This window comes from Hibiscus syriacus, unplaced genomic scaffold, assembly GCF_006381635.1.
Source record: "Hibiscus syriacus cultivar Baekdansim isolate YM2019G1 unplaced genomic scaffold, ASM638163v2 tig00111402_pilon, whole genome shotgun sequence".
In the NCBI taxonomy this organism is placed as follows: domain Eukaryota; kingdom Viridiplantae; phylum Streptophyta; class Magnoliopsida; order Malvales; family Malvaceae; genus Hibiscus; species Hibiscus syriacus.
This window is the reverse complement of record NW_024063082.1, coordinates 1,266,459-1,338,547: the sequence shown is the minus strand read 5'-3', so window position 1 is coordinate 1,338,547 and position 72,089 is coordinate 1,266,459. Positions and strand designations below refer to the sequence as shown.

Below are 72,089 nucleotides of genomic sequence, written 5' to 3'. Positions count from 1 at the left end.
AGTACTAGTCAGTATTCGAAATTTGATCTTGGTCAATACCCGGACTTTGATCTTGGTCAATACTCGGATTTTGATGATTTTTCAGAAGAAGAAACAGACCCTGCGTGTAATGATTTTGATATTGGCCAATACCCGAATTTTGATTATGAAACAGCCGTTGCCGAGGAAGATGTTATTGATGATAATGAGGAGGGAGTTACGACTGTAAATGAACATGTTGAACATCCATTCTGTAATTCATATAACACTGAAGAATAAAAAGAAGAAGAAGAAATCCCCAAAGCCCGAAGAAAATACCACGGGAGTATAACTGGAATATGCCAGAATTACTTCAGATACCGGAAGAAGAGTTGGTAAAGATAGCAGTTGATTGTTACACAAAAATTATTCGTATCAAGAAAGATGATTGTTTTGATACAAAGGAAGACTTGAAGATAGCTTTGTATACGAAATGTGTGGAAGATGGCTATCAACTAAAAGTTAACAAATCAAGCAAAGATCGTTTCGAAACAAGGTGTATGATTGACAAAAACTGTATGTGGCGTATGATTGCAAAGAGGATAAAAGATTGCGAAATATTTCAAGTTAGGACTTTTATTGATAAACATACATGTTCAAGAACCCAAGTTTTTCCTCACCATAGACAGGCAAACAAAAAGGTGTTGGGTGGTTTTATGGCTGAGTTAATGTTTTTGAATGGCAAGGTATATCAGGGATATGAAATTATGACTGACATGAATGCTCGGTTCAAGATTAGTATCTCATATTCTCAAGCTTGGAGAGCCAAATTTTATGCCTTGGAATTGTTGAGGGGGTCGCCAGAAGCATCGTTTGCCCAACTACCGGCTTATTGTCACAATTTAAAGCTGAAAAATCCTGGGTCGGTAACTCATATCAAAACATATAGAGATGGACGCTTTGAGTTGTTGTTTATCGCCATTGGTGCTGCGGTTAGTAAATCATTATAATTTTGTTGACTCATTTTTGTTAGTAACATGCATTTCACATTTAAATGATTATATTTCTTGTGTATATGATTTGTAGATTCGTTGTTTATTAATTGCATGCGCCCAGTTATTATAGTTGACGGAGCACATTTAAAAGGTCGATACCTTGGAGTAAACTTATTAGCAGTAGCCATGGATGCTAACAATGGGATACTGCCAATAGCTTACGGGGTTGGCAAATCTGAAACCTCTGATTCATAGACATGGTTTATGGAGCATCTTAGGGATTGCATAGGTCCTATTAGCAATCTGACAATCATATCCGATAGGGCAAACTCAATTGACAACACTGTTATAAGGTGTTTCCCAGATGCTTTTCATGGACTTTGTGGTGTTTATTTGTATAGAAATCTAAAATCAAGGTCTGCTGGTATAAAAAATCACAAATGGACATACTGGAATGCTGTAAAAGCTTATCGGGAAGTGGATTTTAATAAGCATATAGTAAAAGCTGGTATAAAAAATTACTATGCTAATGGAGTTTTTTCGAGCCTCTATTCAACAGTGGTACTACAAGAAAAGAAACCATGCAGGTATTATTTCTTTAAATTCGTAACTATATATTTTTACTAAGTATTATTTATTTAAATTTACAGGAACATTGGAACATCGTGTTACACCATGGACTGAAAAAAAGATAACGAAACGTGTTGTGAAGTCAACGTCATGGAGAGTTGAATCATGTTCAAAACTTTTTGAAGTACTGGATAATAACTTAAATGGGCTTGTCGATCTAAATGCAAAGACGTGTAGTTGTATGAAATGGCAAACATCTGGTTATCCGTGTGGCCATGTTATAAAAGTTTCTCTTCATCTAAACCAAGATGATTCAAGCGCAAACGATATAGATTGCTACACTACAAAAGTATATCGACAGACTTATGGTGAGATTGTCTACCCTATTCCACATCCTTCTGAGTGGGATATACCAGATGACTTACAATAATTTTGCCACCATGGACAGAAGGCTACCTGCCGACCAAAAAGTCACGATCGTATACCGTCTAAGGGTGAAGAGAAGAAGAGATCGACATGTAGTCGGTGCAAGGAAAGTGGTCATACAAGGTAGACATGTGGATCACTACTGCCATCACAATCATCTTTTCCTCTACCAAAATATGGATCCTCATCAAAATCCCAATCACAACCGGCTTCACCTTTTGGGACTGTTAACTTAGGTGATTTTTAAATGCAAATGTGTATATGTGTATATTATGTGTTAACTTTTAACATTTTCAGTTAGGCATGTATTAGTAACTTGAGTTTGAACATTGCTATGATATGTTCAGTTGTTATCACTTATTAGACATTCATTTGACTATCGCAACACGGAAATGACTATCGCAACGCGGAATTGACTCGTTGCGATTTTCATTTCGCATTGCGATTCTCTCGTTGCGATAGTCATTTCCGCGTTGCGATAGTCTGTTTTGCATTCAACATAATGCAGATTGAAATCAACAAATCAACTATTACATTTCAATTAATTAAACAAGCACAAATAAAAATTATGTACAAATCAATTAAACAAATCAACATTTACAAATCATCTTTTACAAATCAATTAAACAATCAAATAATAATAATGAATTATTTCCTTATCAATTATTGAATCAACTTTTGCACCCATACATCCATTCCACGCAGCTCACTTCAGGTTTAACCTGCAGAAACCAAACATTGAATCAACAACACTTTCTACACATCTAAAACCTACAAACAGCAAATTATTGAATTCTAGCTACTTAATCAAACATTTTCAAACCAAAAAGAGTATATATGTTTAACAACACTTGCATTTGACTTACAAATTGTTTATGAACACTTTCATAACGCGGATGCAGGTAGGCAGCGTCTCGCATATATCACTCTAGCCATAAAATGCAGAAACCACAAGCCTACTGCACCTCTATCTCTATCGGTGGGAGGTAGAAAATGCGTACTTCCTATCGTCAAACGCTCCAAGCACATGCATACGAGAGGACCACAATCCCCTCTGGCTTCCTTCGTTTGTTGTGGCACGGTCTCGTCTCTGATAACTGTAACATTGAACTTCTTTGGCTTCTTGTTTCCAGACTTAGTCCAATAATTAATTGCATCCAAGAATTTAGCCAAATGAGAGCTCCATCCCTTAATAATATCTCTCAAATCAGACAATGATATGTAATTTATCATGCTGTCATATACTATTATCTTTAGGGATGAGAGCTGAAGCTCGACGAGAAGCCAATGAGTACGGTCCAAAACAGGGAAAAACACCTACATCGAAATGTAATAATTCAAATTGCGCACTTATTTATGAACACCTTTAAAATATTTAAACAAATATACTAACCTTATCGACCTCCCACCATGCAGGATAAAGTTTAGCTTGTCTATTAGCCAACACATATGATTCCTGTCGTTGATTCTTCAAGTGAACTACATGAAAAGACGTCGGTATAATTGTATATCGTGTTTTTTTTATATTTTTCTTCAATTTCCTTACAATTAAAAGACGTTTCACCCATGCATCAATATGCTGTTTTACAAAAAAAGACATATATTAGTGAATTTCATAAATTTTAAAAAAAATTAATCAAACTGAAATATAAGAAGAAATATAAGACTTACTCCCCATCGAAATAGCCGTTGTCTTCAACCCCTAATAATACACCCCACAAAGACTGTTCAATCAACAAATGCATATCATCGTTGAGTTTGTATATGTCAGCGTAACACCCTTGGCTCCGCTCATGTAGATAAAAATCAACTGCGGTCTTAGCCCAAAGGGTATTATCCAGAATTGTTTCCGTAGTTGTTCCTCTCCACTTCATCTGCCGGAATGGTACTGGCCGGTAACTTATACGAAAGCCAACAGTCATCCATCATGTCCGGCACGTGAGGGGGCTTCTCAATAATTCGATATATTACGCTGTGTGAATCGGGATCTAGAATGTTGGGAGGGACCTCTTCAACGATGACAGTGGCCTCTTAAACGGTGGGAAGGGACTCTTGAGGGATGATAGGGGCCTCTTGAACGATAGGGGAGGCCTCTTGAACGATGACAGGTGAGTCGGGCTTTTTCTTACGGATTCTTCGTACTATTGGGGTGAACGGAGACGTAATGGCACATGCACGCCGTCTGATGCGTGAACTCCGTCTTGCAAGAAAAACCCGACGTAGAGCATCCACCTTACCGGGCCGCTAAAAATAAATTAATACATAAATCAGTAAATAAACAGACATGATATTAAACAGTGAAAACAAGACAATGTATTTCAAACTTGCACGGTATTCACCCAAGTCATTATTATATCATTGTTCACAAATGCATCAGATAACATTCCAGAAGTAAGCACTTATATAAACATTTAAAAAGACAACATATAGGTTTAGTGCAGGTTCAATGACAACATAAAGAGTAGTAGTTTATTCTTGAAACTTAAATTTTCAACACTATGAAGTTAGTATTTGTCTTTTGGTTGAAGTAATGCAATTCATTCAAGTTTCAATTTGCAGAAGAAGAATAGAATCTGAAACTTAAAATCGCAACACGAAAATGACTATCGCAACGCAAAAATAACTATCGCAACGAGAGAATCGCAATGCGAAATGAAAATCGCAACGCGAAAATGATTATCGCAATGCAAAAATGACTATCGCAATGCGAATTTGACTATCGCAACGAGAGAATCGCAATGTGATTTTCATTTCGCATTGCGATTCTTTCGTTGCGATAGTCAAATTCGCATTGCGATAGTCATTTTCGCGTTGCGATAGTCATTTTCGCATTGCGATAGTCATTTTCGCATTGCGATAGTCATTTTCGCATTGCGATTTTGTTGTTGCGATTTTCATTTCGCATTGCGATTCTCTCGTTGCGATAGTCATTTTCGCGTTGCGATAGTTATTTTCGCATTGCGATAGTAAACTATTCTTATTCTGCAAATTGAAACTTGAATTGATTGCATTACTTCAACCAAAAGACAACCAAAAATAAATAATAACTTCACAGGGTTAAAGAATAAACAGTTAAACAGTATTGGCAGCAACCGAATGAATTTACTAAGCAATCTAAGTGAAATTACGAGTAAATTTATCATCAAGTTAAATATGAAAAATATTAAACTTACCTCGTTGCGTAGAGTATGAACCTCGTTATGCAACGATGCTACAATCTCACGTAGAGTTGCTACCTCACCACGTAAAGTAGGACACCTCAACACGCCATGCACCATTATCATCGCGTAAAGTACCGACCTCCTCACGCAAGACATTGACCTCATTACGTAACTCCCCTAACTCATCCCGTGGAGGTGGAGGTGGAGAACAAGGAGATAAACGTCATGGCATCTTTGCCGGTCGCCTATCATGAGGTGATGGTAGAGAAGAGGCTCGATGATGTGACAGAATAGGTGATGACTCTCGTTGTGGAGGTGTATATTCGGGTCGATCAGGTGATGGCTCTGGGTGAGGTGATGGCTCTCGAAGTGGTGGCTGCTCATCATCCGTGACATCAAAAAAAGCTTACTAGCTTGCCACCAATCAGTGGCAAGCTCAGCTTCCGTGGGTGTCAGCCTCTGTAATGGAGTGTTGGCCTCCTAACAATATAAAAGCTCAAACAAAGTTAAACGTGTACTAGTAATAACTTGTTTATAAACATATGGTAGTATTTGTGTTAACTTACATTATTTATTGTAGTATACGGTAGTAAATCTTCCCATTGCTGCAAGGACCGTTTCATCTTCCAGGAAATAGCCCTAGGAATATCATTAGAAGTTTTAATGCATATGTCTGCATGGCGGGAAATGCCTCAAATATCCAATCTACAAACAATATAAAACAAACATTAGTAATTGTTAATGAATTAATTATAATTTTGGAAACATTATATAAAAATTATTACCTTAAAGGCCCAAATAAAGCCTGACAAAGTGTATTTGGAACCATCGCCACGCAAACTTTTCCGATCATTAAAGGCAGACGACAACTTATTCCATTTAGCTCTCCATAGATACGAACCCCACGGAAACAGGTTCCATGCATTTAGGTCCTACCAATTTAATTAGATCATTAGGAATAGGTTGTCGGGCCTCTCTGCCTAAAAAGCCGGCTTGCAAAAGTATTAGAAGGCATACTTGGACAACATCGACGTCATCCATCTGAGTAAAACCATCTTTCTTATTCAATAATCTCGTCAAGTCTTCCACGTGTAAATTCGAATTCTCCGTTGACAGCTCAGGAAAAACCCGGGAAAACCATGATAGGCGGGTAATATGTCTAGTGTACCGATCTACATCATCGTGCTCGAAGCGTAGACCGGTGATTAAGCAAAACTCCTCCCGCCTAAAACACGTATACGCCGGTGGAAAATCAAACCATATCTCTTCATCACGACGTTGTATAGTCTCTGGTAGATCGCTAGTCATGGTTTGAAGAAACAGATAGGTCAGCATAGCATCTCCACCCGGATGTTGTACTTTTAGCTATGGCCCGAAGCAAGTATCCTCAAAATATTTTTCTTTGTGCATGTGAAAGCTTCGACGCAATTGTTTTGGCCAGGCTTACTTTATTTCTTAAGGTCAATTGAGCCGAATAAAAGTTCTGCAAAAACAATAAACATACCAATTTAGATATACAAAAAACTACACTATGAAGATATGAACAATAAACATAAAGAGTAGTAGTTTATTCTTCAAACTTAAATTTGCAACACTGTGAATTTAGTATTTGTTTTTTGGTTGAAGTAATGCAATTCATTCAAGTTTCAATTTGCAGAAGAATAATAGTTTCTGAAACTTTAAATCGCAACACGAAAATGAAAACCGCAACACGAAAATGACTATCGAAACGCGAATTTGACTATCGCAACGCGAAATGAAAATCGCAACGATAGAATTGCATTGCGATAGTCATTCTCGATTTCAAATACTAAAATTGAAAGAAACTTGAATGGATTGCATTACTTCAACCAAAAGACAAAACAAAGACAAATACTAACTTCACAGGGTTAAAGACTAAACAATTTAGTAGTATTGGCAGCAATCGAATGAATATAATAAGCAATTTAAGTGAAATGATTAATCTATTATTGAAAACACCACTAAACTTATCGTCAATTTCAATGAAAAACCTAATAATAATACAAAAATTTTAAAATAAAAATAATTAAAAAAAACTAACCATCGGTGGTTGATTTGGTTGATTTTCCATTTCTTACCGTGAATGATTTCGTCGGAGATGGAGACTGATATCGTCGGCGATGGGGATTGATTTCGTCGGAGATGGGGACGGATGTCGCCTTAGAGACTGAGAGATGGAGATGAGACTGAGTTGTGATTTTGGGTTTTAGGTTATGAGTTGCGATTACGGGATATACTGTGGACGGTTCAGTGTTCCGATATATTAATATAATATATTCGTGTTTGGAATTTGAAAAAAAAATATGCGTTGGATACGAATGGCGCTATGTAAATCACATTGCGATAGTCAGATTCGCATTGCGATTTACGTATTCGCATTGCGAATTAGGAAAATCGCAACGCGAATTTGGGAAATCACAATGCGATAGTCAGAATCGCGTTGCGAATCTGAAAACTGATTTGCGATATCAGAGATCACGTTGCGAATTATCGATCGCATTGCGATTTAGTTGGTCATTTTGACAAATCCAAAAAAAATTAGTTAAAATCGTATATTATAAGACATTTTTGATCACTGAAGTTATTTTCTCTTCTTAAATTCACATATAAAAAATTAAATAAAGAAATTGAGACACGTGATAATATTTTAATTTATTTATAAAATAAAGAAAATGTTCACGTTAGTGTAAAATAATTATCTGCAATCGTTTGGTCGTGTTCCTGGGAATCGGTTTGGTCAGTGGTTCATCTAGGTTGGTTCTGGAAGATCTGATCCCTTCCTCAACTCCCCTTGCCACCCAATAGCTAGTTTTCAAAGAGAAATCAAAAGAGAATTTTCAAAGAAATCAATAAAATAACAAGAATTTTCAGAGAAACCAAAAGAGAGGGATTGAAAGAGAAACAAGAACATTTCAATGGAAAAATCATTTTCATATCTTATCTTTGACTTTTACATGATGGGTACTTCCAATTCCAAGAACGAGAAGATCAAAACTGAGTTCTCAATAACTACAAAGCCCACTCATTTCATTTCTACTTAACACAAACCAAATAAAAGGTAATATTAACAATAGTCAGAAAGAAAAAAAACCATGTCAGAAGAGTCTTAAGAAGCAGCAGTCAAAGGAGGATGCATTGAAGGAACTACATGGATAAAGCTTTGCTCTGATTCTTTACTCAAAATTTCCCCAACTTCTTCTTCTTCATCTTCTTCCTCAGCATCCCAAAGAAACCGAGCATACGACGCTAACACATAACTGCAAATTTCATTAAAAAGATTAAAAAATTCATCAATCATTGTGAAATTGAACATAAAAGATGAAACCCAATTTTTAGAATTTAGTTTTTTTGGGGGGTTTTACCAGTCATCAGGGGCAGCTTTAACAGCTTGATCGAAGTAAGTTTCAGCTCTGGAACTATCTTTGCGAGTCTCCCAGATTAAATCAGCATACATAGATAGAACATTCCCGTCATTTGGATTTGCCAATATCGCCCTCCCACAGTATTCTTCGGCTTTCACGTAATCCCGACGGACCTGGCCGGTTTTCCGACATTAGATTAAGCTCAAAAGATCGGTTTACCTTTCATTTATTTAAAAGAAAATGAATAAAAAAGATGATCTAAAGTTACCTCTTTTAAGAATTTAGCGTAATTGCTTAGGAGAAGTGAATTTCCAGGATTAGCCTCGATCATTTTCTGATAATACAACTCGGTACCATCGTTTCTGTTGTTCGAATCCCACGAGCTCCATTCGTTATCATCAGTATCGGATCCACCACCATCGCCACCGCTGCCTATTCCACACTCTTCCTCCACCACGAGCGACGCTGTTCTCCGCCACTGAAATCCAGCTTCTTCTTTCTCCACCTCCTCTTCTTCCTCAACAAAGATCCCATTCAAGATCCCGCTATTGTGCTTAACTTTGCCCATCTTAGGGACCACCGGAGAGCTGATCATCCTCAGATCCGTCTCCGAAACCGCCCTCGTCATACTCCGCCTCGATTCGTCGTTCAACCCGACAGAAACCGAACACAAAACTCTGAAGGAAACGGATCGGGTTCGGGAAATCAGGGGCGACGACTCGGGTTCCGGCAACGGCTCCTTCGAGTGTGGGATCCATGAATTAAGTAACGGCGTGGATGTGCTCCTTAAAAGCATTTTGTACTAAATTGAAATGTTAAAGTAAATTAAAGGGTGAATTTCATAAATGAGCCAAAGATCTTAGCTCCAAAACTTCCCAGCTGCAGTTTGCAGCGTTTGAAAGAGAAACTGAGCAAGAAGAGAACAGGCGGTGCTGGTTTTTATCGGGAGAATCAGTGGGGGGACGGAAAACATCTAGGCCGTTGATTTCAATGATTGAATATCACATGCATGGATGATGAATACGTGGGATTTTGCTGAGCTGAAGTATTAAAGATCTGTTTGGTTTGAGGGGAATTGAAAAAAAAAATTCCAAATTCCATTTATTTTTGGATAAAGTACGATTTCTCGCTAGCTTTGGATTATTAAGTTATGAAATAGTTATTCGATAATAAGATATTATTTTATCAAATTTTTAACTATTAAGATTTATAAAATAGTTATCTAGTTATTTATATGTTATAAATTCTTTTTTTTCATTAAAATTTGATAATTTTTTGAGCTAAACGTTAATATATTAACTGAGATATGATAAATGTCATCTCATAATCATTTGAATTGTATTTTGTAGATAGATTATCTATTTATCTCAATTAATAAGTTAATGTCTAACTCAAATAACTATCAAATTTTTAATAAAAAATGACGAATTGAGTGATCATATTATAATTTTTAATAATTAAAAGACTTAATAAAATAACATCTTATAATTAAAAAATTATTTTATAAATTTTAATAATTAAAAAAATAACAAAATAATATCTTATAATCTAAGATTATTCGTATAATTTACTCTTATTTTTGTATAGGAGATCCGACCCCAGATGTTGGTGGGACCGTGGTGGAGCCCCGGTTGGTGGGGATTTCTGGCCTGATAGAGGTGCGCTGTCGTTCATTGGTTAGAAGTGGGATCGCCCTTCTATCCTCTCAGATTCTTATGGGTCTTCATTCTTGATTGGATCCCATCAGAGGCTAATGGTGTCTTTTCACTATTCAATCATTGACTTATATCTTAAGAGATTTTTTCTATTTTTCCTCACATGACACAATATTTTTAGTGAGAAAAATAAAAATTATACGTGAATGTGTCGAGTTAACAATAAATATTAATCGTTTTAATTTTAAAAAAAATAATAGTTTTAATAAAAAAATAAAATATTTCAGAAAAATAATAAGGATAAAAATATTTTTAATTTTTAAGGTGTTTTGGGGGTTAATATTCTGCAAACATATTAATATTGGTTTTCTTAACTTTAACTGAAAAAATCAAATATGAATATTTTAAAGGAAAAAAAATTAAAAACGGACCACCATACAAAGAGAGATGAAATTCCAGTTTGTGTGTGAATGATGTATTTTCAGAGCTGGAAAAACCCAGAGCATCTTGAGTGCGTGTACCAGAATTTATTACACAAAATTTCAGCCAAACCCTTTCGTTTTCGGAAATGGAAAAAATCAACTTGATTTTTGTTTAGTTCATAATCCACCTGTTTGAACCCTACAATCAAACTCTCATCCTTGGTAGGTCACGTTCCTCCTCCTCATACCCTGTTTTATTTCCAATGAAATAATCACCTGGTAAAAATAGTGATGTTTTTGTCCATAATCTCCACTGATCCATGATATTTCATGATTCATTGTCTTGTTCCGAAACGACGACCTCGAAACTCCCTAGGAAAACACCAAGCCATGGAGAACCAGCATGACTACTTTGTCGGAAGAAATATCTGAGAACACATGTTTTGAATGATGAAAACATTAATAGCTTCTAATATGTTCTGAAAAGCACATTTCTTAACAAAGAAGCATCAACTCAGGACCTACATTCATTTCTGGTAATTCAGAGGTGGACGAGAGATGAGAAGAAGCATTGCTTGGAAGAAACCGACAAGTCATAAATATATGTTTTAAAAAAAAAACAGATTAGAATGAAAAAACACAGAAATTGTCTGAAAAGAATCACTTGTTGTGGAATGTGTTCGCACGAGAACGAGCTAGATAACGATGATAAAATGGTGTATAAATTATATCTTCAATCACTTAATAAATTATATTAAACATTTTGAAAAGATCAATATCAAAACAATATAAAAAATTGTTTCTTTGCATTTTCGTATCTTATATTATTTAGATATTATTTTTTTCTTCAAATATTTAAATATAATCTTTTAAATATGTATTCAGTGAATGATTGAAGATAAAATATATATTAATTATCGTTGGCTTATACTCATGCTAATACAAGTCACATGTCTTTCTTCTTTTCAGATAATTTATTTTGTAAACTTTTATTTTAATATTATTTTTTCTCAGTTTGATCGAATTATTTTTATTTTCCTTTCAATTTCCATCTGTTGATGACTCCAATAAAATCACTAGTTACTATGATCTATTTTACGGAAAATGTTATAATAGAATGACTTGATGTAGTCATATAGAAATCAATCAAATTTTCTGCTAATTCTGCTTCTCTACCTTTTTAAAAATCACCTAAAAAATTGTTTCTAATATACTAATAATAATGATATAGGAAAGTTAACAAGGTTGCGCCTGTAGCTCAGTGGATAGAGCGTCTGTTTCCTAAGCAGAAGGTCATAGGTTCGACCCCTATCTGGCGCGGTATTCTTTTGCGAAGGTAGATTTTATCCAAGAAACGAAACAACAATTTTCTTTTTTTGCATGTGTACTCGATGTTTTAACACAAAAATGCTTATTGCTAACAGTTGCTCAGAAATCCACTGCAGTTCTAACTTCTGCCCTCGTGAAGAGATCTCATGTTTACTCCTAAAAACACTGATCTCTTCACGTTCAGCTGCTCAGAAATCCACTACAGTTCCCCTGCAACCAATAACACTCAATTCATAGTATCAAAATGCTTAACGCTTACAGTTTTGCATGTTTTAATCGAAGAAACTGTGGAGTGAAAATGCTATTGGAATGGTGACGGGTAAAAGGTAAGGAGGAGGAGATGCTGCGCCTGCAAAGCCAACATGGTCCACCGGCTTTAAATCGTCTGTTGAAGTGATCAACTGAATTAATTCCAGTCCCTTCAAATTGAGGACACTGCTTAGAAAACGATGAAGGTGTCAGACTGGAGACAAGGCAAGAGTTGGTAAATGAAATTGTAAGTTATTACACAAAGGTGCCCCACAGTGGATGTGCTGCAGGAGTTGCTGTTTGCAAAATTTGATTAAACCTGTTGAGAACAGTGAGATAAAAGGATGCTATATTTGCACAAAATGGTGACAAAGCACCTGGAACCCATGGATACACTGCACACTTCTTCAAAGCAGCTTGGAAGATTGTGGAAATGGATTTTTATTGCTGCTGGCCGGTATTATTTTGACACGGGTTATGATTCCAGGGTTCAACTCAACAGCTGTGACTTTATTTAGTGCCCGAAAAAGTTAATCCAGAGTACATTAAAGACTACCGACCAATCTCTTGTTCTGTAGTTGTTGATAGGAAAAAGTTGGATTTATGTTTGATGGTAAAATGTAGGTTATGACGTTTGTAGGTAGTTTACTGCTGTCAGTAGTTCTATAAAGGAGATAGAGAAAGCGGATAAAGACGATGAATATGAATAGTTAAAATTTCAAAGGGAGAAAGATTCAAAGAGACCTCGGGTGTCCTTTCTAGACTTCTATAGTGATTTTTATATGAAATCTTAGTAGTGGTGTCAAGCTTAGAATGATGATGATTATTTAAAAGTTGACAAAATAAATAGATCGAACTGCCATATACTGGATTGTCGATTTACAAAAAGCTTTTGATTCTGTAAGTTGGGCATGTTTTGTTTCAGGATTTTGGATTACATGAGAAGTTCATATCATGGCTGGATGGAGGACTGCATCACAAAGTCAAGGTTTTCCACCTCTAAAAATGGAAAAACCCTGAATGTGTCCCAAAATAACATCTAAACCAAAACAAAATTGCTGCCTCATACAATCAAAGGATGCATGAATTGAAGACTGTTTTATCAGTTAATATAACTCAAATAACATCAAAATGGATGGTCCGCATAAGCCATATCAGTCCAGACAACATTCTAGACATACATCGATCTGGATATAAAAAATCTTACATTAAGCAAATTATATCAATAAAAACATCAGTATGTGGTCTAATGTCTTCCTTAGCAGCTTCAGAACCCAAGTAAACAGGATCTGCAAACATTAAAAACTATGTAAATAGCCAAGATTTTTTTCCCACCATGTCGCCGAGTACTGTCCAAAACAGAGTGCAGTTCTGTGTTTGCTATGGATGGAAAGCAGAGAGTGTAACGTGACAAGTACAACCATTTTCGTTCAGGCTGTCACCTGCATCACAAATTGCCAAGCTTGCACTTTAACTAAAACATTGTAATTGGTGTTTCAAAAGGAACATTTTGAAAAGGGAAAATTGTTTGTAATATTCGAGTCATATAGGTTACCATCCAGCAAGAGAAATCTGATTTAATTGTGTGACACATCAATTTGTATGATTGCATGCAAAGATTCCTAATACAAAAGTTCCTACTCATTTTAACACTAATAAGAGAAAGCTGTCTCTTACTGCAAATGAGTACAATGATGCCAGATACATTGGTTTCAACAATTTGTAGAAGTTGAAGCAAGGTAATAAGTCTCAGGTAGCATATATAAAACATATTGCCACAGTTTTTGGGAACTTGGAGTGGAACAAAGATCAATCAAGAGTTCCTTTAAGGAAAAATAAAGCAGCATGTAGACTAGACTAAGGACACACTGTATGAGGAATTTCATTGAAGGTAAGTATTAGTTATGAATATGTTTCGTAGTGCTTCTTAATGCATGTCCTAGTCTGTTTGAGTTGGTCACATCTGTCAGATTGAGGCGGCAGTTCATTTTATGTATATCGGTTTTCTACTTTTTTTCTGTTCTTTCCTTCTGCCAAAAAAACAAAAGAGAAAATAACCTCAGTGACCAAAAATCCTAGATAATATACGATTTTGATCAACTTTTTTTGGATTTGCGAAAATGACCAACAAAATCGCAATGCGATCTCTAATTCGCATTGCGATCTCCACTATCGCAAATTCGCGTTGCAATAGTTGAAAATCGCGTTACGATTTTCCATTTCGCGTTGCGATTTTTTATTTCGCGTTGCGATAGTCTACAGTTGTTGTTGCGATTTTCCAAATTCGTTGCGAAAGTTAAAAAAAAGATTTTGTTTCTTAAGAATTTTCTCTAAAAAGATAGTATCCGCGCGGACGTGTCGAAGACACATATTACCACGACCACGACCACGACCACGACCACGACCCGAGACGGACGGCGGCGGCGGCGCGCGAGAGTCTCCCTTGTTATCTATCACTCAACAAGGAAGTGGGAAAGCCAAGCCTTAAATACCATTCCCAATAGTGTTTCCAATACTATATGGGATTAAACATTACCAACACTTGTTTCCAATACAATGTGATTATTCAAGAAACAATTAACAATCATGCACCTTAAAACAACTGAATTAGTAACCAATTGCATTAGTATTATACGATTAAATATGTCATAAATAAAAATCAATCGCGATTATTGCAATTTTAAGCAAAACATTCAAAAATAATATCACTATTTAAGGCTTAATCCCACATAGTATTGGGAACAAGTGTTGGTAATGCTCAAATCCCACATAATATTGGAAACACTATTGGGAATAGTATTTAAGGCTTGGCTTTCTCACTTCCTTGTTGAGTGATAGAGAACAAGGGGGACTCTCGCGCGCCGCTGCCGCCGCCGTCCGTCTCGTCTCGGGTCGGGTCGTGGTAATACGTGTCTTCGACACGTCCGCACGGATACTATCTTTTTAGAGAAACAAAATACTTTTTTTTAACTATCACAACGAATTTTCGCAACGAATTTGGAAAATCGCAACGACAACTGTAAACTATCGCAACAACAACTGTAGACTATCGCAACGAATTTGGAAAATCGCAACGAATTTGGAAAATCGCAACGACAACTGTAGACTATCGCAACGCGAAGTGGAAAATCGCAACGCGATTTTTAACTACCGCAACGCGAAATGGAAAATCGCAACGCGATTTTTAACTATCGCAACGCGAGCTGGAAAATCGCGTGCGATTTTCAACTATCGCAACGCGAACTGGAAAATCGCAACGCGAAATGAAAAATCGCAACGCGAATTTGCGATAGTGGAGATCGCAATGCGAATTAGAGATCGCATTGCGATTTTGTTGGTCATTTTCACAAATTCAAAAAAAGTTGGTCAAAATCGTATATTATCTAAGATTTTTGGTCACTGAGGTTATTTTCTCAAAACAAAAAGATGAGGTATGATTTTGAATTGTCTTAACAGTTCCAAGATCTCATCCCTAGTAACAAGAAACATAATTTTAAAACCTGTACTAGCATTAGTATTGCAAAAAAATAAATAAATTTAAGAACCATTTTCAATGGGCAGCAGATTGAAGTTTGGAAGAACGAGAACATATTTATTCAACAAAAATGAAAATTTAGTGAACTCTAAATGAACCACGTTCGATTTTGGTCATCATCAAAACTAACAGCACATACTTTCGTTATACTCCAGGCATAACTATATCATTCAGGCCTAGATAAAGTTACATCAAGAACTGATATCAACATGCATAACAAGCTATCAAACTGTACCCTGAACCCAGATTTCAAATTGTGCATTTGTATAGCAAATAGACATGTCATAATAAAATATATAATCATTCCCATGCTTATGGACATAATCATTGCACTTAAAACTTAATGGAACAAAAATAATACAGGAGCATGGAAAAAACCTTAAAAGAAGCCATTAAGCTGCTGCTGCTGCTGCAGACTGAAACTTCTCCAGCATATCACAATGCGGCGTCTCACGGATAAATCCCCATTGCTGCCGCTGAAGCTCAAACCTACAGTTCTGAGCCAAAATAGAATAATAATCTCTCTCAACACGCTCCTCAATCCTTGCACGCTCAATACTATCATCTGGATAATCCAGCTTGAATTTCGTAGACCTCACGTAAAAGTTCACACCATTCTTTGTTGTGAACTTGTACTCATAAGGATACGAACTAGACAGCGAAAAAACAGGCTCAGATGATGGTAAAAAGCTAAACAAGATGATTAGAAGAATCGGCAGCAACTGAATCAGCATTCGGATGTTGAATCCAGCAGAGCCTTGATCCCCTGTTCTAGCTCCCATCCCAGGCCCAAAATTGAAACTTCGAAATTGGGTAGTCGCCGGAGGCATCCCACCGAAGAAGAAGTTCCTAAATATCTCGTCCGCGTCAAAATCGGTATCGTAAAAGCCATTAAATCCATTGCCCCCACCACGATACGGTGAAGCTCTCCTTTCGTAAACAGGTTCGTCTGATCCAACGTGATCGTACCTTTTCCTACTTTCTTCATTGCTTAAGCATTGAAACGCTTTCGAAACCGCCTTAAAGGCTTCCTCGGCACCGGCAGCTTGGTTCTTATCGGGATGAACTTTCAAGGACAGTTTCCGATAAGCTTTTCGAATATCATCAACGGAACACGTTTTCTCTAACCCCAAAATTTCATAATAATCCTTCTTCTTCTTGATTTGCTTCACGATCATGATTTGCTCTTCGGTGTACGTACCTGCAGCAGCCGTCGGCGAGGAGGAAGAAGAAGCAGCCGATCCAGACGGATGATTCCTCCTGCGAATTGAGGGTTTATCGGACGGTTTGGATTGAGAAGAATCAGGAGGAGGTTCCGGGGTCGACCGATCGTCGGATTTCGCTTCAGCAGCCGCTGATAAGAAATTGTCGACGGGAAGTGATGGGTCGAGCCGACGAGCTTTGCTGAGGAATTTGAGCGCACGGGCTCGATCTCCGGCATCCAATGCATCTTTGCCGATTTTCAAGCATTTCAAGGCATCATCTTTGTTGCCATTCATGTTCAAATTGAAAGAATAAAATTCTAAGAGATGGCTATTGAATCGGAGGTGAAAAATTGAGGATCTTGCCCTAGAAGAATTAGGGTGTAAAAAGGGAAATCGCTAATTAGGGTTTATGTGCTATTGATAGTACAAGGGGCTGATTTTTTTTTTCCTGGTGATGGGAAGAAGAAACCAAAGAGAATGAGGAAAGAGAGATACATGGCGACTTGTAAAATCGATTGAAATTGTCTCAAGTTAAAATTATTTATAACATGCGTTGTGAGATTTGAAATCGGTTTGAGTTGAAGTTAATATTGATTTGAACCCGAGTTCGACTTAAAAATTGTGACTCTAAATCCGACATGCATTCGACCTGAAAAATGACATGAACTCGAATTGAATCGAAAATATGATATTTGAACACGGCTTGCATCTGATTTATATGAACCTGAACCCGATATTAACCTGAAAAATAACTGATATTACCATATCTATTTTCAACCTGACATGTAAATGATCCGATTTGTTTTTGACCTAATCTGATATTTACATGACTTGACATTTACATAACTTATATATTACCATTGATGAAATTATAAAATTTTAATAAAATTGTGAGATTTTGAGTTTATAATAATTTATATTAATTAATATGATTATTTTTTAAATGTTATAATAAAATATTAATTATGATAATTTAATTAATAAATAGACTTATTATATTAATTATGATTCTTATATTATGAGTCTTATGTTATAAATCTTTAATATAATCATTAGTTTTATTTTATTAAGTAATTTATATTAAACATTATTAATTAAATTAATTATAATGATTACAAGTTAGAATAATTTATTAACGTTGAATATGATTAATAAAATTATTTTAAATGTAAATTATATAGTTTAATTTATGTAAAGAAAATTTATCTAACAATTATAACATATTTAAAGCATAATATAAAAGATGAATTTAATTGATATTGATAATGTAAATAACATTTGATTTATTATAGTTGAATACAATAAAATGAACAAAAACAGTGTTTTTTTAAGCTCTCATATCTTATAACAAAAGTTTTTAAGGCTAAAAGTCTAATTTTGCTATCAGAAATTTCTTCATCGAACATTTGTATCAAAATATCTACATGCCGCCAATATTTTTAAATTACGGGCAACTTTTTCAGCTTTTTAGCTTTAAAACACCAACATAATTTAACATAGGTAACAATATAAAAAATGACAAATTACAATAATTTATATAAGTCAAACTAACAAAATAAATTACAAGGTAGCAACAAGAAGCAACATCCAACATTTCTGCATTAAACAAGCAAGCATTATGTAGTAAAGACAAAGGGAATATGATGGCCAACAGTGTCAAACATTTCTGACTTTATCAAACCCTTACAAAATCAAGCATTCAACATTGTTTATAATAACATAAACAATAACAAGTAGAACCATGAAAAAAAAACAACAATGAGCATTTAGAAAGATGTTTGTTGTAACTTGCAAGGTACCTTATAAAAACATAAGCATTAGTAAACAATGGTTTCAGTTATTGTTAAACATAATAAATATAATAAGTCATTAGTAAATAGAAGTTACTTGTAAAGGGAAGAAACAAAACATAATCCCCAATTCCAATGATTTCACTTATTGTTAAACACCCTAAAAATGAAAATGAAAATTCAAATAATTAATAAACAATTTGAAATATTAATGACATTAACATAAAAAAAAAATCTGGCATACCTTTATATAGAAGACTCATTAAGCATAGTAAGGTATTCTTCATCATTATCTTCCGACTCAAAATCATACAACCAATTACGGGTTGTTACAAAAATCTCAATATTTTTAGATAAAAATTTAAGTCTTAATTTGTTCAAAATTCGACCCTCATACTAAAGGACGATTTAGATGTAACTAAAGTAATTAAAATAGTCAATATATCTCTCGCCATGCGAGAAAGTACCAAATATGAAATACTTTGATTTTTCCAATACTCTAAAATATCAAAGTCAGATTCTCCAATACGAGGGACAAGGGGCAAACTAATGTAAGAGTCAGCATGTGATCGTCCGAAGCAACTAAATTTACATCAAATTCTGAAAAATAAAAGACAAAAATTAGTAAATGAAAACAGGAAATAAATAAGATAAAATTCAACTCGAAATTGTAATAACTAACCTGAAATAGATATGTTTTTCTAAATGTTCGAGGCTGATTGGAACTTAAGTCACTTCTGTCTAAGGATGTGTTACTTTGGATAAAAGAAGAAGATGAAGAACCACAAGGTGCATTTTTAAAAAAAATACATATAACTCAAGAAACTCATTATAAATGAGACTTACCCTCCGTTGAACCTCATCCTCAATATAAAGAACATTGTACAACTCCTTCAGTAGTTGTAATTTATATTGAGGATCAAGTAAAACAACAAAAGATAGAATCATTGAGTGATCAGACCAATATTTCTCATATAGTTCAAGCATGGGTCATGTCATTGCAGAAATACCTTCACAAGGATCATTATGAGCATTACACAACAATTTTTCAATTGCAACAACGATAGCCAAATACAAGTTATAAGTGAGATACTTAAAACCAAAGAACATAGTAGTGATTTCATAAAAAAAAAAGCTCAAGAAAATCAGATATTGTTTGAACAATTTCTCACTCATTATCAGTAACGATATCCAACTTATTTTCCCTATTAACAAACAAGTTAATTGCTAATCTAGCCTTAACTGCCTATGAATCATCAAGTAAGTAAAATTTCATCGAGTAGGAACATCCAATACTAACTTACCAGAGAAATAAGAATCAATAAACTTAGCAATCTCACGCAATTTAATAGCAGAAGAATCAATTACCTTAAAACCTTTTTGAACTATCAAGTTCAAAATGTGGGCAACACACCTTATATGAAAGTACTTACCATTGCAGGAAATATGATAAATGACATTCAAATCATCTTTCAGTCTCTTAACCATTTTATTATTTGCATAAGCATTATCAAGTGTAATGGTAAATGTTTTTTTTCAAGACCCACTCACATATAATCTTTTTAACAAACTTAAAGATTGGCTCACCATCATGAGGAGGAGGAAACGACAAAAATTAAGTATTTTAGACTGAAGTTTCCAGTTATTACCAACATAATGAGTAGTAAGAGCAAAATAAGAACGTGAAGTGCAGGCAGAACAACCATCACATGTAAAACAAACACGACTTGAAATAGAATGCATTGAATTGAGTAGCAATTTTTTATGTTTTCATGCTCCAACATGCAATACTTAGTAACAATATACCTAGATATATCCTTAACAGAATAATTAAGGTAATGATACAAATCCCTAAGTTTTTCATGTTCAACAATAATATATGCATAACCATGATACAAAATAGCCTCAGTAAACAATTCATAATATTTGTTTTGATCAAAAGAACTTACCAAAACATGATTTTCAGTAAGATATTCATTTTAAGATTGACATTTATCAGTATGCCTTCTAGGGTTAGATGTACCAATATAAGAATCAACTTTATATCTTTTAATTTTGCAATACTTACATTCGACATAAACGGAACCATCGATAGATTTGATGAAGGTGTAATGCTCCCAAACAGGAGAAGTTATTCTCCTGAACTAGGCTAAGCATGTAGCCTTCTTCTTAGAGGATTTATTGACATCAACTGCTTCGAATAGTAGATCATTTACATCACCTTGTAAAAAAAAAATAGGGTTAGTATACAAAATTAAAATTTTAAGCATATATAAAAACAAGAATAGGCAGTTTACCTCTTTCAGAATGTTCTTCATTATGATATGTTGGGGTTTCTCCTACAAAACAAATGAAGAATATATTAATTCAATTATTAAAATAAAAATAAAAAATAAAAAAAGAATGAAAAACACATGGATAATTCAACTCGTAAGACAAACTTCCATGAAACCTTAGAAAAAAATTAAAGGTTTCGAATAGTTTATAATAGTCTTGTTTGATTTAGGGTTATAAAAAATGAACAAAGACAGAGGAAGATGTTGATGAACAATATCAGTTAGGGTTAGAGAAGATGTACAAAAGAAGATGATGATGATGATGAACAGTAAGGGTTAAGGTTAGAGAATATGAAGAGGCTCAGTTTGGGTTTGGGGTTAGAGAAGATAAACAGAGATAAAATAAGAAGATGAACAATATTGGTTAGGGTTAGAGAATATGTATAAAAGAAGAAAAAGATGATGATGAACAATAAGGGTTAGGGTTAGAAAAGATGAACATAGATAAAAATGAAGAGACTCGTTTTAGGTTTGGGGTTAAAGAAGATGAACATAGATAGAGGAAGAAGATGATAAACAATATCGATTAGGGTTAAAAAATATATATAAAAGAAGAAGATGATAATGAACACTAAGGGTTAGGGTTAGAGAAAAGAGATAGAAGATGAAGAGGTTTGATTTGGGTTTGGGGGTTAAATAAGATGAATTGGTGTTTGGGTTTGGGGTTTGATCAAAAAAATAAGTTGGTTTTAAGTTTTGGGTGTTTGTAAGGATCAAAGAATGGTTTGGGGAATAACATGGATGAACACAGATGAACAATGGTTGAATTTTTTGGTGTTTGATCAAAAAACATGAATTGCTTTCGGTTTTGGTGTTTGTGAAGATCAAATGAGATTTTTTGGGATAAACACATATGAAAAATTGTTTAAATTTTGGGTGTTTGATATAAAAAAAAGGAAATGGTTTGGGTTTTGGTGTTTGGGAAGATCAAATGAGGGTTTTAGGGATGAACACAAATGAACAAAGGATGAACACTGGTGAATTTCTTGAGAGAAGTCATATAATTTTGAGAGAATCAGAGAGTTAGAAAGAAAGCAAAATAAAATGAGAAAAAAAGGAAAATAGCTGAAATTGTAAAAAAATTAGCTTATATACGAGTCCAATTCAAATTCGGATTTGGGTTTTAGCCTTCGTGTTTTTTAACTTTATTTGGCATTGAGCGTTGTACCATAGTTTTAAATTTGTTCAATTTAGTCTAAATTTAATGATGCGATTTATTAATTTGAGCTTCATATTTTAAATTTGTTCAATTTAATCCTTATATATTTTCTAATTCTTTCAATTAATATAAATGTTTATATTAATAAATTAATATATATATATATATATATATATTATTAATAAATTAATATATAATTTATATATACTAATGAATTATATAGTTTATATATATTATATTAATATATACTATATATATTATATTTTTTTAATTTTTTAAATTTTTTAAATGAATGTGATTTACTCTATTTTTCAGATTTGCTTCACATTTTACAATTATTTTGATTTCATCCTTTTGTGTTTTTACTTTAGTTAAATTTTAATTCGTTCATTTTCATATTTATTCAATTTAGTCATTAAATTTATAGTTGCATCTAAATTTGGCCCATTCTTATTTCTTATTTATATTTTTGTAATTAGTCCATAACTTTTTAAATGGGTATAATTTAGTCATTTTCTATATTAATTTCAACCTCAAATTTTAAAATTATTTCAATTTGGTCCCTCATCAATGCATGTTGTTTAATTTATTTAATTTTTTATTTGTAATTTCATATTTATTCAATTTAGTCCTTAAATTTATTTTTTTCATAAAATTGATCATGATTATTTATATTTTTAGTAATTTACTCTAAATCGTATAAAATTACAAATTGCAATTCAACGTTTGCGAAAGATGAAAAATAATTAATCCAAAAATAAAAATTGACCTGATCTGAACTCAATCTGTATCTGATAAAGATCCGACCTGAATTTTATCTGCTAATGATGTGACCCAATCTGAACGAGATCCGCCTGAAGTCCATCCGAACCTGAATTAACCTGGTCTTTAACTGCTCCGGACCTAAACTGTTTTGACTTGAGCTGATATCGATTTGAACTAAAAGTAACCTGACCTGAACTCGAACTGAACCATGTGTCAAATCAACATGAAAATGACCCGACTTGATTTGACCTGGACCCGACCTGATTCGAGTCGAAGCATCAAATTGACCTGACTTGACATGTATCCGATTTTACCCGACCTGACAGGATCCGACTAAAACATGAACGATTATCTGATTTTACATCCCTACGTGAACTTCTCATATTTTCTATGCCAACCAAACTAATTTGGGTCAAGTCGGGTGGGTGACTTGGAATTGGATCCGATTTTTATTATAAACTCAAATTTTGATTTTCATCCTTTCATTAAATTTAAATTTAAGATTTTAATATCTTAATTTTTATTTGATTTAGTTTAATATATATCTTCATAATGTTGTCAGTTAGTTTAAATAAAAAAAATACTGAAATGTATTTTTTAGTTTAGGAAGGTAGAAAAATCTTTAACAAAACTAATTAAACTTTTATTTTTTTCATTTAATTGAATTATTATATTTTGAAATTTAATCAATTTTTTCAATATTGATCGTTAAATTTAATAAATTTTAAATTAATTAATATCAAATGTCACATTACGAAATTGATAAATATTAATTTCAAAATATTATTAATTTTTTAAATAAAACTTCAAAACTTTACTTTGTAACAATAATATTTCCAAAAAATAAAGATTTAATTGTTAAAATTAGTCCCAATAAAATAATTCAAATTTTTAATTAAAAATTTAACTAATTTAATTTTTTGATTTAAGAGTTGAATAAAAAATTAATAATTTTATTCAAAAGTTGGATATTGTGTTTTTCTTTTATATATAAATTTTGAATAAATACAAAGTAATATCTATTCAGATATTCTTAACTATTTCACAATGAACACTCATACCCCTTGCATTTGTAGTGCTCGAACTCAAGACTTCAAGGGATAGCACGAAACTTGAATAAGAGATTTCTATAGTTAAAGTCAACTTGTATTATTAAGCAATAAAAAGTTCCTTACATAAATTTAATTACATATCAATATAAAAAAAATCCAAATCGAGTCAAACTAAATTTTAGTCTAAGCAAGGAAATAAAAAAGTTCGTACCATAATTGGTTGAAACTTAAACTAGTTTGGTTCAAGTTCGAATAAGAGTTTTTTCTTCTAAAAGAAATTAGATTGATTGGAACTTTTCTTTATGAAGGAACAAACATTTGACTACAACATGGAAAGAAGGTTAAACATAACTGTCTTCACCAAGGCAGGCTCCACAATGATACCAACATGGTATCAACCCTGCCCTCCTCCATCTACACCATCTCTTTCTTCAGAAGCAGCCGCCATTAATTCATCGAAGTTTCTGGTCTTTCCCAACAATATCTCAATCTGAGAAACAACATAGAACCCATTTATACATGCATATATTATCCAAACTCAATAACATGGAACGATAAGTATGCGAAAATCCGATACTGGTTTCCCTAGTTTATCATTATAAGGAGAGAGCAAATGGTTCTCACCTTACAAATATGTATCATGGCAGATACAGAAGGAAGCGAGAAGAGTATACTATAAAGTTGATATTACCTTTGCTTTTTGGACCGGAAGCCCTCGAGAGTCGTCCTGCATGTCGACGGTTGTGGTAGTGATCCCTACAGAAGTGCATTGTCAGGATTCAATGATTACATTAATACGTGTATGTGTTTCAAAATGTATATAAATGAAAGATAATAAAAGTGGACGACCGCTTACTCTTCTCAACAGCCAAACCGTTGTTTTTTAGAATTTCCGCAGTCGTGACGACAGCGGCAATAGCTGCATACATGAAACGATCAATAAAAAAGAACGATTTACCACAATTCTCAAAAATGTTTCTATAACTTAACCAACAAAATCAAGCTACAACCACTTTGCACTAGAGAAAAGGCTTTAAGACATGGAACCTAGAGCATAAATCGGTTCATATAGCCATCCTTAAGAGATGGTATCGGCAACGTAAAGGGCTAGAATTCCAATAAACATTTGGAACCTTTTGTATCGTAAACTTGAAGCTTTGCCACATATTAATCCACAATCTCCTCACATAAACAAGTTTAATACAAACAACCTATCGATAAATCCCAAGTCAAAGCAAGGGTGTCAGAAATATCCGGCACCGGCACCTTCAGGGCAACATCTATAAGGAAGAATACTAAAAACTGAACCACAAAGCTTCAATGTTGTACAGTTTATATAGGTCAACAGTTTCAGTGGAAATGAGGTCAAATTGAAATTAACAAATGCAGAGGTTTGAAGACGTCAATCGTACCCATCCCAAGTGCAGACAACTCCACCTCATTGTACTGTTGCATATATCTCTGCAAACAATATGAGAGGAGGAAAATGGCCATCTTATGAATGTAATAAATTAACAAAAGTAAGCTTCTTAATCGATCCTAAAAGCTAAACCCCTAGATCCCCTAATAGTTAAAAATGCTCAAATCGAATAAAAAAAACTAAAACCCACCAAAAAAATTAAAAAAAATACTGGGGTTAGTCAAATGCAACACTTTATTCTCACAGAGAAGAAAAGAAGGGAAACCTTGGCGAGATTAACGTAGAAAAACAAGGGCTTTTGGGTATTGGATACTTGAATCCGGCTCTTCTTGTGGGGATCGTTCGCCAAGTTGAAGTTGTTGATTGTTTGAGTGATTTCTTCCATATTTTAGATTTTTGCTACTCAAACACTAAACCCCCTAAAACCCTAAACCATAACACAGCAGATATCCCATGAGCTCTGTTTTAATAGGGTTGAATTGGGCCTGGTGCTACCAACTGGCCAGGTTTCTCAATTAACCATATCATAACAATTTCCTTTTGAATGATTACTATTAATTAAATGTAACATAATAATTACTTTATCTAAGCCGTTTATCCGGCAGCTCCAGAGTCGAAGACAACATCCGCAATAGCTCCAGAGTTGAAGACAACGTTTATCCCTCTTTGAAAATCGGGTGCCACCTATCAGAACAGTAAGAACGAGCAACGAGCTTTTCATTCGTGTTTAACAATAGAATGTATAATCGTATTGTGTACCATATTACCGGATCTAACCAAACCTATATCAGAATTATAGGGAAGGTATTTTGATTCCTTCTGTTGATATTCCTATATAATAGTCTTGATTTGATACAAAGATTTTGGTATTTCCTGTGGATCACATATTCGAGTATCATTGAATCAGAAGACCAATGGAAAACAATACACGCTTAAGGTAAAGCATACAGAGACCTTGAGTGTTCATAGAAAACTCTAATCAAGAAAACAGGGCAAGCTTCATGCTGATGAAAGCCTAAGATAGTCGATAGGTATGCCTAACACTTGCCTGTTCCAGGTGGAGCTCTTTTCTCGGTGATATCGAAAGACTCCAACACTTCATCGTCTTGTACGTTGAGACCTTAAGAGTTCTCATCATGTTCACCGGTAATAAGAGTAGGGACCAACATTTTCAAAACTTCAGAGAATATGCCTTGAGGTTGAATCTAAAGAAAAATACAAAGATAACTCTTTTTTTTTTGTAAAAAAGGAAAAAGCTAAGGACCTTAACTCGAATCAACTTAAGAAGTTTGTTACTTCGCTAGCCTCTCCTTGTCCTTGAGGATTTCACTCAATGGTTTTGGACCCTGGAAGTCTGTTGATGCAGGTAGGATAAAATGCCTCGTTTTTCCACCGCTTTCTTCAGTTTTCCTCTTCTCTTCTCTAATCTGGGCAAGGGTCTTGGGACCTGTAAAAGCAGTAGACGCATCTTTGGATTTCCTCTCCCTTGAAACCAGATTTCTATAAACCTTAGATTGAATAGATTCCCGTCTAGGTAGTCTTTTTTCCCTATAAGGCCGCTTGATGGAGCGATTAGGCTCCAGGCACTTGACCCACCCACGCCGGTTTGTACCATTGCAAACACCACCTTGGCCTCCCGTTGATTCAGTAGAGTGCTTCCCCACTTTTGATTCCAATCTTCTACTTGATTTCCGACCCACACTACGCCTCTGTGGCCTTTCCAGACTTTGATTGATCAGATGAGAATATTCAGACCTTGACAGACACTTAAGAGGATTACCCTCGACTACCCTGCGGGAACTCAAATATTCTCTAAGATCCACATCAACTGACAGTTCAACAGGCAACAGTCTTCTCTTTTGGGGAAATATGGAACCCAACCTTCTATCTCTGAGGTGGGCAGAAGGATTCCTCGCATTATCAAAAATGTACTCATTGTCTGAACCCTCATAAGCATTATACACATCTCGATCGTATGAAAATTCTACATCATGCTGAATTGAATCTTCATAATCATAACTAAAGTACTCTCTCTGCTCCCCTTCAGGTTCCAGCGGATAATCTGAATCATTCTCGTAATCCAAATCATCTGATTTGTTATCCACAAGAACATCGAAACCTGGGGAGGACTCCCACCTCTCCTCTGGCTCAATATGATCATCCAATTGCTCCTCTGAACTTTCATCTGTGCAAATTGGAGATCTGGCTTGAGTAGTGCCTTCTTTTAGAAGCAAGGATTGTGACCTAACAAAACCAGCTTGTCCTAATTCAAAAACAGACGTTTTTGGAGAGACACTCTTCTTTATCATAGTTTTGGGCACTGATTGTTGGACGTCCACTTTAAGCTGCACACCAGTGTCCTTAACAGAATTTGGGGCAGTTTTAGAATCAGTTTTAACCTGCACACCAGTTTTAGAATTTGGGGCAATGTCTGTCTGAGCTGCTCCACCATCATTTTCTACGGATGTCTTACGGTCCAATGGAGGAACACCAGTCTTCAAAGAACTTCCGGTAATGGCACTGTCACTGGGACCATGCAGGAAAGGGCATCTTTCACCTTTGTTGCAGAAACTATTGAAGTAAAAGTAACAAGGTAAATTTGTCTTGTTCGGAGCTGCCGAACATTGGTACGGAAATACAGTAGAATCAGACGGAACTTGAGCATGCACATCCAACGGCTGCGAAAACGGTAAGGGTTTTAGTTCATATTACTACATCAAACAGCCAAGCAATAATTAAATAAGCCAAGAGTATCGATTAATTACTCAATCAAAAAGGACTTAAAAGGAAAGTGGTTCCATCATAGTCACTTCAAAAGCTAATGCATCAAATGATTTGTTTAAGACATACATTAGATGCCAAATACACCAGTAAAAATTGTGAGTGCATTTATGGCCTACCCTTTTAATATCTAATTGCTTCTAAAGCTCCAAGTTTAATGTTACCAGAAAGCCAAACATTATGAGAATCTAAAGCAGATAGTTTAGCTAAAATCATATGACCCTATAATTCTTGTAAAGTCATGGCATGTCAGCAATAAAAGACATTGTAAATGTATAGGCGAGTTTAGGGTAACGTAGAGAAAACTACAACAACCATATATATGCCAGAAATGAAGGCGATGTCCAGACAACATATCAAGTAACTGCTCCAAATATACTATCCATTGCTACACCTTTCGCATTGTGTGCATGCAGAATTGTGTTCTAAAGCGCAATTCATGCTAGATTCAATTGTGAAATCCCCAAAACATGTAAAAAATCTAATTCATTCACAATATATCAGTCCAATAATCGATATGAACTTATTAAAAAGAATCCAAGCTCACAGGATGCCGAAAACCACATGTCGGGTTAATACAATTTCCATCCAACCAGTACCAGCAGTCCCTCGGGTTGAGCCTGACGATTTCACTATGTCTATACTCACAATCAACTCCCTGATTGAAAGAGAGCCAAACAAGAAGATCAAACAAGTTAAGAGTAGGGTATCACATCAATGAGAAAACCAGTACATAAAACCCAAACAGATTGAACCCAGGAAAAAAGTTTATATACCACGAGCTGCTTATATACATTTGGCATCATCAATGTTTTTTCACTTCTCAAAAACCAGTTGAAACAATTTGAAACGAAACAACTACAATCAGTTAAATAAATTATAAAATCTTTAAATTCCAACAAAGAGAAATGCTTCACAATTTGCAAGTAAAAGTACGCAAACAAAAGAAAATAAATTCTATCTCTAATCAATTAAAAAAGAAAGAAAGAAAGAAAACTAGATGGTTAGGGTTCAAAATTAATCCTAAATATCCAGATTTGAGATGCAGTGTCAAAAACATTAAAAAAAAGCACAATACGAGCTGAAAATCCCAGCGTGAAAGAGAAACAGACTCAGTTCGACCAAAAGAGAAAGAGAAAATCAATACCTTCTTGCAAGTGAGAGGAGAGGCTAAGAAATAAACGCAATCGGTGTTGACTTTCACCAATTCTTCCTCCATTTCATCTTTATATTCTATGCTTTTCATGAAAATGAAAAATGTAAAGAATAAAAGGCTGACAGAAACAGCACTTCTTGGCGAACAGAAACCAAAATCAAAACAGACAGTGGTGTAGGAAGTGCCTGCGAGTGAGAGACAGAGAGAGTATATATATGTTTATTGCTTGGGCCATCACTTGAAAAGCCCGTGCTTACAAATATGCATGAGACCTATTAACCAATTAATACAAATTAAATTATTTATTAATTACTCTATTAATTCAGACTGAATAGCGAATTATGCATAAATTTATTATAAAATAATTACCTCAAATAAATGTTGTGCTACGAGGGGATTTAACCTGGTATCCAACTTTTATATCTTTCTTTTTACATTGTCCATAAATCACTCAAAATATAGAGCTTGGAACAATCTTTATGTAATGATGCAAGCTAGAAAATGCACATAAATGAATCTTTAGTTGAGCATTGAATCCAAATGTTGATTACACCAAACACAAGGCAAGCTTTATACAGCAATACCCTAAAAGTAAAAAAGGGGAATTGCTTCCATTCATATTCTTGAATTATTATTGATATATTTATAGTAGAAGATGCAGAGTTTCTAGTCTTTTGGTGAATAAGAATTCTATAGATTTGGAATGGAACTGCTGAGCTGTTTCAAATCAGCTTCAACACCATCAGTCGGTACATCTTGATAAGCCCAGGTGGAGATGAGGTGATGCGCGATTGCAAATGGCCCAGGGAAGAACATGGGAGCCAGCTCCCCGCTCTCGACGTTAAAATCTGCGGACAAACTCTGCCCCTTCTCAACTCCTTTGCACATCTGAACTACTTTTGCCGCAGTCGTTCTTTGTGCCTTCTTGTATTCTGCAACAGCCAATGATTTCCTCACATCTTCTCTATTGTGCCACTGCGCATCTAGACAAACAAGAAGTGCGGAAAAGAATAGGTAAAACTTCAAGAAACTGGAAAACCGTCGAGGAAGTGATTACCACAAGGGCTTCTAGGTTAAGTTTGTGCAATCCACTAACTATAACCCATTTCTTCCTAGAACTCGTTTACTTCTATGATTAGTCACTGATATTAGCATATAACAAAGCAAAAGCCTTCTATTGACTAGTAGCTAAACTACATGCAAAGGATCATAAACAATAGCAAACGTATCGATTAAGCATGATTTACACAGCGCAAAGGTGTTGGCAACTTAGATTTCCGAGAGAGAAGAAAAAGAACAGAAGAAATACATGGGAAAAGAACTGGAAGTTGTGTTTTATACGGATTAAGCAATGGTTTACAAAGTATAAATGTAATGACTAAGATTTCCAGGATTGAAGAAAAATAATAGAATTCCATAGCAAAGAAATTATGTTCTCAAAAAATAAAGCAACCTGGAAACGAAAATTGTAAATGAAAATACATTTGTGCACGTTCAAGTACCTTCTAGTTCTTCCTTATCCACGGTTATTTCAAGAGATTTGGCGTACGCAAAGAACCCCACCATCAATTGGCACGGTATGCTACTCGGACCAACTGAAATGCAAATCGCATATAAACCAAAGCACAAAATAGCCGAACATGTTATTCATGAAACAATGCTTGAAGAATGTTACCTGGCCATGGCTGAGAACTATGATAGACAACTTCTCCGACTTCAATGCCAGTCTCTTCATACGTCTCTCTCCTCACTGCTTCCTCTAAGCTTTCCCCTGGCTAAGGGCAAAAGAAAATATTCAACAATGAAATCGCCAAAAAAGCATCGATTTTTCAAGAGGATATAAGAAAAATAAAGGCTAGTCCGTTTCCTTTCTCATACTTCCAATATTGTCTAATCCTACAAATAACAGCTAAAACTTGATATAAGCTTAAAAGCTGCCTAAGATAGTTACCTCTATAAATCCAGCTAAACAACTCCACATTCGAGGTACGAATCGGGACTGTCTACTGAAAAGAGCACGATCATTTTCTCTATCGATGACCAACATGATGACAACCTATATTTTCAAGAAACATGAGTTAAAGGTAACCAAAAGACACCCTACAAATCCATTGCATTAACATATCGAAACTTCAAACATCAATTATAGAACATAAAGGAGAAATGCTTTTACCGGATCGACACGAGGGTAAATCCTCTTTTTGCATAACTCACTGGAGCATTGTTTCCTTCTCCCAGCTTCCTTGGGGACTGTTTTCTCTCCACAATGTCCACAAAATCGTGATAGGCTATGCCACTCGAGCAATGCTCGAGCCTGATCAAATGCAACAAACATGTAACAACAAGAATTAAAAACACATAAAATGAACAAATTATGAAGCTAAAATCGCTGGTTCTTTTTCCCACTTACATGACCAGCAATGGCCAATTCGCCCATAGCTGAAGAATCTGCCCAATCAGTAGCCACCATCAGTGTCCTAAGCTCCACAAAGCAAAGCTGTTTGGCACCTAATTCAGGAACCAAACCGTCTTCCTCAGAAACATCAACAGCCCAGAAAACAACATCCTCCTCAGCGTTTGTTCCCAAATAAACCAAAGAATCCTCAGTCAAATCGACCCCACATTTCACCAGAAAAGCTTTGCAATCAGGCAAACTGATCCAACCCAGATGCCAGCAAGGCACATCATCGTCCCCTGTAATAGACGAAGAAGCCAAAGGACTGCCCTTTCTAAAGGGAAGGACCTTGAAAAGAGGGGAACTTGGAGGAGGAGAGCTGTTTTCTGGGTTTTGGAGGAGATGGGTTTTGAGGGACTGAAAAACTGAAGAATGGGAAAGTGGGTCGTGGGGTTTGGGGGTTTTGGATCTTATAGGGTTACCAGCAAATGCATGGGCATTGAGGTTGATTGACATGACGGATAGAGAAGAAAAGATGGTCCTTTTTGCTAGAGTTTTAGAAAGGATGAACAAATGAGAGGAAGAAAAAAGGAGAGACAGAGAGGGCATGGTTGCCTTTAGACCATTTGAGTGGTTGATACTTTATCAGAGAGTTGGGGGTAGCCGGGTAGGTGATGACTAAGGCTATTGGAATGCTGAAACGTGTCCCGCTTGATGGCCTGTCGTTTTCTTGTTGGTGGGTTTCTGGTCAAATCACTGTGCAAGTATTTGTATCAGACATTAAATTATATTTTGATCCTTTACTTTTAAATAGGTTAAATGACATAATATGTCCCTAAACTATCTTTAAATGATTATTTTGTTCATTTAACTTTTAAAAGTTATAAAATAACCATTAAATTCATCTATCTATTTTAAAATAATCGCTACAACATTATAATAATTGTAAAATTTTGATAAATTTAAGTATCATATTAAAAGAGTTTAATAAAATTTTATATTTTTTATAATAATGTGATAACTAAAAGTTATTTTATAATAGTTTGACAGATTTAATAATTATTTTATAATATTTAAAAATTTAATAACCAAACTATCATTTAAATATAGTTTAGTAAATTTTAATATACTTTACCCTTTGAAATAATTATAAAAAATTATATGTGTTAATTAAATGAATGAAATTATTTTTTTTATAATAATTGAAATGCAATGAGTCGGGTTAAATAACAATCTATTAGGTGAACATGTTACCTCAAATTAGTTTTTTCAGTTAATGTTATATTATTCATTAATTTCAGTTTAGAATAACTTTTTTAACTATTATAATAATATCATATTTATATTTTTAAATAATACTCCTAAGCTAAGATATTTATTAATATTTATACGTTTCAATAATTTATATTACAATAAAAGATTATTTCAAAATAAATATAAAATATAATTTCAGTGTTTATTGAATATTTTAGATATTTTTCTGTTGCATCTTATATTAATATCAAACTTATATTCACACGTAAATATATTAAGTTATAGCTTTTAAAATATAATATTTAGAATACTCTCAAATCTCAGTAGAATCTGCATATTCACAGATATTATAGTAATAATTATATAACTAAAATCAATTAATATTTTTTAAATAATCTAGGATAATTATAAAATAGTTATTGCGTTAGTTTTTGGCAAAAATTGGCCAAATCTCACATTGGAAATTAACAAATGATGGAAAAATTCTTAGCCTATAAATAGAACATTTCCCTTTGGTTAAATGTATGCAATCACCAAAATACAAGTGGTGTACTAAAAAACTATTAAATATACTAGTAGTGAATTTAATGAGAAATTTTCTTGTGGTGTACTTTAGCTTTTGGGCAATGTGTGAGAGTTAAATATTTTGTAGTGTGGTTGTAATGATTTTCCACATAGTAAATAGTTTTTTCTCTTGGTTGTCTTTTGACAACGCCTGTGGTTTTTCTCCATTTGGGAGTTTTTCACGTTAAATTATTGTGTTTTTCTCTATTTTATTTTTCAAGTATTTTTGTTAATGTTGTGATCTAAAGGGATTGTTCGATTACAAGGGGTCTATTTTCCCAACAATTGGTATCGGAGTCAATGGTTTGGTAAAAGATAAACTTTAAGGCGGTGTAGGAATTTCTTTAAAATTCTTAGTATGCTATGTGGTTGCGGCTTTGTCCGATCTTCTACATCATAAAAGATTTTTTAGAAATTGTTGTGGTCCAACTGGAGGTCCTTTAAATACGTTATTGTGTTTATTGAGTGTGGTATTGTGTAAGTAAGTGCAGCCAAGAAAGTTTTGTCACAAAGGCTATAATCGCCTAAGGAGGTTGGGACTTAAACGGTACCATTTGTGTCCCCCCGATCTTTCCTGGAAACTTTCTTAGTGCATTTTGTAGAGACAATTGTTCACTCATTATTCACGTGTGAGATCACTGTAGCATTGTTGAGCAAAAATGAGTTTCAGATTTGATATTGAGAAATTTGATGGGAGAATTAATTTTGGGTTGTGGCAAGTACAAGTCAAGGATATACTAATCCAATCTGGATTGTATAAGGCCTTAAAGGGAAAGCCAGCTTATTTGTCCGAAGGAAAGGAACCATATAAACCTAGTGACAACAGTGGAGACAAGGGAAAATCCAATATGAGTGAAGAAGAATGGGAGGAGTTAGACATGAGAGCAGCAAGTCAGATTCGTCTCTGTCTAGCCAAAAATGTTCTTGCTAATGTTGCTAGATGGTCATCAACAAAGGAGCTTTGGGAAAAGCTTGAGGAAATGTACCAAGCTAAAAGTCTTTCAAATAGGTTATATTTGAAGGAGAAATTTCACAAATTGCAAATGGAAGAAGGTACATAAATTTCTGACCAACTTAGTGCACTTAATGGGATTGTTTCTGAACTGGAATCTATTGGAGTGGAGATTGATGATGAAGATAAAGCATTGAGACTTATTTGGTCTCTTCCATCTTCCTATGAGCACATGCAAACCGTTTTAATGTACGAGAAAGAGAATGAGAATTTTTCAGAAATGACAAGTAAGCTGATTTCGGAATAAAGAAGGCTGAAAAATGGAGAGAACAAATCTTCTGAAAGTGGAGCATTGTCGGTTTGTGGAAATATGAAGAAGTATAAAGGCTCCAAAAGGAAAATTATCTGCTGGGGATGTGGGCAACCTGGACATCTAAAGAAGGATTGCAAAAACGGTGGAGCTAATTCGGCTAATGGCTCCAAAAGTGATGCTACTAATGTAGTCGTCTATGAAAATGAAGACGATGAATTTGCTTTGTAAAGAAAGATATATATCCTCATGGCATGATAGCTACCAATTGAGTTGCCATGGAAAAGGATGTATGAAAAGATAGCATGTCCACATTTACACATGGGCATTGGTTGACAGTTGATGCAAGGTGTGTGGTGGAATTGATGTCGATGGCTAATGAACTTCCTAGAAAGTCAACATTGGAAGTTGCACCATAACTTATTAGCAGTTTTTCGACATGAATTGGTCGAGGTAAAAATTCTTGGAGTTAGTGAATTCCAAGTGTGTATACTCTTATGGTGGAGTATGATAATTCTTGTTTTTAGAATTGTGACTATCATAGCTGATGGTGTTATTGAGGTAGCTGTTGCTTTTATGGTGAATAATTGTATGGAATTTTTGCCAAGGTGGAGATTTGTTAGTTTTTGGCAAAAATTGGCCAAATCCCACATTGGAAATTAACAAAGGATGGAAAAATTCTTAGCCTATAAATAGAACATTTCCATTTGGTTAGATGTATGTCAATCACCAAAATACAAGTGGTGTACTAGAAAGCTATTAACTATACTAGTAGAGAATTTAAAGGGAAATTCTCTTGGGGTGTACTTTAGATTTTGGGCATGTGTGAGAGTTAAATATTTTGTAGTGTGGTTGTAATAATTTTCCACATAGTAAATATTTTTTTCTCTTGGTTGTCTTTTGACAACGCCTGTGATTTTTCTCCATTTGGGAGTTTTCCACGTTAAATTATTGTGTTTTTCTCTCTTTTATTTTTCAAGTATTTTTGTTAATGTTGTGATCTAAAGGGATTGTTGGATTACAAGGGGTTTATTTTCCCAACAATTGGTATCGGAGTCAATGATTTGGTAAAAGATAAACTTTAAGGCGGTGTAGGAATTTCTTTAAAATTCTTAGTATGCTCTGTGGTTGCGGCTTTGTCCGATCTTCTACATCAGAAAAGATTTTTTAGAAATTGTTGTGGTCCAACTGGAGGTCCTTTAAATACGTTATTGTGTTTATTGAGTGTGGTATTGTGTAAGTAAGTGCAACCAAGAAAGTTTTGTCACAAAGACTATAATCGCCTAAGGAGGTTGGGACTTAAGCGGTACCATTTGTGTCCCCTCAATCTTTCCTGGAAACTTTCTTAGTGCATTTTGTAGACACAATTGTTCACTCATTATTCACGTGTGAGATCACTGTAGCATTGTTGAGCAAAAATGAGTTTCAGATTTGATATTGAGAAATTTGATGGGAGAATTAATTTTGGGTTGTGGCAAATACAAGTCAAGGATATACTAATCCAGTCTGGATTGTATAAGGCCTTAAAGGGAAAGCCAGCTTCTTTGTCCGAAGGAAAGGAACCAGATAAACCTAGAGACAGCATTGGAGACAAGGGAAAATCCAAGATGAGAGAAGAAGAATGGGACGAGTTAGACATGAGAGTAGCAAGTCAGATTCGTCTCTGTCTAGCCAAAAATGTTCTTGCTACTGTTGTTAGATGGTCATCAACAAAGGAGCTTTGAGAAAAGCTTGAGGAAATGTACCAAGCTAAAAGTCTTTTAAATAGGTTATATTTAAAGGAGAAATTTCACAAATTACAAATAGAAGAAGGTACAGAAATTTCTAACCACCTTAGTGCACTCAATGGGATTGTTTCTGAACTGGAATCTATTGGAGTGGAGATTGATGATGAAGATAAAGCATTGAGACTTATTTGGTCTCTTCCATCTTCCTATGAGCACATGCAAACCGTTTTAATGTACGGGAAAGAGAATGTGAATTTTTCAGAAGTGACAAGTAAGCTGATTTCGGAAGAAAGAAGGCTGAAAAATAGAGAGAACAAATCTTCTGAAAGTGGAGCATTGTCGGTTTGTGGAAATAGGAAGAAGTATAAAGGCTCCAAAAGGAAAATTATATGCTGGGGATGTGGGCAACTTGGACATCTAAAGAAGGATTGCAAAAACGGTGGAGCTAATTCGGCTAATGGCTCCAAAAGTGATGCTACTAATGTAGTCGTCTTTGAAAATGAAGACGATGAATTTGCTTTGTAAAGAAAGATATATATCCTCATGGCATGATAGCTACCAATTGAGTTGCCATGGAAAAGGATGCATGAAAAGATAGCATGTCCACATTTACACATGGGCATTGGTTGACAGTTGATGCAAGGTGTGTGGTGGAATTGATGTCGATGGCTAATGAACTTCCTAGAAAGTCAACATTGGAAGTTGCACCATAACTTATTAGTAGTTTTTCGACATGAATTGGTCGAGGTAAAAATTCTTGGAGTTAGTGAATTCCAAGTGTGTATACTCTTATGGTGGAGTATGATAATTCTTGTTTTTAGAATTGTGACTATCATAGCTGATGGTGTTATTGAGGTAGCTATTGTTTTTATGGTGAAGAATTGTATGGAATTTTCGCCAAGGTGGAGATTTGTTAGTTTTTTGCAAAAATTGGCCAAATCCCACATTGAAAATTAACAAAGGATGGAAAAATTCTTAGCCTATAAATAGAACATTTCCATTTGGTTAGATGTATGTCAATCACCAAAATACAAGTGGTGTACTAGAAAGCTATTAACTATACTAGTAGAGAACTTAAAGGGAAATTCTCTTGGGGTGTACTTTTGCTTTTGGGCATGTGTGAGAGTTATATATTTTGTAGTGTGGTTGTAATAATTTTTCACATAGTAAATATTTTTTTCTCTTGGTTGTCTTTTGACAATGCCTGTGGTTTTTCTCCATTTGGGAGTTTTCCACGTTAAATTATTGTGTTTTTCTCTCTTTTATTTTTCAAGTATTTTTGTTAATGTTGTGATCTAAAGGGATTGTTGGATTACAAGGGGTTTATTTTCCCAACAATTGGTATCGGAGTCAATGATTTGTTAAAAGATAAACTTTAAGGCGGTGTAGGAATTTCTTTAAAATTCTTAGTATGCTTTGTGGTTGCGGCTTTATCCGATCTTCTACATCAGAAAAGATTTTTTAGAAATTGTTGTGGTCCAACTAGAGGTCCTTTAAATACGTTATTGTGTTTATTGAGTGTGGTATTGTGTAAGTAAGTGCAGCCAAGAAAGTTTTGTCACAAAGGCTATAATCGCCTAAGGAGGTTGGGACTTAAGCGGTACCATTTGTGTCCCCTCAATCTTTCCTGGAAACTTTCTTAGTGCATTTTGTAGACACAATTGTTCACTCATTATTCACGTGTGAGATCACTGTAGCATTGTTGTGCAAAAATGAGTTTCAGATTTGATATTGAGAAATTTGATGGGAGAATTAATTTTGGGTTGTGGCAAGTACAAGTCAAGGATATACTAATCCAGTATGGATTGTATAAGGCCTTAAAGGGAAAGCCAGCTTCTTTTTCCGAAGGAAAGGAACCAGATAAACCTAGTGACAGCAGTGGAGACAAGGGAAAATCGAATATGGGTGAAGAAGAATGGGAGGAGTTAGACATGAGAGCAGCAAGTCAGATTCGTCTCTGTCTAGCCAAAAATGTTCTTGTTAATGTTGCTAGATGGTCATCAACAAAGGAGCTTTGAGAAAAGCTTGAGGAAATGTACCAAGCTAAAAGTCTTTCAAATAGGTTATATTTGAAGGAGAAATTTCACAAATTGCAAATGGAAGAAGGTACAGAAATTTCTGACCACCTTAGTGCACTCAATGGGATTGTTTCTGAACTGGAATCTATTGGAGTAGAGATTGATGATGAAGATAATGCATTGAGACTTATTTGGTCTCTTTCATCTTCCTATGAGCACATGTAAACCGTTTTAATGTACGGGAAAGAGAATGTGAATTTTTCAGAAGTGACAAGTAAGCTGATTTCGGAAGAAAGAAGGCTAAAAAATGGAGAGAACAAATCTTCTGAAAGTGGAGCATTGTCGGTTTGTGGAAATTATCTACTGGGGATGTGGGCAACCTGGACACTAAAGAAGGATTGCGAAAACGGTGGAGCTAATTCGACTAATGGCTCCAAAAGTGATGCTACTAATGTAGTCATCTTTGAAAATGAAGACGATGAATTTGCTTTGTAAAGAAAGATATATATCCTCATGGCATGATAGCTACCAATTGAGTTGCCATGGAAAATGATGTATGAAAAGATAGCATGTCCACATTTACACATGGGCATTGGTTGACAGTTGATGCAAGGTGTGTGGTGGAATTGATGTCGATGGCTAATGAACTTCTTAGAAAGTCAACATTGGAAGTTGCACCATAACTTATTAGCAGTTTTTTGACATGAACAGGTCGAGGTAAAAATTCTTGGAGTTAGTTAATTCCAAGATTGTATACTCTTATGGTGGAGTATGACAATTCTTGTTTTTAGAATTGTGACTATCATAGCTGATGGTGTTATTGAGGTAGCTGTTGTTTTTATGGTGAAGAATTGTATGGAATTTTTGCCAAGGTGGAGATTTGTTAGTTTTTGGAAAAAATTGGTCAAATCCCACATTGGAAATTAACAAAGGATGGAATTTTAGCCTATAAATAGAACATTTCCCTTTGGTTAAATGTATGTCAATCACCAAAATACAAGTGGTGTACTAGAAAGCTATTAACTATACTAGTAGAGAATTTAAAGGGAAATTCTCTTGGGGTGTACTTTAGCTTTTGGGCATGTGTGAGAGTTAAATATTTTGTAGTGTGGTTGTAATAATTTTCCACATAATAAATATTTTTTCTCTTGGTTGTCTTTTGACAACGCCTGTGGTTTTTCTCCATTTGGGAGTTTTCCACGTTAAATTATTGTGTTTTTCTCTCTTTTATTTTTCAAGTATTTTTGTTAATGTTGTGATCTAAAGGGATTGTTGGATTACATGGGGTCTATTTTCCCAACAATTGGTATCGGAGTCAATGGTTTGGTAAAAGATAAACTTTAAGGCGGTGTAGGAATTTCTTTAAAATTCTTAGTATGCTCTGTGGTTGCAGCTTTGTCCGATCTTCTACATCATAAAAGAATTTTTAGAAATTGTTGTGGTCCAACTGGAGGTCCTTTAAATACGTTATTGTGTTTATTGAGTGTGGTATTGTGTAAGTAAGTGCAGCCAAGAAAGTTTTGTCACAAAGACTATAATCGCCTAAGGAGGTTGGGACTTAAGTAGTACCATTTGTGTCCCCCCAATCTTTCCTGGAAACTTTCTTAGTGCATTTTGCAGACACAATTGTTCACTCATTATTCACGTGTGAGATCACTGTAGCATTGTTGAGCAAAAATGAGTTTCAGATTTGATATTGAGAAATTTGATGGGAGAATTAATTTTGGGTTGTGGCAAGTACAAGTCCATGATATACTAATCCAGTCTGGATTGTATAAGGCCTTAAAGGGAAAGCCAGCTTCTTTGTCCGAAGGAAATAAACCAGATAAACCTAGTGACAGCAGTGGAGACAAGGGAAAATCCAAGATGAGTGAAGAAGAATGGGAGGAGTTAGACATGAAAGCAGCAAGTCAGATTCGTCTCTGTCTAGCCAAAAATGTTCTTGCTAATGTTACTAGATGGTCATCAACAAAGGAGCTTTGGGAAAAGCTTGAGGAAATGTACCAAGCTAAAAGTCTTTCAAATAGGTTATATTTGAAGGAGAAATTTCACAAATTGCAAATGGAAGAAGGTACAGAAATTTCTGACCACCTTAGTGCACTCAATGTGATTATTTCTGAACTGGAATCTATTGGAGTGGAGATTGATGATGAAGATAAAGCATTGAGACTTATTTGGTCTCTTCCATCTTCCTATGAGCACATGCAAACCGTTTTAATGTACGGGAAAGAGAATGTGAATTTTTCTGAAATGATAAGTAAGCTGATTTCGGAAGAAAGAAGGCTGAAAAATGGAGAGAACAAATCTTCTGAAAGTGGAGCATTGTCGGTTTGTGGAAATAGGAAGAAGTATAAAGGCTCCAAAAGGAAAATTATCTGCTGGGGATGTGGGCAACCTGGACATCTAAAGAAGGATTGCAAAAACGGTGGAGCTAATTCGGCTAATGGCTCCAAAAGTGATGCTACTAATGTAGTCGTCTTTGAAAATGAAGACGATGAATTTGCTTTGTAAAGAAAGATATATATCCTCATGGCATGATAGCTACCAATTGAATTGTCATGGAAAAGGATGTATGAAAAGATAGCATGTCCACATTTACACATGGGCATTGGTTGACAGTTGATGCAAGTTGTGTGGTGGAATTGATGTCGATGGCTAATGAACTTCCTAAAAAGTCAACATTGGAAGTTGCACCATAGCTTATTAGCAGTTTTTCGACATGAACTGGTCGAGGTAAAAATTCTTGGAGTTAGTGAATTCCATGTGTGTATACTCTTATAGTGGAGTATGACAATTCTTGTTTTTAGAATTGTGACTATCATAGCTGATGGTGTTATTGAGGTAGCTGTTGTTTTTATGGTGAATAATTGTATGGAATTTTTGCCAAGGTGGAGATTTGTTAGTTTTTGGCAAAAATTGGCCAAATCCCACATTGGAAATTAACAAAGGATGGAAAAATTCTTAGCCTATAAATAGAATATTTCCCTTTGGTTAAATGTATGTCAATCACCAAAAATACAAGTGGTGTACTAGAAAGCTATTAGCTATACTAGTAGAGAATTTAAAGGGAAATTCTCTTGGGGTGTACTTTAGCTTTTGGGCATGTGTAAGAGTTAAATATTTTGTAGTGTAGTTGTAATAATTTTCCACATAGTAAATATTTTTTATCTTTGTTGTCTTTTGACAACGCCTATGGTTTTTTTCCATTTGGGGGTTTTCCACGTTAAATTATTGTGTTTTTCTCTCTTTTTTTCAAGTATTTTTATTAATGTTGTGATCTAAAGGGATTGTTGGATTACAAGGGGTCTATTTTCCCAACATATTGTTCATAATCTAACTTAACTGCTTGAAAACGAAACCTCTAAGAAAAATAACATTTATTTTAACCACTCAAGTCGTTTGATGGTTAAAAGAAAAACGATACTATATTTAATCACTGATATTCTTTTTAATCATTCGTTAAGATCTTTAAAGAGAATAACATATAGATTCTCTTTTTAAATACGTACAAACTGTTAACTATATATATTAAAAACTATAGTATATCACATATTATCCGCATTGGATACCTCTATCTTATTTCAACCAACAAGCAGTATTAAACATGACATGGCAGCTCCTAAATTTAGAAGCATAACTTGCCTTTGACTAGGTTTCCAAATTTAAGCCAAAACCATGAATAAAAGTTTTAAGTGTAAAGTGAAAAAAGGTGGCAGCGGCAGCAGCATCGAGCATGGGCAATTATTTAGTGTGTAGACCACATCGGCTCGATGAGTTGCCGCACTGATTCACTTGAAATTGGGCCACTTTCGACATGTTAAAAAGATTAAGTCAAAAGAAAGCTCCTGTAATGGAGAATTGGAGGTTAATGTTTATTAAGTTGCTATTTGACTAAGAACCTTGCTGTCAGATTCATGCCATCTCCATTGAAAGGAAGAAGAAAAGAAAAGAAACATCAAGATATAAAACCAGAAACCTCTTTTGCTGATGATTACAGTCTTGGATAAACAAAAGGGTTCCAAACTAAAACAAAAGGATGGTGATTGAAGGATTAGATATGAAGAGAGATTAGTGACAGTCATTGCACACACCATTCATCTTCTTAAATTCCTATGCACCACCTGAGAAACAGAAAGAAAACTTGTCAGGAACCTCACCGAGTCACTGATATAAAGCTTATTAATGGATTATGTTCTGAGTTAAGTCTTCATTTCCTGTTCTTACCGAAATCCCTCGGCGTCCTGCATTTGAAGCATTCGATCCTGCTAGCATAATTGTGAACTCCACACCCATATCTGCAAATATTGTGAATGTCAAGACACGATGCAGCATGTGTGAGTCTTTATTGAAACAGTAGGTGTTGTGAATGCAAACTCACCTGGTGCAAATCCAGTCACCCGTTTTCCATCCAGGGGGAGCGACAGTCCCGTCAGGGCTCATCATGTTATTATAGCCAACGAAATCGTTTTTCATCGCACCGCATCGATAGCAATTTGTTCGACTTGCGTAGTTGACAACTCCACAGTTCATGGCCGTACAATACCAGTCCCCGGCCAAAACTTCGGCGCCGTAGCTTTTGTTGAATAAGAACGTCGATACATCGGGGCCGCCATACTTGGGATACCCACAGCGTTGACAAGCCTCTCGCTTTTTGAAATTCTGGTGTTGGCATGCGGCGCACAGCCAGTCTCCTCCTCCTATCCAGCTCATTTCGGTTCGGAAATCTATTTTTACAAAGAAGAAGATGACTAAAAAGAAACAAAACCTGAGCCAGAAAACTAAGATTCTTTGACAATAAACTGATGCAAGCTTACCGAGTATGGAAAGCAAGGGGGCTTGAAGAATGGTAGTAGCTGCTGCGGTGCAGTTGGTGCTTGGTGGTGTTTGGGGTGGAAGGGCTATATATACTTGTTAAGCTCCCAAAGCACGGACACTTTCTTTGGTGGGAGCGAATTTATGTCAAACGTGTGATCAACACGGTGTATATATATATTGTTGAAATTAAAGAAATAACATTATAAAAAGAGAAATATAGATTTTGGGAGTGTTTGGTAAACAAATTTTTGAAGGGATTTTAGCTTATTCGAGTATAAATAGTTGATGGGTAATCATCGATTTTTAGTGTTTGATAAATACCTTTTTTTAAATAGTTTATTGTATAAAATAAACTGAAAATGAAAGTGTTATAAAATCTAACGGTTTGGGAGAGTTTATGGTAAAATAAAATGTTAAATTTGATGTTATTATTTCCATAATTGCATCATTGCCATAAAACCTCATTATTTCCACATTTCTTAATTAGTCTTATTTGTTTGTACTTGTTTGGATATGTATATCTTTCTTAAATATTTATGAAATCTAAATTTATTTTCAATGAACTTGTGTAAAATGAATTTTATGCAACGTCTAATGATAAATTAGTGAAATTTTATTTTATTATTCTATTTTTTAAGTTGTAGATTTTCAAATTTATTTTAGTTAAGAAATATAGCAAAACATGAAAGTAAAAAATAAATGTAGTGTTGATATTTTATACAATGTTAATAGTATGTATCAATCTCACAAGGTTAATATTTATAAATATTAAATTTAAAAAACATATTCAAAAATTTTAAAAATATTTACTAATTTTCTTAATGAATTTTTAAGTTATTGTTAAAAGCATTTTATCCGAATAATATCACTCCAATAAAGACTAAAGTATTATAAACATATATATGTACTTAACAACTAAATGTATCATACTCATATTTATCATTTTACTCATATAAGTTATCAGTCAAATTTTATCAAACACCTCTTTATAAACAATTAATCAAATTAATTTCTCAAATCAACTAATCAAATCAATTGATCAAATCAACTATCAAAATCAACTACCAACTATTAGTTGTTTACCAAACACTCCCATATTTAAAAAAAATTATAAATTAAAGAGATAAATTCTATTATGTCGGTCATAATTATAAGAAAATTCCGCAGAGATAATCAAACCCTAAAATCTTAATTATATATATATATATATAAACATATAAATTATTGTTCAATCTTTAATTGTATATATAGAGGGTTTTATAAAGATATATCAGTTTGAGAATTTCATATTCATCACATATTTTCAATTTATTTTTTGTCAAATAAATTATATTATAAATTTTTAAGTCAAATAGACATCCAAACATGGGTTATGTAATAAATAAGTGTTTTTTCACCTCTAAGTAATGTTAAATACTCAAAAATTGATTTAAAATCATAATCGAAAAAGTGATTTTCAACCTAACCTTAAAAGTTTAAATTTTTAGATTTTGTCGTAGAAAAATTACTTTTTGGTGAATTATATTTTTATCCTTAAATATTATGTTTTCAATTTATAATATAATGTTTAAAATATATATATATATATATATATATATATATATATATATATATATATATTTAAATTATCTTTTAACGGTAATTTTAAACAATTAAATTCTAAAGTGTACTTTTTCAAAAACAATTAAATTCTAAAGTGTACTTTTCAAAAACACTTTTTAAAATACCTTTTTACATCACTTTTTAAATCACTTTTTAAAAATAATATCAAATTGACAAGGCAAATTTAATAGAATAATCCAAGCACCAAATTATATTAAGATATACGATTAGGTAGAATTATTTAAGGATTCATAATATTTATTAAAATAGATTAATAACTCGTCACATGATCATGACGAATTCCTAATCCATTATATTAAATATCGTAGATCATTCACTAATTTTCAACCGGTAGCATTTCCATAATTCTTTTATCCACCCATAATATTCCCCTAATTTTACTCTCTTTATGTGATTCTTTATCATTATTGCACAAAAAATGTGAAAATATTATTCGTTTCTAGTCCATATTGCCACTACCTAGGTGTTATGTGGGGAAGATGTTATTTGAACATTTAACATATATAATATTTTTATTTTCTTAAAAAGTATTAATTTTAATTTCATATTTAATAATTATATATATATATATATAATTACTCTTAATATATATTAATATCTAACACGAGTCAACCAGCATGGTCCATGGCACTAGGAAACACCTATAGCTTCAATTTTACACACAATACTCCTCTTACGTGTACATCCACGTGGGCAGACACATCAAACATCTTGGGCATTAGTTATTCCTTTCATTATCATTAGGTGGAATTTATTCTTGATATAGTAATGCTCATCTATCTCCATTGCAAAAATTCCCCCCTTTTTTCTGCAATAATTCAAAAGTCACATGAAAATTTCCCTATATGCATATTCCTAATGTGACTTGACCTCCGCTCTCTTTTTCGAAACCTCGAATCAATTTTTTTTATTAAGAGATTGAGATAGATTCTTAACTTTTTTTAAATATTGAGTTCTGAACTCGACGATTTTCGAATATTTTATCACATTTTCGACTCGACTTACCCTTACAGCTCGACTCGTGTGGAAGACAAAGGGGGATGGCTTAAAAGAATGTTGAGTTAATCATGGTAGACTGGAATATGGTTTGCGGCGGACCGATGATGGTGGGCTAAGATAGTTGTTATCCGATAAAAGCAGCATCGCATCTCATAGTCATATATGCACGCTGGACTTGGGGTGATGAGGCTACATTATTTTGACTTTGCATAAAGCTTTCACTATTGTCATTTCCCAAGGAGCAGTGGCAATTAATCAGGTCAATAGGGGTTCTAAATTCCTTCTATTCTCTGTCATATATGCATAAACCTCTATTTTCCTTTCTAGCATGAGATTAATGTCTTTTACCTCTTCAAGTTGTGGCATTCTCTTTCATGTAATCTTATGGCACTTTCATCACAATTTGTCATCACAATTGTCCACTATATCTATCACATATGCTAAAGCGTTCGACGTAAAATAAGATAGTAAAATGACCATTCTGATACCACTTATCATATAATCAATATCCTCTCTAATAGGATATGCAACGTCATTATTTTTTAACTTTATGACCTCTCTTTATTTTTTTCTATATGAGATTAATGTCCTCACCTCTCTAATGTATGACATTCTTTTCCACTCAGTATCATGAAGTTTTTGTCACGAATCATTATCACAATTGTTCATCTTGTCAATTCTATGCACTTGACATTCGACATGAAATTAAACGGTCAAAAAACTTAATATCACTTATCACGAATCCATTATTGTCACACACTCACGCTACAAACATTATCCCTGTGACTTGAACACTTAGTGTGGGTCGTGGAGTGAACACCTTGGTGAATCAACCAAATGAATTTTCTTATTCATTCAATCGGACGAATGATGGGGTTGGCGTAAATCTATAATGTGAAGATGATTAAGAATGCAATCAACAAAATCATGTGTTGGAAAGTTGCAGGGCAGTGAAAAGAATATACCAAAGGGTTGTATGAACCCTAATTTGCCTCTGGGTAGGGTGTAATGGGGTATCCATTTGCTTACATGTCAAAACAAATATCAATTCAAAGTATATAAATGCTTGGTTTGTCAGCAATTCATGGGGTTCGATACGGAAGAATCCTAATGACCATTTATTAACCATTCATGCTGAATATTCCTCATGGGGGCAACCTTCGTGAACTTCGCCCACTCATCTGCCTTTTCTTCTTTGCTTTGACACTGCTTTTTATTTATATTCGAATACGAATACGAGTATTATTCTTCAAAGAGATAAAGTTCTATATAATTCATTATGTTAAATTATATATGAAAAACCAATGATCGACATTGATATTTTAAGAAAAATGAAGAGACGGAACAAATAACTCCTTCAACTGTCACTCCCTGTGTTTCATCCGAAAAGGACGATACAGAAGAAGAGAAGCTCTTGCTGTCCTCAAAAGCTGGAAATTCGGATATATATTTTTGTAAAAGAAGCTCAAAGTGATTGCAAGGGACACTTAAGTTTCAAGTAGGGATGGGCACTCAACCCGAATCCGATGGGTTCCGACCCGATCGGGTCGATTTTTTTTTTTTTTAAAAATCAGGACGGGTCGGGTTTTTTAAGTGTGATATTCGAGTCGAGTTCGAGTTTAGGGTGAAAAATACCCGACCCAACCCTACCCGAAAAAATATATAATTTTACCTTATATATTTAAGAATAATTATATATTTAAGAATAATTATAATAATACCCCTCTATATATAATTTTTTTCAATTAAGTCGCTGTTTTTATTGAATAAAAATAATTTTTTTATTATTTCGGATCGGGTCATGTCGAGTTTCTAAGTCATCTATTCGGGTCGGGTCTCGGGTGGAGACTCCCTTGTTCTCGGGTCGGGTGGACAAAAAACCCGACCCATGCCCATCCCTAGTTTCAAGCATTGATGCGTAATCAAACGCAGAAATATCAAAATCTATTGGCAAAACATAAATTTACAGTCCGAATTGCATTAAAAAAAACAACATTTGAAACTGACGACTGAATCGGTGCATGTTCTCATGTTGTCACAGAGTTCAAGCAAAGGGACCAAAACCAATTAAGAAATGCCAAATACAAGAGAAACAACAGGGTATGCAAAATTATCATCTATACCATGTATGAAACTCATAACCAGAGATGCAAAACAGTTTTCACTTATGTGGATCGACTGTCGAGCCCCAGTTTTGAAGTTACCAAGCACAGACCTCTTCCATCTCCTCTGGGATTGTATAGTGGCCGAGCCTAGATTGTCAAACGAAGTACTTGGTTCAAGTTGATGAATTATCAAATAGATAAGAAACATGTCGGACTTGTTGGACAATCGAAAGATCCATACCCATTGTAGGATTTGAAAGTCATGTCCTTAAATCCGTTTGAACTCAATGCTCGAGAGGATTTCTCGCCAAATTTATATGGAACCACATCATCACCTGAACAAAATGCAACATATAACGCCATTCGTACTTCAAATGAACACCTGTAACCTTGATGCAATCTATGATAATTTGCATAATGAAGGTAGATTATAAATACCTTTGCCATGGCATAGCAAAATGGGCAAAGACGCAGCACGCCTTGCAGCAGCATCGTATCCTTCCATTTTGCTTTGTAAAGTCCTGGAAAATAATAGGAATCATAACAATAAACCAGGCAAAAGGATGGAAAAAGAGAAAACAATCAAGCTTGTCTAAGAAGGAGCTACTGTAGGAAACTCACTTTGAACATGGAAGCCATCCACTAAGTCCGACAACCATGCTCAAATTGACAGGATACGTGTTTCCATTTCCATATTTTCCATGTGTAAAACAGGTTGCAGAGTATAGCGAGGTAGCTGCACCCATACTGAAGCCTCCAACACCAAGTTTAACTGTAATTGAGAAACGCTTATATTAGAACAGCGTCAAAAACAATGACAGTGAACAAAACTTTTAACGATAAAACTGAAAACTAAGGTGAATGCAACATTGCATTGGTTTTAAGCCAATCTAATCAAGCAACAACAAATTACAGGGAGTTAAACCAACCCCAAAAACCATAAACCCCGCAGAATGTAAGGCTAAAGTTTTGCAGCCGAAAGATGTAAAACTTTATTTGTCATGAATTCTCACCATAGAACAAAGTATCTTAAATGCATTGAAAATATTTGGAAGAGAAATGGGAAAATGCTGCCCCCCAAAAAATTCTAGCATCATAAAACCGTCATAAAAAGGAACAAGAGGGAACATACTGTCAGCAGGCTCTGCTGACAGCAAATTTGCAACATGTGCTGCAGTAGTATCCAAACCCTCTATGTCATCAGGAGCATCTTCTGAAAGGTCACCCACATCGAACCCTGATGCATTTTACATTAGAATTCAACAATTTGATTAGTGTTCAACTAAATATCATCAAAATTGTAAGACGACTTTAATGCATTTAGTTTCCATCATATGGGATAGCATTGTTACAGAAATTTAAGAATATGCTTACAAGCAGTTGATGGAAAGCCACCAAATATACTTATTGGTTGAGTAGGGGCAGTTGGGCATATCCATTTAATCTGAAGCATGGGATCACAAGCACGAAAAATTATGACGTAATCAAGAAGTATAAATTCATTGGCTAATTGTTAGAATAAATTCCAGTGAACATCTTTGGCTGCACTCAACCATCCTTACATTTGGAAGAGGGAGAGTCTCCAGAAGCTGGGACCAACTGTCAAACAAGATGAAAAGATAAATGACGATGAGTAGGTATTTCAAAAGATATCAACATTCTTCTTATCTAATATCCGAGATCATTGATCACAAAGATAGGGAACACATAGGAAACATAACTCAGAGAAAAGGTGGAAGTCGTGAAAACAGTTGCCATTACTGAAATCAGGAACAAATAATCAAACACAAGCAAATCAATTGCTATTTTCCTTGAAAGACTTGTTGAACTCTTGAGGGATGGGAACAAATTGAAATAAACTCAACTTGCATATAATAAAAGAAATATTTCTCCCCAAAAAAAATTGAAAATTAGAAGAGTGACAAGGGATCTGAATTATCAACCATTTCCTTTTCCTCGGAGAATATAAATTAAACCAATGGGATTACTGAGAAAATAATCTAAACTTATTTACCAAAAACCACAAACAATAAGCTTAGAAAGCAATGCAAAGTTTATTATACCTTGAACCATTATCACCAAGGCCATGTAGCCAAACTATAGTAGCTTGGTGGCTGCCTTTAGGCCTGACCACATAGGTTCTTCCAAACTCAAGTGGCCTTCTGACATTTCTACCACCTGCAATTAGACGCAGTAAAGTTAAAAACAGATAAAATTAAACACGAGGTGGAGAAAAACAATCTCATGAATTTACAAAAAATAAATAGTCAACTTAAATCGACATATGTACCAATCAACCATACAATGAAGAGAACAAAATGATTCAATCGCCATAAGAACAATTAAAATATTTAATAGAAGTTTGCTGGTGAACTCTCATTTTAGAAACCATCACCATAGCAGCAGGTAGGGAGCAGATAAACTAACCAGGGAAAACGGAAGGACCGGTGAAGCTCATAGTAGAGTGGCACTATGCAAATCCGCTTATTGCACGAGCAGAAGGCAGCACTGATCCGGCAAATGAACTGAAACCCAGATTTATATTTTAGGAATCAAAAGTAAATTCAACAAAAGTAATCCATTTTCAGAACATTGATGCAATATACTTGAGATTAAGCAACCAGGCACCTAGCAAGTGGCCTTGACAGCAACACTTTTACTGAGCTTAAAATTAGAAAGAAAGGGGGAAAAAAACAGGTACATTACAACACATTCATCAGAAATAAAACTTTTCTAGCTAATCCAGATTGCATATCTTTCAAAACCCATCACAAAATGGGACTTCAACTCAAACAAAAATGATGGTATTCATAGGAAAATAAGACATAAAAAGGAATACCGAAAGAACAAGAAATGGAACTTTGAAAAGTCAACCATTTATTAAGATTAACAGGTTGCAAAGAACTGCGAATTGAAATCCAATAGATTATAGGAATTTAAAACAAAAAACAAAAAAAAAAAGCATAAGCCGGGCGAATAAGAGATAAAAAAACAACCCCGAAAAGGGGGTCTAGGGCTTTAGGCAGTTTACCTTTCTTCGACAATGACGTCGACTTGGATGTGAAGTGTCCGAAGGCTTTAGATATAAAAGGATCTCTTATTTTGTTCTCCAATCTTCAAATTTTGTCAATTATTTTTCTTTCCCTCCGTTTATCTATTACTTTTAAAAGTAATGTTTTTTATTAGTTTAAGGTAGATATAACATAATACATATTTGAAAGATTATATATCTTTATAGATCTTTATAGGTGTAATGTTTGAATTAAAGACTTTAATATATAATAATAATCTCTTAATCACTAAGAGTGTGTTTAGTTCATATAAAAATAAATAATATAATTAAAAAGTAATATACCACTAAAATTAAATAATATATTGAGGGATAAAAGTAAGGGGAAGTAACGTTTTAACATCTATATGTATATATCAATACATGAAGTGTGATTACTCTAAACACTTCTCTATTTATTGTTGTCTTTTATTTTTGGTGTCGACCTTGTTACCACAAATAACAATGGGCACATACCTTACATTTCCAAGTATATATTTACATAAAAATCATACAATAGAACCCATAATTGTACTTAACAAACCTGTGCAAAGAGCAATGGGGGATATTCTCACTCTCCCCTTTCTTGGCTGAGTATCTGGGATTGAGGCACTCTCCCATGGGGGATTCGGGTGCGTGTATCAACTATTAGCTTGTACCAAAAAAAAATCTTTCTGTTGATCAGGTAAACCTACAAGTAAGGTGTAAAAAACTGACCCAACCTGTAAAACTGACTGAAATCGACTCGAGTTAAAATTATTTTTGACCTACATTGTGACGATCCGAAACCGACTTGAGTCAGAACTGGTGTTGACCTGAACCCGAGTTGGACCTGGAAATTGTGGATCTGAACCTGACCTGCATCCGACCTGAGAACGACCTGAACCCGAATTGAATCGAAAATATGATACTCGAACCCGAACTGCATCCGACTGATATGAATCTGAACTTGAACCCGATATTGGCCTGGTAAATAACTAGTATTACCCGACCTGTTTTCAACCTGACCTGTTATGAACCTGACATGTAATTGACTCAACATGTAAATGATCTGACATGTTAAAGTGATATGATATTATCCTGACTTATAAGTGAAGTTACAATTAATATAATTATATTATTTTAAATTTATAATAAACTTATGATAATTAAATTATTATGATAATTAAATTAATATGATTATTTTTTGAAATTTTATCATAAATTACTATGATAATCAAATTAATATAATTACTTTTTTTGAAATTTAGTTTTATATTAATTATAATTTGTATATTATAAATTTGATTTTTATGTTAATTCCAATTCATAAATTTCTTTATATTTATAATATTATAGATTTTATTTAAAATCATTAAATTAAATTTAAATATTATTTTATTAAAATTGATTTTAATAAATTATATTAATTAAGTTATAATATTCATAAATCTAATTTACTTTTAATGTGAAAATTGAATAATAATTTAAGTAAACTTAACTTGATATTTTAAAATCAAAATATATTAATTTAAATAGACTTATTAAATATTAAAAACTTGAATAACATTTCAAATACTAAATAAATATTTATAAATGAAGGTAATTTTATTACACTTGAAAACACTAAAATTACAATAAAATCAACTAAACAAAATAAATGTATGTTGGAATAAATGCTCTCAGATCTTATAGCTAATGTTTACAAGGCTAAAAAGCCTAATTATACTACCAGAAATATCATCATCGAACATATACCTAAATGCTGCCAACATGTTTAATTATGGGCAACTTTCTAGCTTTAAAAGCCAAAATGCCACCAATATAATTAAACATGAGTAACTATTTAGATAAGAATTTATAAGGTTCTAAAATTAATTTAATTAAGACCAACAATAATAATTTACAAGGCATCAGTGAGTAATAGACAGCAACAACCGACAAACATCAATGTACCAATTTAGCAAGCATCGTTGCATCGATTCAACAAGCATCATGCATTAAGAAATCATACAATCAGTGGTAAAGCCAAAGGAAAAAACTTATTAATAAACAATTTGAAAGTTTTATTAAATAACAATTTGGATTACCTTTACAACGAATACTCTTTAACCACATAAAGGTATTCTTCGTCCTTATCCTCCAACTCAAAACCATACAACCAATTACAAGTTGTTACAAAAATCTCAACATTTTTAGGTAAGAGTTTAGCTCTTAATTTGTTCAAAATTCGACATCCCATACTAAAGGAGGATTCAGATGCAACCGAAGTAATTGGAATATCCAATATATCTCTCGCCATGAGAGAAAGTATCGGATATGAAATACTTTGATTTTTTCAATAATCCAAAATATCAAATTCTATTTCTCCAGTATGAGGGACAAGAGGCAAACTGATGTAAGAATCAACATCAGATCTTCCACTCCTTTAAGCAACTAAATTGGCATCGAAAGTCTAAAAAATAAAAGACAAAGAATAGTAAATGAAAACAATAAATAAATAAAATAAATTCAACTTAAAATTGTAATTACTAAGCTAAAATAAATCTGATTTTCTAAAAGCTCGAGGCTGATTGGAACTTGACTCACTTATGCCCAAGGATTTGTTACTTTGGACAGAAGAATAAGAGGAAGAACCATAATATGCATTTTTTTTGAATAAAATACATATAAGTCCAGAAACTCATTATAAATGAGACTTACCCTCCTTTGACCCTCATCCTCAACATAAAGAACATTGTACAACTCTTTCAGAAGTTTTAATTTATATTGAGGATCAAGTAAAACAACAAAAGATAAAATCATTGAGTGATCAGACCAATATTTCTCAAATAGTTCAAGCATGGGTCTAGCCATTGCAGAAATACCTTCACATGGATCATTATGAGCATCACACAATAGTTTTTCAATTGAAACAACATTAGACAAATACAAGTTAGAAGTGAGATATTGTGAACCAGAGAACAGAGTAGTAATTTCATAAAAAGGCTCAAGAAAATCACAGATTGTTTGAACAATTTCCCACTCTTGATCAGTAATGAAATTTAACTCATTTTCCCTATTAACAAACAAATTAATTGCTAATCTAGTCTCAAGTGTCCTATGAACCATCAAGTAAGTAGAATTCCATCGAGTAGGAACATCCAATACTAATTTACCAGAGAAAGAAGTATCGCAGTCTTTAACAGCTAATTCAAAAGCACAAAGTCGAGAATCAGAAGAATCAATAAACTTAACAATCTCACGATATTTATTAATAGAAGAATCAATTACCTTCAAACATTTTTGAACTATCAAGTTCAAAATGTGGGCAGCACATCTTACATGGAAGTATTTACCATTGCATGGAAGAGGAGAAATGACATTCAAATCATCTTTCAGTCTCCTGACCATTTTATCATTTGCAAAAGCATTATCAAGTGTAATGGTAAATGTTTTTTTTTCAAGACCCCACTCACATATAATTTTTTAACAAACTTAAATATTGACTCCCCATCATGAGGAGGAGGAAAATGACGAAAATTAAGAATTTTAGACTGAAGTTTCCAGTTATTATCAACATAATGAGCAGTAAGAGAAAAATAAGAACGTGAAGTGCAGGCAGACCAACCATCACATGTAAAACAAACACGACTTGAAACAGTATGCAATGAATTAAGTAGCAATTTCTTATGTTTTTCATGCTCCAACATGCAATACTTAGTAACAATATACCTAAATATATCCTTAGCAGAAGAATTAAGGTAATGATGTAAATCCCTAAGTTTTTCATGCTCAACAATACTATATGCATATCCATGACATAGAATAGCCTCAATAAACAATTCACAGTATTTGTTTTGATCAAAATAAGCTACACTAACAGGATTTTCAGCAAGAAAAATCTTATATGCTTCACATTTCTCAGTATGCCTTTTAGGGTTAGAAGTACCAATATAAGAATCAACTTTATATTTTTTAACTTTGCAATACTTACACTCGGCATAAACAAAACCATCATCAGATTTGGTGAATGTGTAGTGGTCCCAAACAAGAGAGGTTCTCCCAAATTCGGATGAACTAGTAGACTTCCTCTTAGAGGATTTATTTAAATCAATTGCTTTGGACAGTACATCATTGACATCCCCTTGCAAAAAAAACATAGTTAGTTTACATTACAGCAATAAACCAGTATATCATTTACATCAACAACAATAAACCAGTATATATATATATATCAAACATATACAAAAAATGAATGGAGAGTTTACCTCTTTCAGAATGATTATCATTCTGATCTGCTGGGTTTTGACCTACAAAACAAATAAATAATAAATTAATTCGAATATTAAAATAAAATTAAAAAAGTGAAACAAAAAGGAATGGGAAATTCCTGAGTAATTCAACTCGTACGAAAAACTATCCATGAATCTGTAGGAAAAAATAAAGGTTTCGAATATATGAAAATGGATGAACAATGGATGAATTTGTGGGTGTTTGATCAAAATAAACACGAAATGGTTTGTGTTTAGGTGTTTTTGAAGATCAAAGAAGGGTTTTGGGGAAGAACTAGATGAACAAATGAAGAACACGGAAGAATATTTGAGTGTTTGATCGAAAAAAACACGAATCGTTTCTATTGCTTCCAAAAATAACTTGTTCGAATACCCTGTTACTTTTTTTGTTTTATGATCGAGAGCCCTCCATCTTTACTGATAAGTGTTTCCTCGCTTTTAATTCTCTTCTCTTCTGCCTTGAATCAAGTCTGGTCCCTAGTGGAGTGCAGAGTATAGGCATGGTGATGTGGGACATAGGCGTGGGCTGCTCGAGTGTTTTCGAGCGTGCACGAGAAGGTAATGGGCTGGTGGACTTTTTAGCAGTATTCTATCAACCCAGAAACATTGTGTAAATTAATAAAATAAACATTTGCCATAAACATTGTTTTTATTATTGCAATATTCTATCAATACAGAAGACAGAGTAAAATAAAATAATGCTTTGTGTAAATTCCTCCATTGTTAATATGGAAACAAGCATACGGATTTTATTGAAAGTAGGGTAAAAAACAGAGAATTACCATGAGAAATTAATAAAGGGTTAGTCTAAATATACCTAAACCTACCAAGAAAATAATAAAATAAATGGGGGAATATTTCGAAGAAGATTGGGCAGTGGGGACGTGGGTGTGTGTTCCCCATTCTTGTCTCCATGTCTTTTTCATCTTATTTTCGATCCAATTATATCAAATTTATGTTATTTTATTTATATTTTGTGTACACCAATTTTAAAATTTATATCATTACGAGGATGTGGACATTTTTATAACATCTTTATTTTTCAAAATGATATTCGAATACTATTATTTATTAAATTGATATGCGTTTGGATTAGGTTGTATTGTTTGTAATTTGGGGCCTAATTATTTATAAATTGATTTGGGCTTGTAGTGAAGCTTACTAGAGAAATAAAAATATACACAATATTAATACTAATAATAATTATAATTTATAATAATAATAATTATAATATAATAATTATTATATTATAATTTTTTATTTTTTTTGGACAAAACGGGTGTCTACATATAGTATATAAATATAAAATATAGTATATATATATAGGTCATATGTAAACTATATAGTTTATATATATAATTCATATGTAAACTATAGTTCATATATATAGTATATAAATATAAACTATAGTTTATAGAAATAGTATAAAACATAGTATATAAATATAAATTATAGTATGTAGTTTATATAAATATAAATATAAACCCTAAACTATTAACTCTGATCCTTAAATCCTAAATCTAACCTCCTAAACCATGACCCCTAAACCATATATATATATATATATATAAACTATATAGTTTATATTAATAAACTATATAATTTATACAATATATATTATTTATAATTATACATAATATATAAATATAAATTGTATAGTTTATATATAATTCATATATAATTTATATATAAACTATGTAGCATATATAATTTATATATAAATATAAATATAAACATAAACATAAACATAAATATAAACTCAATCCGTATCTGATTGAGATCCGACCTGAATTTTATATGCCAATGATGTGACCCGATCTGAACGAGATCCGCTTGAAGTCTATCCGAACCTGAATTAACCTGCTTTTTAATTGTTTCGGACCTGAGCTAGAAACAATCCGAACTGAAAATGACCTGACCTGAAACCGATCTCGATCTGGTGTCAAATTTACATGACTTGACTTGTATCCGATTTTACCCGACCTGCCAGATCCGACTGAAACCTGAACGATTACCTGATTTTACAACCCTACCTACAAGTGCCAACCCTTCGTCGTTTTCATTTATACATACATTAATTATATGCATATTTTAAAAAGAAAACATGCCGTTTAACCGTAGCATAGGAAACAAAAAACAAGTAGGTTCCTTTGGTGACCCTGGACCACAGTTTTGAGTGCTCCTTGCTTTCTTTATTGGCACTTTTTCAATCTAATAACCACTTCCGTTATACCATTATACTCGGGTATAAGATAGTATATTAAACATGACAAAGGTAAAAAATACAAACATATTTTCTTATGAATCTTCCGTTAAGACAATGTAATCACTTTGTCTTAATTTACCGTTAGGATAGCAAAGTTCAAGAATCGGTGACATAAAGATACAATAAATTTAAAATCAATGTGAAATGTGTCACTATAGAATCAAATTTTAGAATATTCGTCATTTGATTGTTCTATACAGCATATTCGGCAAGTTGGAGAATCTCAGATCCAAACTGCCATACCCATAAACGTTTAATAATCATCTTAAGATACAAAGTAACAAATCCCCCATGGCAGAACAGAAACAAGATAATACGTGAAACATATTCGTCGTCTTTTTCTTTTTGGTAAATCGTTTTGTTTAATAATTTAATTCAAGTTTAAATCAAATGCCGACTGTATTTCGCCATCAGATCCTACATTGACATCGAGAATATATTATATTTCTAACCTAAAAAAAGAAAAAAAAATACTCCCAAATCGCTGGCTAATCATCGATCGGAACGATCCTTGAAATCGGAGGCGAGCCTAGAAGCGATAGCTGAATGGTACATAGCGTCGTGAAACGACTCCGTGTTCGTAGTCATCATACGGAGCTGCTTTGCCTTCTCCTCGGTGAAGCTTCCCCTGGAAAACTTCGATCTCGCCGGCTTTTGCGATGTTTCCGTCTTTGATTCTACTTTCCTTGTATCTTCGACCTCGGTTTTTCCATCTGAATCAAAGTAATCAGGCTCGGTGGACCATCCAAAGAGCGGGCCCCACCAGCTGGCGGAGGAAGGCGGTGGAACACTACTTTTACGGCGGGTGGTATCCTGTTTCGCATGACCGGGAATAGCAATGGCGTAGATTCCGGCGGGACGGAAGGTGAGAAGATTAGTAGCCATTGAAATGCTTGATTTAAAGGGATTGTAGAGAGAAAACTTAGGGTAACTGGTATTCAGAGAGATTGTGTTAAATTAGAATTAATGGAGATCAAAGTATTTATATAGGGGTTGCCCACTGATTCAATAAATGGAAGATGACGGAAAGGTGGGGTAACGGATAAGATAAACACGTGGAGGTGAGTCGTTTGATACCTTTTACCCTTCTTTTACCGAATGTTCCGGTCATTTGGTCTGGGCCCGTGGGCCTCGGATGAACCGATGCTCATATAAAGTGATACACTCCATACTAAGTGAAATCTAATTCTCGATTAAATTTTAGTTCAATTATTATTTTTGAATGTAACAAATTTAGTTATATTTAAATGTAATTAGATTTTATTTAAGATTTTAAATCGAATAAAAAAATATATATAAATTTATGTATTTATGAATAATTATTTGATTCGTATATTTCTCGGAATATAATGGTATTATGGTAAGTAAGAAAAACAAAGTCGACTTTCATATTTTTCTATTTGATTTTTTGGGCAGGAGACAATTCTACATGTGAAAATCATCTTTGTTGGAAGCATTCAATCAAAATGCGTTACGAACGCGTAGTCTCGGACGACATTTGGTGGGAATTGTATTCCACAATTCCTTGTTCTCTCCAGTGGTCCAGTCACTGTCCTTGTCCGGTTAGTCGGCTGTCTTTTTGTTACCACAAGCTGGCCATCTTTGAACACTCCACAATTTGAAAGGCACCGCGTTTGGACCGTCGTCGAGCGGCTCGCAACCACGAATATACTTCTGATTCCATGTCCAGGCTTGCAGTCATGGCCGCCCCTTGCTTTCTGTGTAATGGTTTGCGTTTCAAACTCTCATTCTAGGCCGAACCAACTTTACATGAATATCTGGCCTATAAGCCCATAATACTCATACTGGATTAGGCTTCGACCTTATTCCGAGCAATAGTCTACGACAAATTCTGTTACCTTTTTTCTTTTTGAGTATTTTGATTCTCTAACCTTTTATTTTAAGGTAAAAAGATTTCTATTTTAAAGTGTTCATCATGTGTTGACTGACAGTTTTCACTACGTATAACGGACATAACGTCTTAATTTGATTATTACGTCATGCGGCATTTGAATGAGATCTTTTTTTAATACAAATCAATCTTTTTATCAATGATATGTACCTTTGATTCACTCAATCATAAAGCTATGCCATAGTTGATAAGAGACATTTCATCGATATTATATTCATTCCCATAATAACATAATCCCAAAGCTATAAGTACTCTTGGATATGAGACCACGAAAGACATAACGAACATTAGAGTATAATCTCACTCAACTCATAGTACGATATAGGGCCCACTAGCCCTAAACTATCAATATGTATTTTTTCTAGAGAGACATTATATCATCTACTTTCAATGTGAACACACTTAGATCCCACATGAGCCTAGGAGAAGAAAGTTTATACCATAGTAGCTCCATATGCTAACTCAAGGTGAGGGGATGGTAGGGACCTTTTTGTTTTGAAATAAAATATTAGAGGTCAAAATGTTCCAAATAAAAGAATATATATCAAAATGATTATTTAAACAAATATTAGAGACATTTTTTTCGAAATGTGATGCATGCCACATCAATCAAACTAAAATTTAATTAATTAAATTAAGAAAAATATAAAATAACATAAGATTGATGGGGAAAATATTAAAAGATGAAATAATTGGACTCAAATTCAACCTATAAATCTAAATGTTGCGGGAATCTTGTCTTGGATATTTGACTTTGACATTGGCCTAATCAACTGCATTTAGTTTACACACATGTCAACTTGGAGTGAGCATCAACTAGCCTAGAAGCATAGGTCCACATCCGTGACCACACCGCCCCCACAAAACCCACATGCAATCGAACTCTATACTATAGTGAAGACAAGATTGATCGGCTTAAGACAAACTTGTTCAAGGTTTGTCAATTTTCCCATGCCCCCATACAAAACTATTAGAAAGTGGACCCAATAAGGCAATAATGAAATCTTTGTTAATTTCGATGCATTGACGAAAAATAAAATAAAATCGGAATGTAGTTCAAAAGGATAATATAAATTTTAGGATATTCAATCGTTTTTCTTATCTTTTCATTTGATTCATACATTTTTTTTGAATTAATTATTGGTATCCGATCTATTGACCGACTAATTCAGTCTTGGGTACTGCAGAGGCGATGACGACCCTCCCAACTCAATATGCTCCATTCACAAACGCCAGGATTCAAACCTTTGACCTTGCTTAAGAAACCTAGTGACTCATCCCACTAGATCAACTGGTTTAATTAAACACTAACTCTATTTGAAACATACCATTAATACATTTATTTCAACCTCAAACTAAAAATTTAAAGATATACATTATTATGACATTTCGAAGTGACTACATATCTTGATTGTCTCATACAATGATGAACACAAAATCTTATGTTAGAGGCAAACTTTTAAAATTTTAAGAGATAAGAACTTCTAAATTTCTAATGGACGAAAACAAATTATTAATTGATTTTTTTTAAAAAAAATCTAGAATATATAATAAATTGAAATTTTTAGGGACAACTATTCCACCCTTCATTCCATCCAATATCATTGGTCTTATATCGTTCTTACTAATCAACCGATCACTAACATTATAAGTTTGACTCAACTTAACTTTAAAATTTTAGTTCCCAAAACCCAACTGTAAAACATGAGCATTGAGACCATATACAAACAAGAGATCAAATAAAAGGTATGTAAAAATCAAAATCAACAGATTCGACTAGAGAAAAAAATAAAAATGAAGAAGAAATATACTTAAGTACGTACCAAGTATTAATCCTCATTTTCAAATCGAATAAAAATAAAGAGAAAATTGAGCAGATGAAGAAGAAGAAGCCATGAAAAAGAAAAAGAACAAAATTCTAAATCTAATTTAATGCAAAAATGATTGAAAATAAATAATAAAATAATAATATTAGAGAAAACTTTAAAGAGAGCAAGAGAGGAGAGTGATGCTGAAAAAACAATACACTCTTTAATTTGGGGGGGGGGGGGGAGGACATAATTCATTAAATGGCAGTCTAGGGTTAAATGCAGTGAGAACGGGGCTAACTATTGTGGTACCATCAATGGATCATGACATGGCGAGACTTAGGTCATCTCTAGCCCTCATCTCTATTTTACACTATCTTTATCTCTACTCTAAAGATATAATAATTCATTTACAACATTATCTCTATATTACTACCAACTCTATTTTATTCACAATATTTAACTATTATAATATTGATTTTGAAAATATAAAATAAAACACATACATTTCTAATAAATATCAAGATAAAAAACATAAATAAAATATTCATAAATAACATTACGAAAAAAAAAATTAAGATTTATAATAATAATGCGAAAAAAACATAAGTTGCATAATTATATATTTTAATTCTCCAAATTAAAATATTCATTCTACAAATTAACAAAAAAGAAAGTAAAAAAAAAATTAAAAATCAGACTCTACTCTAAAGATGTGCTATAGTATTGTGCTACATATAGAATATCACTGTAATATTTATATATTTCAGACTCTACTTTAGAGATAAGTTGAAGTTGAAATTTATCTCTAAAATAGAGATTTTCTCTATTTTAGAGATGCCCTTAATTCAAGCACCAATATCCAACATGTTTCCTTCGACAAGGCCGCCACTTAATTAGGGAACTTTGTTTTGAAAGTCAACTTTGGAATGCCTAATAATCTTCTTCTTTCATCATCATCTTGAAAATATGCATTTTATTAAGGATTGTTTCCACAACTATTATTGGAGTGATTTTTAAGCTTAGCTCTATGGTATTTGTAATAAGTCTCAACATTTCTTTTGAAGATATAGGTTCAAATAATTGTGTATACATTATCAATAGACTAAGAAATTTTTTGAACAATATTATATTATAATCACTCTAGACATGTTTTAGTTAATTAAATAATGCACGTTATGTACCATTAGTTTTACCAAATCAATACTTAGTTACTACTTTGTATTAGTTTATCAAAATTTACTAAAAATATTATCAAACATATCATAATAATTACAAATCATATAAAAGGAAGTTAAATTAAAAGATTTAAAAATGTGGTTTTAATGAAATTTAAAAAACTTTAAAGGAGCCAAAATGAAATTTGACATTTTTCATAGCCCCGCAAACTCCTCTAGATTCTCCCCTACCCAATGCCCATTATTCGGTGGTTGAGAGTTGAGGTTACTTTCTAGTAAAAAGAAAAGTGGGTCGTCACCGCATTTGATTACTGAATTCTGGTTGTTCCATGCCACCATCCGTTTGCTTAATTAGTGCATATAAACATGGTTCAAACGTTGTTTAATTACTAATTTCTTTTTCTTTAAATATTTTATATGTAGATTGTATAAATTTCAGTTTACACAAAATTATTTATTTTAATATAATATATTGTTTCCCATAATTAAGCAAAGCACGAGTGAGAGTCGAGCAGCTGCAGAATGTATGCACGCTAAGTTTTGTATAGTTCTTAGATGGTGTCGCGTAGACGTTGCATAGTTTTTGTGCGTGAATTATGGGTTGCTGGGTTGCTTTTTGTGATCTAATTATCATTTAAGTCCTAGCCTTTGTAGTTCAATTCATTTTCACACGCCTTTCTCCGTCGGCCAACCACCACCGAAAGCTTTAACAATTTGTATATTGCTTTAATTAACCTTGTAATTTATTAATGACAATTACAAAACAATTCAAATCGAACACATATATCTTTCAACGACAATAATTCAAAAAGAATGTATAAAGTAAAGCTTTTCTGGAGAATAATGCAAAAGGAATGGACAGGAACGATCATATGATTGGAGAAACCCAGCCTTGCTTTCAAAGTTTGGGGGACCAAAACATCATTTTCCCCACATTCATTTTAGATATTTCTCTTCTCCAGCAAACCCTCCCCAAGTTGTTTACTGCCCGCCTTTATTTTACCCACAGATTCTTCAATCTTACTTACCCTGCACTTCCAACGATTAGCAAAAATCAAATTGAACAATACGAAAGAGAAAATAAAGAAACGATTAATTAGCGTTCACTTATTTTATTCATATCTAAATATATACTTATTATAATATAAATATTTTTAAAAAAGGTAACTCCAAGTATATACAGATTGATTAGTATAGAAAGAGAGAAAGAATCTAATTATAATATAAAATATTTTTAAATCATTAAATGAATGTAAATTAATAATTGAGAATAACAATTAAAATAATTTTTTTCAGAAAAAGTTATCTCAACTATCATGTTTACATGTGTTTTTTTAGGTGCTAAGATACTATATAGAAAATGGTTAATAATCATGATTATTTAACAACAATCAGTTGGTTTAGTGAGATGAGACATTAGGTCCTTCGAATCTTGGCGATTGCGAATGGAGCAAATTGGGTTGAGGGTCGTCTTCGCCTCTGCAATATCCGATCTGAATTAGTTAGTCAATAGATCGAATATCAGTGATTAATTAAAAATAATAATGATTATGTTTTAAATTGTTTTCACTTTACATGCATTGTGATTCCTTCGTTCACATTAGTGGTAAATTGGTAATTGATCCCTTTCCTTCAGCCTTTTGCTTTTTCCCCTTCCTTTCCAGCCCTTTGAATGTGTTATTCGGATTCAATTATTATAATTATTATTTTAAAATATTCATTATTTAAATTCCTAATGTTTTAGTGAATGAAAATTTTGATAATTTAAACGTACTTTTCTATTAGAAAATTTCATTAAAATAAAATAAAATAAAATAAAATAAAATAATTAAACATATTTTAATATTATAGAAAAAGTCAGTTGGATTATTAATTATAGAGTAAAGTACATAAATGATCATCCGATAATAATGTGTTATTTTGTCAAGTCCCCTAACTATTAAAAGTTACAAAATGGTCCAATGTAAGACAATGTTTTGTTGAGTTCTCCAACTAATAAAAGTTACAAAATTGTCACCAAATTATTCATATGTTATAAACTCGTCCTTTTGCGTTAAAAAAGTAGTGGTCGTGTGAGCTGGACGTTAACATATTAAATGAGATATAATAAAATTTGATCTCATAATTGTTTGAGTTGTAATTTGTAGATCAACTCTCTGTTTATATTATGTTGTTGAGTCAATGCTTGAAAGTAATAACGGTGTAAATAAATATAATTAAAATATGATTTTATCATATTTCAATCATCAAATTAACATCTAGCTCAGACATTCATCAATTTTTTAACGGAAAAATATGAGTTTAGAACATATGAATTGTCGAGTGACCCTTTTAAAACTTATAATAATTGAGAGACTCAACAAAAGATTACTTTATAATTAATGAACCATTTTATAATTATTAAAACATCGTCTCATAATTGAGATCATTTGTGCACTGCACATTACCTTTAATTATAATATTTAGGACCAATAACACTTTGCTATGTGGCAACAGGTTTGACAGTGAATTAACATCAAAGCCTTTATGTCTTCGTTCTCTCGACAACATGATTTTTCAATTTATTATTTTAAGTTGACTTCGATTTTTATTACTAATTTATTATATTATATTTTGATGATAAATATGTATTATATATAATTATAGCTGTAGCCGTACATTTTAAGCAAAGAAATAACCGTATTTGTATCATTATTTATTTATTTATTTATTTTGTTCTAACTATTATTATTTTTATTTAACCATAATTATTAAATATTAATAGAAATTGAAATTTTAATGGTTGAGATGGCTTTGTAGCCCGTTACTGTTCATTTTTAAACAAGTAGGTTAGATTGTACGAAGAGAAACCAGCAATTATGAGAAAAGGTAGCATAATATAAAACAAACAAATAAAATATGGCTGTTTGACGTGAACATGTACGTATAATTATACAATATATAATAATTAGTAGAAAAAATAACCTCAGTGACCAAAAATGCCTTATAATATACGATTTTAATCATTTTTTTTGGATTTGCCAAAATGACCAACTAAATCGCAATGCGATCGATAATTCGCAACGCGATCTCCGGTATCGCAAATCAGTTTCCAGATTCGCAACGCGATTCTGACTATCGCATTGCGATTTTCCAAATTCGTGTTGCGATTTTCCTAATTCGCAATGCGAATACGTGAATCGCAATGCGAATACGTAAATCGCAATGCGAATACGTAAATCGCAATGCGAATCTGACTATCGCAACGCGATTATGACTATCACAATACTGAATTTCAAATTCGCAACTCGATTTCTGAATTCGCAACAGGTTTTAGTTTCGCAACGCAAATGTTTTGGGTATATAACTACGCAGCAGCAGCAACTCATAACCTAAATCCCTAAATAGCAACTCATTCCATATCCATCTATCACTCTCTCCGGCGACATCCGTTTCTATATCCAACGACATCCTTCCCCATCCGGCAACAGGTTTTAGTTTTGCAGCTCGTTTGTTTAGTAAATTAATTTACAATAATGAAATCATTTAATGTTGATCATGTTTGGATAGATTTGTGTTTTGGAGGGTCATGGGAGAATGTTCATAGTGTTTTACAATATATGCCTTTACCCATGAATCTTCAACTAAAACTGTCATTAAAAAAGTTAACTTATGAAACTCTAATGTTACGTGTTGCAAATAAATTGAATTTAGAGCCCCTAAGTGGATTTAGGCTATCTTATCAGAGAAATGGTAAAGTTTATTTGTTAACCGACAATGAAGATGTTGAACGATTCATTGCTTACATTAGTGTTTCAAGTGATGATGTTACATTGTATGTTGTTGAACCTAGAAGTAGTGAAGTTGGGTCAGTAGCGGGTAGTAATCAACTAAGTTTTTCAACCCCAGTTTATGGTGCTCAAAATTTAATGGTTCCACCACAATTTCATCACCAAGCAAATATTGTTTCACTACATTTCCAATACCAAACACAATATCAAAACCCACAATCTTTCCCTAATCCAAATCTCAATCAACTTTCAGCATCAAATTCCGGTTTTCGTATTGACCAGTTAGACGATGATGAGCCAACAGAAAAAATTGTGAGTACTAGTCAGTATTCAAAATTTGATCTTGGTCAATACCCGGACTTTGATCTTGGTCAATACTCGGATTTTGATGATTTTTCAGAAGAAGAAACAGACCCTGCGTGTAATGATTTTGATATTGGTCAATACCCGGATTTTGATGATGAAACAGCCGTTGCCGAGGAAGATGTTGTTGATGATAATGAGGAGGAAGTTACGACTGTAAATGAACATGTTGAACATCCATTCTGTAATTCATATAACCCTGAAGAAGAAAAAGAAGAAGAAGAAATCCCCAAAGAAAAGTCCCCGAAGAAAATACCACAGGAGTATAACTGGAATATGCCAGAATTACTTCAGATACCGGAAGAAGAATTGGTAAAGATAGCAGTTGATTGTTACACAAAAATTATTCGTATCAAGAAAGATGATTGTTTTGATACAAAGGAAGACTTGAAGATAGCTTTGTATACGAAATGTGTGGAAGATGGCTATCAACTAAAAGTTAACAAATCAAGCAAAGATCGTTTCGAAACAAGGTGTATGATTGACAAAAACTGTACGTGGCGTATGATTGCAAAGAGGATAAAAGATTGCAAAATGTTTCAAGTTAGGACTTTTATTGATAAACATATATGTTCAAGAACCCAAGTTTTTCCTCACCATAGACAGACAAACAAAAAGGTGTTGGGTGATTTTCTGGCTGAGTTAATGTTTTTGAATGGCAGGGTATATCGGGGACATGAAATTATGACTGACATGAATGCTCGGTTCAAGATTAGTATCTCATATTCTCAAGCTTGGAGAGCCAAATGTTATGCCTTGGAATTGTTAAGGGGGTCGCCAGAAGCATCGTTTGCCCAACTGCCGGCTTATTATCACCAATTAAAGCTGAAAAATCCTGGGTCGGTAACTCATATCAAAACAGATAGAGATGGACGCTTTGAGTTGCTGTTTATCGCCATTGGTGCTGCGGTTAGTAAATCAATATAATTTTGTTGACTCATTTTTGTTAGTTACATGCATTTCACATTTAAATGATTATATTTCTTGTGTATATGATTTTGTAGATTCGTTCGTTTATTACTTGCATGCACCCAGTTATTATAGTTGACGGAGCATATTTAAAAGGTCGATACCTTGGAGTAAACTTATTAGCAGTAGCCATGGATGCTAACAATCGGATACTGCCAATAGCTTACGGGGTTGGCAAATCTGAAACCTCTGATTCATGGACATGGTTTATGGGGCATCTTAGGGATTGCATAGGTCCTATTAGCAATCTGACAATCATATCCGATAGGGCAAACTCAATTGACAACGCTGTTAGAAGGTGTTTCTCAGATGCTTTTTATGGACTTTATGGTGTTCATTTGTATAGAAATCTAAAATCAAGGTCTGCTGGTATAAAAAAAATCACAAATGGACATACTGGAAGGCTGTAAAAGCTTATCGGAAAGTGGATTTTAATAAGCATATAAACTGTTTAAGACGTGTTTTGCCTCAGTGTGCTCAAACACTAGAAGATGTCGGGTTTGAAAGATGGTCAAGAGTACATCAACTTGGAGCAAGATATGGTTTCATGACGTCTAATAGTGCAGAATCAATCAACGCTCTAAGTCGTCATTCCCGAAAATTACCCATTACTATGTTAATGGAGTTTTTTTGAGCCTCTATTCAACAGTAGTACTACAAGAAAAGAAACCATGCAGGTATTATTTCTTTAAATTCGTAACTTATCATATATTTTACTAAGTATTATTTATTTAAATTTACAGGAACATTGGAACATCGTGTTACACCATGGACTGAAAAAAAGATAACGAAACGTGTTATGAAGTCAATGTCATGGAGAGTTGAACCATGTTCAAACACTTTGTTTGAAGTACTGGATAATAACTTAAATGAGCTTGTCGATCTAAATGCAAAGACGTGTAGTTGTATGAAATGACAAACATCTGGTTATCCGTGTGGCCATGTTATAAAAGTTGCTCTTCATCTAAACCAAGATGATTCAAGCGCATACGCTATGGATTGGTACACTACAGAAGTATATCGACAGACTTATGTCGAGATTGTCTACCCTATTCCACATCCTTCTGAGTGGGAAATACCAGATGACTTACAAACAATTTTGCCACCAGCCATGAACAGAAGGCTACCTGGCCGACCAAAAAGTCACGATTGTATACCGTCTAAGGGTGAAGAAAAGAAGAGATCGACATGTAGTCGGTGCAAGGAAAGTGGTAATACAAGGTTGACATGTGGATCACCAGTGCCATTACAATCATCTTTTCCTCTACCAAAATATGGATCCTCATCAAAATCCCAATCACAACCGGCTTCACCTTTTGGGACTGTTAACTTAGGTGATTTTTAAATGCAAACGTTGTATTATGTGTATATTATGTGTGAACTTTTAACATTTTCAGTTAGGCATGTATTAATAACTTGAGTTTGAACATTGCTATGATATGTTCAGTTGTTATCACTTATTAGACATTCATTTGACTATTGCAACGCGAATATGACTATCGCAGTACGGAAATGACTATCGCAACGCGGAAATGACTATCGCAACGTGGAAATGACTATTGCAACGAAAGAATCACAATGCGAAATGAAAATCGCAACGAGAGAATCGCAATGCGAAAATGAAAATCGCAACGCGAATTTAGTTTCGCATTGCGATTTTCATTTTCGTATTGCGATTTTTATTTTTGCATTGCGATTCTCTCGTTGCGATTTATTTTCGCATTGCGATTCTCTCGTTGCGATAGTCATTTCCGCGTTGCGATAGTCTGTTTTGCATTCAACATAATGCAGATTGAAATCAACAAATCAACTATTACATTTCAATCAATTAAACAAGCACAAATAATAATTATGTACACATCAATTAAACAAATCAACATTTACAAATCATTTTTTACAAATCAATTAAACAATCAAAAAATAATAATAAGAATTATTTTCTCATCAATTATTGAATCAACTTTTGTACCCATACATCCATTTCACGCAGATCACTTCAGGATTAACCTGCAGAAACCAAACATTGAATCAACAACACTTTCTATACATCTAAAACCTACAAACAACAAATTATTGAATTCTAGCTACTTAACCAAACATTTTCAAACCAAAAAGAGTATATATGTTTAACAACACTTGCATTTGACTTACAATTGTTTATGGACACTTTCATAACGCGGATGCAGGTAGGCAACGTCTCGCATATATCGTTCTAGCCATAAAATGCCGAAACCACAAACTTACTGCACCTCTATCTCTATCGGTGAGAGGTAGAAACTATGTACTTCCTGTCGTCAAACGCTCCAAGCACATGCATACGAGAGGACCACAATCCCCTCTGGCTTCCTTCGTTTATTGTGGCGCAGTCTCATCTCTGATAACTGTAACATTGAACTTCTTTGGCTTATTTTTTCCAGAATTAGTCCAATAATTAATTGCATCCAAGAATTTAGCCAAATGAGAGCTCCATCCCTTAATAATATCTCTCAAATCAGACAATGATATGCAATTTATCATGCTGTCATATACTATTATCTTTAAGGATGGGAGCTGAAGCTCGACGAGAAGCCAATGAGTACGTTCCAAAACAGGGATAAACACCTGCATCGAAATGTAATAATTCAAATTGCGCACTTATTTATGAACACCTTTAAAATATTTAAACAAATAAATACTAACCTTATCGACCTCCCACCATGCAGGATAAAGTTTAGCTTGTCCATTAGCCAACACATATGATTCCTGTCGTTGATTCTTCAAGTGAACTATGTGAAAAGACGTCGGCATAATTGTATATCGCGTTTTTTTTATATTTTTCTTCAATTTCCTTACAATTAGAAGACGTGTCACCCATGCATCAATATGTTGTTTTACAAAAAAAGACATATATTTGTGAATTACATAAATTTTTAAAAAAAGTAATCAAACTGAAATTAAAGAAGAAATATAAGACTTACCCCCCATCGAAATAGACGTTGTCTTCAACCCCTAATAATACACCCCACCAAGACCGTTCAATCAACAAATGCATATCATCGTTGAGTTTGTATATATCAGCGTAACACCCTTGGCTCCGCTCATGTAGATAAAATTAACTGCGGTCTTAGCCTAAAGGGTATTATCCAGAATTGTTTCCGGCAGTTTTTTCCTCTCCACTTCATCTGCCGGAATGGTACTGGCCGATAACTTATACGAAAGCCAACAATCATCCATCATGTCCGGCACGTAAGGGAGCTTCTCAATAATTCGATATATTACGCCGTGTGAATCGGGCTCTAGAATGTTGGGAGGGACCTCTTCAACGATGACAGTGGCCTCTTGAACGGTGGGAGGGGACTCTTGAACGATAGGGGAGGCCTCTTGAACGATGACAGGTGAGTCAGGCTTCTTCTTACGGATTCTTCGCACTATTGGGGTGAACAGAGACGTAATGGCACGTGCACGCCGTCTGATGCGTGAACTCCGTCTTGCAAGAAAAACCCGACGTAGAGCATCCACCTTAGCGGGCCGCTAAAAATAAATTAATACATAAATTAGTAAATAAACAGACATGATATTAAACAGTGAAAACAAAGACAAATATATTTCAAACTTGCACGGTGTTCACCCAAGTCATTATCATATCATTGTTCACAAAATGCATCAGATAACATTCCAGAAGTAAGCACTTATATAAACATTTAAAAGGACAACATATAGGTTTAGTGCAGGTTCAATGACAACATAAAGAGTAGTAGTTTATTCTTGAAACTTAAATTTTCAACACTGTGAAGTTAGTATTTGTCTTTTGGTTGAAGTAATGCAATTCATTCAAGTTTCAATTTGCAGAAGAAGAATAGAATCTGAAACTTAAAATCGCAACGCGAAAATGACTATCGCAACGCAAAAATGACTATCGCAACACGAATTTGACTATCACAATGCGATTTTCATTTCGCATTGGGATTCTTTCGTTGCGATAGTCAAATTCGCATTGCGATAGTCATTTTCGCATTGTGATAGTCATTTTCGCGTTGCGATTTTGTTGTTGCGATTTTCATTTCGCATTGTGATTCTCTCGTTGCGATAGTCATTTTCGCGTTGCGATAGTAAACTATTATTCTTCTGCAAATTGAAACTTGAATGGATTGCATTACTTCAACCAAAAGACAACAAAAAACAAATACTAACTTCACAGGGTTAAAGAATAAACAGTTAAACAGTATTGGCAGCAACCGAATGAATTTACTAAGCAATCTAAGTGAAATTACGAGTAAATTTATCATCAAGTTAAATATGAAAAATATTAAACTTACCTTGTTGCGTAGAGTATGAATCTCGTTCTGCAACGATGCTACAATCTCACGTAGAGCTGCTACCTCACCACGTAAAGTAGACACCTCAACACGCCATGCACCATTGTCATCGCGTAA

The 72,089-nt window shown here is 33.8% G+C and overlaps 7 protein-coding genes, 1 non-coding gene and 1 pseudogene across 8 annotated transcripts; 1 reads left to right on the top strand and 8 right to left on the bottom strand.

Moving 5' to 3' along the window:
* Window positions 1-8,079: 8,079 nt before the first annotated feature.
* On the bottom strand, window positions 8,080-9,473 carry LOC120161578. The gene is made up of 3 exons (XM_039171799.1): window positions 8,762-9,473; window positions 8,494-8,666; window positions 8,080-8,388 (listed from the first exon to the last, which is right to left on the bottom strand). The coding sequence occupies exons 1-3, from the start codon at window positions 9,287-9,289 to the stop codon at window positions 8,238-8,240; spliced, it is 852 nt and encodes a 283-aa protein (XP_039027730.1). The 5' UTR covers window positions 9,290-9,473; the 3' UTR covers window positions 8,080-8,237.
* A 2,344-nt stretch (window positions 9,474-11,817) lies between these two features.
* Window positions 11,818-11,890, top strand: TRNAR-CCU. The gene has a single exon. It is a non-coding gene; the product is annotated as a tRNA-Arg (tRNA).
* A 1,589-nt stretch (window positions 11,891-13,479) lies between these two features.
* LOC120162474 (chaperone protein dnaJ 49-like) lies at window positions 13,480-17,353 on the bottom strand. The gene is made up of 2 exons (XM_039172617.1): window positions 16,062-17,353; window positions 13,480-13,590 (listed from the first exon to the last, which is right to left on the bottom strand). Exon 1 carries the CDS (start codon window positions 17,180-17,182, stop codon window positions 16,076-16,078), a length of 1,107 nt encoding a protein of 368 aa, XP_039028548.1. The 5' UTR covers window positions 17,183-17,353; the 3' UTR covers window positions 13,480-13,590; window positions 16,062-16,075.
* A 6,878-nt stretch (window positions 17,354-24,231) lies between these two features.
* LOC120162475 (uncharacterized protein At2g34160-like) lies at window positions 24,232-25,795 on the bottom strand. The gene is made up of 5 exons (XM_039172618.1): window positions 25,676-25,795; window positions 25,403-25,451; window positions 24,847-24,909; window positions 24,682-24,746; window positions 24,232-24,480 (listed from the first exon to the last, which is right to left on the bottom strand). The coding sequence occupies exons 1-5, from the start codon at window positions 25,793-25,795 to the stop codon at window positions 24,385-24,387; spliced, it is 393 nt and encodes a 130-aa protein (XP_039028549.1). The 3' UTR covers window positions 24,232-24,384.
* Window positions 25,796-26,538: 743 nt separating this feature from the next.
* Window positions 26,539-29,452, bottom strand: LOC120162477 (zinc finger CCCH domain-containing protein 34-like). The gene is made up of 3 exons (XM_039172620.1): window positions 29,339-29,452; window positions 28,739-28,849; window positions 26,539-28,088 (listed from the first exon to the last, which is right to left on the bottom strand). The coding sequence occupies exons 1-3, from the start codon at window positions 29,435-29,437 to the stop codon at window positions 26,703-26,705; spliced, it is 1,596 nt and encodes a 531-aa protein (XP_039028551.1). The 5' UTR covers window positions 29,438-29,452; the 3' UTR covers window positions 26,539-26,702.
* Window positions 29,453-29,856: 404 nt separating this feature from the next.
* On the bottom strand, window positions 29,857-32,387 carry LOC120161715 (nudix hydrolase 19, chloroplastic-like). Its single transcript, XM_039171926.1, has 7 exons — window positions 31,758-32,387; window positions 31,521-31,661; window positions 31,299-31,403; window positions 31,023-31,122; window positions 30,850-30,942; window positions 30,035-30,330; window positions 29,857-30,004 (listed from the first exon to the last, which is right to left on the bottom strand). Exons 1-6 carry the CDS (start codon window positions 32,349-32,351, stop codon window positions 30,038-30,040), a joined length of 1,326 nt encoding a protein of 441 aa, XP_039027857.1. The 5' UTR covers window positions 32,352-32,387; the 3' UTR covers window positions 29,857-30,004; window positions 30,035-30,037.
* Window positions 32,388-42,677: 10,290 nt separating this feature from the next.
* On the bottom strand, window positions 42,678-43,299 carry LOC120162267 (uncharacterized RNA-binding protein C17H9.04c-like). Its single transcript, XM_039172438.1, has 3 exons — window positions 42,946-43,299; window positions 42,792-42,862; window positions 42,678-42,688 (listed from the first exon to the last, which is right to left on the bottom strand). The coding sequence occupies exons 1-3, from the start codon at window positions 43,275-43,277 to the stop codon at window positions 42,678-42,680; spliced, it is 414 nt and encodes a 137-aa protein (XP_039028369.1). The 5' UTR covers window positions 43,278-43,299.
* Window positions 43,300-48,169: 4,870 nt separating this feature from the next.
* LOC120162266 lies at window positions 48,170-51,779 on the bottom strand (annotated as a pseudogene).
* Window positions 51,780-57,832: 6,053 nt separating this feature from the next.
* Window positions 57,833-58,653, bottom strand: LOC120161657. The gene has a single exon (XM_039171873.1). It carries the CDS (start codon window positions 58,560-58,562, stop codon window positions 58,170-58,172), a length of 393 nt encoding a protein of 130 aa, XP_039027804.1. The 5' UTR covers window positions 58,563-58,653; the 3' UTR covers window positions 57,833-58,169.
* Between the last annotated feature and the right edge of the window lie 13,436 nt (window positions 58,654-72,089).

Coding starts and splice junctions, on each gene's coding strand:
- LOC120162267 (XM_039172438.1), bottom strand. CDS start 43,277: ATGAGCTGGATAGGAGGAGGAGACTGGCTGTGCGCCGCATGCCAACAC. Junction 42,863..42,945: donor GGTGACTGGATTTGCACCAG/GTGAGTTTGCAT, acceptor CAATATTTGCAG/ATATGGGTGTGGAGTTCACA.
- LOC120162477 (XM_039172620.1), bottom strand. CDS start 29,437: ATGAAAAGCATAGAATATAAAGATGAAATGGAGGAAGAATTGGTGAAA. Junction 28,850..29,338: donor CTCCTCTCACTTGCAAGAAG/GTATTGATTTTC, acceptor TCTTTCAATCAG/GGAGTTGATTGTGAGTATAG. Junction 28,089..28,738: donor CATGTGGTTTTCGGCATCCT/GTGAGCTTGGAT, acceptor CCGTTTTCGCAG/CCGTTGGATGTGCATGCTCA.
- LOC120161715 (XM_039171926.1), bottom strand. CDS start 32,351: ATGCCCTCTCTGTCTCTCCTTTTTTCTTCCTCTCATTTGTTCATCCTT. Junction 31,404..31,520: donor TTTACCCTCGTGTCGATCCG/GTAAAAGCATTT, acceptor TTGAAAATATAG/GTTGTCATCATGTTGGTCAT. Junction 30,943..31,022: donor TAGTTCTCAGCCATGGCCAG/GTAACATTCTTC, acceptor TTTGCATTTCAG/TTGGTCCGAGTAGCATACCG.
- LOC120162474 (XM_039172617.1), bottom strand. CDS start 17,182: ATGAATGGCAACAAAGATGATGCCTTGAAATGCTTGAAAATCGGCAAA.
- LOC120161657 (XM_039171873.1), bottom strand. CDS start 58,562: ATGGCTACTAATCTTCTCACCTTCCGTCCCGCCGGAATCTACGCCATT.
- LOC120162475 (XM_039172618.1), bottom strand. CDS start 25,795: ATGGAAGAAATCACTCAAACAATCAACAACTTCAACTTGGCGAACGAT. Junction 25,452..25,675: donor TCTACGTTAATCTCGCCAAG/GTTTCCCTTCTT, acceptor TATTGTTTGCAG/AGATATATGCAACAGTACAA. Junction 24,481..24,681: donor TTCCGGTCCAAAAAGCAAAG/GTAATATCAACT, acceptor GTTGTTTCTCAG/ATTGAGATATTGTTGGGAAA.
- LOC120161578 (XM_039171799.1), bottom strand. CDS start 9,289: ATGCTTTTAAGGAGCACATCCACGCCGTTACTTAATTCATGGATCCCA. Junction 8,667..8,761: donor ACGCTAAATTCTTAAAAGAG/GTAACTTTAGAT, acceptor AAAACCGGCCAG/GTCCGTCGGGATTACGTGAA. Junction 8,389..8,493: donor AAAGCTGCCCCTGATGACTG/GTAAAACCCCCC, acceptor TGAAATTTGCAG/TTATGTGTTAGCGTCGTATG.